This window comes from Tursiops truncatus, chromosome 4, assembly GCF_011762595.2.
Source record: "Tursiops truncatus isolate mTurTru1 chromosome 4, mTurTru1.mat.Y, whole genome shotgun sequence".
Classification (NCBI taxonomy): Eukaryota; Metazoa; Chordata; class Mammalia; order Artiodactyla; family Delphinidae; genus Tursiops; species Tursiops truncatus.
The window spans coordinates 76,418,494-76,490,582 of record NC_047037.1 but is presented as its reverse complement, the minus strand read 5'-3'; the positions used below and the strand labels follow the sequence as shown (position 1 = coordinate 76,490,582).

The 72,089-nt window shown below is 42.4% G+C and overlaps 1 protein-coding gene, 1 long non-coding RNA gene and 1 other non-coding gene across 4 annotated transcripts; 1 reads left to right on the top strand and 2 right to left on the bottom strand.

Annotated features, from left to right (window-relative positions):
* The first annotated feature begins 33,151 nt into the window (after positions 1–33,151).
* On the top strand, positions 33,152–61,653 carry CASR (calcium sensing receptor). 2 transcript variants are annotated; one of them, XM_019923332.3, is made up of 6 exons: positions 33,152–33,336; positions 35,671–35,977; positions 39,989–40,873; positions 54,051–54,281; positions 58,705–58,828; positions 60,140–61,653. In XM_019923332.3, exons 1-6 carry the CDS (start codon positions 33,152–33,154, stop codon positions 61,651–61,653), a joined length of 3,246 nt encoding a protein of 1,081 aa, XP_019778891.1. The 2 variants fall into 2 exon arrangements, with proteins under 2 accessions (XP_019778891.1, XP_019778890.1); XM_019923331.3 differs by having other exon boundaries at positions 58,675–58,828.
* On the bottom strand, positions 33,187–58,977 carry LOC109547959 (uncharacterized). Its single transcript, XR_002173969.3, has 4 exons — positions 58,776–58,977; positions 40,812–40,901; positions 36,207–36,296; positions 33,187–34,307 (listed from the first exon to the last, which is right to left on the bottom strand). It is a non-coding gene; the product is annotated as an uncharacterized lncRNA (long non-coding RNA).
* A 7,188-nt stretch (positions 61,654–68,841) lies between the features above and the next one.
* TRNAR-UCU (transfer RNA arginine (anticodon UCU)) lies at positions 68,842–68,913 on the bottom strand. Its single transcript has one exon. It is a non-coding gene; the product is annotated as a tRNA-Arg (tRNA).
* Between the last annotated feature and the right edge of the window lie 3,176 nt (positions 68,914–72,089).

The following is a 72,089-nucleotide window of genomic DNA, read 5'->3' as shown; positions in this document are numbered from 1 at the left end:
TTTAATGCATGGTTTTGTAGGATGAGAGAGGTTTTTTTTAAAATACATATATTACCTTATGTGAGAAACACCTATGTATCCCTAAACAATGCATTGTTTAATTTGCATTGTTTTGAATTTTGTACAAATGGAGTCATGTTCTTTGCATTCTTCTTCAATGTACAGTTTTTTAAATATTTTATTTGTGAGAGTAATCCATGTTAATGACTATAGCTGTGGCTCATTCATTTTCACTGCTATATAGAATTTCATTGTACAAGTGTTCTAAAATTTATGTATTCTCCTGTCGACCAGCAACTAGTAGTTGCAGTTTCCTGCTGTTGTAAAAATAAAAATGTTGTTATAAATATATATATATATATATATATATTTTTTTTTTTTTTTTTTTTTTTTTTTTTTTTGCGGTACACAGGCCTCTCACTGTTGTGGCCTCTCCTGTTGCGGAGCACAGGCTCCGGATGCACAGGCTCAGCAGCCATGGCTCACGGGCCCAGCCGCTCCGCGGCATGTGCTATCTTCCCGGACCGGGGCACGGACCTGTGTCCCCTGCATCAGCAGGCGGACTCTCCATCACTGCGGCACCAGGGAAGCCCGTTATAAATATTTTTGTACATGACTCCTTGGCATATGTGCAAAAATCTCTAGTGCATTCTACCTAGGGGAGGAAGGGCTGGGCTTAGAGTATGGACATCTTCATGTTTACGAGATAATGTGAAATGGATTTGCAAAGTGATTTTATGAATTCAAACTTCCATCATTAGCGTATGCAACTTCTCATGTATTCATGTCATTGCCAAGAGTTGAGTTGTTGCCAAATTGTTGTGGTTTTAATTTGTTTACAAATGTGTATATATTTCTTTCCTTGTCTACTCATTTTTTCCTCTGTGAAATGTCTGTTGATGTCTTTTGCCCATTGTTTTTCCATTGGGAGGTTTCTATTTTTCTTACAATAGGAATGCTATATATTCTGGATACCACTCCTTTTTCAGTTATATTGTTACAACTATCCTCTTCCTTTTTGCAGCTTATCTTTTCACTTAATAGGGTCTTTTTATGAATGGCAGTTCTTAGTTTAATATAGTTGAATTTATCATCTGTTCTTTTGTTGTTTGTGCTTCTTTTACTTGTTTAAGAAATATTTCCATATTCGGGGTTATAAAGACGTTCTATATTTTCTCCTAAATTTTAAAAACTTTTGTCTATAACATTTAAACCTTCAAGCCATTTGCAGTTGATTTTTGTGTATGATCTGAGTACAGGTCCAATTCATTTCTTTCCCACATGGTTAACCGGTTGTCCCAATACTGTTATTGCATAGTCTGCCCTTTCTCCTACCAGTACAGATGCCATCTGTCAACGATCGGTTTCATGTATGCATGAATCTGCTTCTGGGCTCTCTGTTCTGTAATATCTGTCTTCTCTGCCATTATCAACTGTTTTGATCATTCCAGCATAGTATTGTTTTGGCAGCTGGTAGGGTGAGCCTTCCTTCCATGTTCCTCTTCAGGAGTATTGACTATTCTCAGCCTGTTGCTCATCCATATAATTTTAGAAGAAGTTTGTCAAGTTGTGCACATGCAACACACACACCTGCTGTCAAGTACACACACGCATGCGCACACACACACACACACACACACCTGTTGAGATTTTTATTAGGATTGCAGTGAATTTATAAATCAGTTTGAGGAGAATGACATCATAACAATATTGAGTCTTACTATCCATGAACACAGTGGAGATCTCCATTTATTTCAATTTTTTCAAAAAGTTTTTCAATAATGTTTGAAATTTTTCCATACAGTTCTTACACATCTTTAGTTCATTCTATTTTTGAGAAACTTACTTTTTTTCTATTATAAATAGTATCTGTTTACAAAGTATATATTTCTGTTACTGATGATTAATAGAAATGCAGTTGACTTATATAGTATATATCTGGTAACTTTGCTCATTTCTCTTATTCTAATTATTTGAATGTGGATTCTAAGGTTATCATGTTGTCTATAATTAATGATAATTTTATTTTTTTTCTAAACCTTACACTTATGATATCTTTTCACTATGTTACTAAACTGGCTAAAACCTCTGGGAAAATGTTAAAGAGAAGTGGTGAGGGGGCATCCTTGTCTTCTTCCTGATTTTGAAGGGAAGGCTTTTAACATTTTATCATTACATGTTGTTTTCAGCACCTGTAGCACCAAGTTTCTGTGTATTTTGGAGTACACTTTTCTCATACTTAATTGGAAAGAGCGCAACTCAAGGTTAGCCTTGGAGAAAGGGGCACGATTGCTTGCCTTAGTCTAGATTATTTAGGCTAACGTAGTGGAGAAAGAGGATCCTCCGTGTTGTTCACCCTCAGTTACTAGAGTTTGACATTGGGGTTGGGGGGCAAAGCCCAGCTAATATTCTCTGTACTTGCATTTTCCTCTGAAACCTTGAGGGCAGGATTTGAGTAGTTCTGAGTCCCCAGCCAAAACCACCTTATAATGCAGTGGGTGGGGTATCAGAATTACACATCGTTGGGTCCCACCCCAGAGTTTATGACTTGAAAGGTCTAAGTTGGGGCCTGAGAATTTGCATTTCTAAGAAGTTCCCGGGTGATGCGGATGCTGCTGGTTTTGGAATCACACTTTGAAAAACACTGTCCTAATACTGTCTCTTTAAAACATCCCAACACTGGGCAGAACAGAGACAAGGAAGCAAAATTATTAAAGTGCCTGAGAAGGAAGGAGGAAAACTCAAGAGAGTGACAGCAGCTACCATGAGTAGCAGAGGATGACAGACGGCTACCTCCAAACATGGGAGACAGACGGCTACCTCCAAACATGGGAGAATGGAAGGAGAGGGAAATGCAGGAGGAAATGGGAGATTTGGGACAATGAACAATGGAAGGAACTCATGGGAAGGTATGAAGGGAGACCATGAATAAGCAAATACATCAGGTAGGGCTGATCATTCAGTTTGCATCCCACAAAGGACACTGAGGGGAACGACAAGAGACCTGTGTAACTTTAGGAAGGAGAAGTAACAGGATGGCCATTTAAGCCATGGTTCCTTGTAAAGATCTGTTCCACATAGAGACAGGCCTCTGCCTAGTAAGACAATAAGTGCTATATAAAACAGAAACCCAAGCCTCAGGAAATGAAACTTAATGCAAATTTCCTATTAAGCAGATAAACTGGATTTATTCTTTTTTTTTTGATTTTTAGAATTTTATTTATTTTTTTTATACAGCAGGTTCTTCTTAGTTATCCATTTTATACATATTAGTGTATATATGTCAATCCCAATCTCCCAATTCATCACACAATGAATTGGATTTATTCTTAAAGTGGAAAAGAAAAGGGGAAGTATTATAAGCAAACAAGGCTTAAAATCACGTTCATCACTTGAGGAGCTGCAATTCCTGCCAGAGACGCTTTGACTTGGGCTCAGGGCCTGCGAGGTGGCAGGAGTGGGACAGGGAGAGTCACTCGAAGAAGAGGAGGTTGGGGCTTTGCCCTGCTGGAGGGAAGGCAATACCAGAGGTGCCAGAGAGAGCCAACGGCTAACTCTACACAGAGAACTGGAATCATATGGTGCTTTCGAATCTGGGTTTTTACTCATCAACAGTGTGAATAAGCAACTGATAAAAATAAGAAGGGCATGAGCTCTCCACTCCCTTTGCATACCTGCTGCCAGCCACCTCCCTGTCAAGGACTAGCTGGCTTTCTGGGGCACCATGTCATAAAGCTGCCTCTGGCTTTGATAGTATACAACATGTCAGAGCTGGAAAGATCTGAAGAGGTGATCCTCACTGGTCCAGCAGGGTCCAGACAGCAGGAGTGACTTGCCAAAATTCAACCAGAGTAACTGCATTCATTCATTTATTTTATTTTACAAATTCATCATTAGGACTGCTTGATTCAATTTATTGACATATTAAAACATAAAAATCAGTATCCCCATATTTACTGTATAAAATCTGAAAAGCTTGCCTTGGATTTATGTAGTATCTTGCCTCTGGGTAAACTCAAGTAGCTTCATAGGTATAAGTGCATAGAAACCACTGAGAATTATATTCCTAGGAAGGGTTTTGGTGTTTTTTGTTTTCAATGTTTTCAACTTAATTTTAATGATAAAACTCAGCTTCTCAGACTGATACATCAGATCTCACCGGCTCACTGGGGCGCAGATTCTTCTTGCTATGATCACAGAGTGAATGGCAGTGAGGCCTTATGCCCAACGTCCAGAGAGAAACTGAAATAGTACCTATGTGTTAAAAGGGCACATTTCATACCTTTTATATTTTTAAGACATTAAGGGAAAAAATGCAAGCATTTTAAAAAAGCTATCAAAAAAGCCTTCTTAAACTAAATGTTTTTCAATTATTTAAAAGCTATGCCTTAAAAAATATTTTTAATCACTCTCCTTTAAAAAAAAAAAGATTTATTTATTTATTTATATGGCTGTGCTGGGTCTTTGTTGCGGCGCACGGGATATTTGTTGCAGCATGTGGGAACTTTTAGTAGCAGCATGTGAAATCTTTTTTTTTTTTTTTTTAGTTGTGGCATTCGGGATCTTTAGTTGTGGCGTGCGGGACTTTTAGTTGTGGCATGTGACCTCTTAGTTGCGGCATGTGAGATCTAGTTCCCTGACCAGGGATCGAACCCGGGCTCCCTGCATTGGGAGCTCAGAGTCTTTGCCACTGGACCACCAGAGAAGTCCCTAAATCATTCTCCTTCAATGTTATTTGAAATGTCAAAATAAATGTTATGATTTTTAAATTAAGAATATTAAATCTACTTTTGCAAATCACCACTTCTGTCATCCCCACTAACAAACAACAACAAAACCCATTGCTTTAACCTGCAGCTCTCTGTGGCCACTAGTATTTCCTAGAGAAACTGTTTCCACCAGAGCCTGGTGGCTGCTGATTGACAGGCCCACAGAAGGGCTGTGCTGCCCCTGTGGGCAGCATCACTGCTGGGGCTCATACGAGGCCCGAACTGGGAGCTCCTAGGAAGGGTTTTCATCCCAAATTGGCTGCAAACAATTTTTAAGCAAGTTGCTTCATTGTTCTGTGATTCACTGAATCTTGTGAGACTAGAGGTAAAGGCACTTTAAGTTCCAAGAAAGAAAAGTGCAGGGACTTCCCTGGCTGTCCAGTGGTTAAGACCTCACCTTCCAATGCAGGGGGTGCGGGTTCTATCCCTGGTCAGGGAGCTAAGATCCCACATGCCTTGGGGCCAAAAAACCAAAACATAAAACAGAAGCAGTATTGTAACAAATTCAATAAAGACTTTTAAAAAATGGTCCCCATCAAAAAAATCTTAAAAAAAAAAAGAAAAGTGCAATATAAACTCAAGATTATTCTTAGAATTGCAGGTTCCTCTAGTTGGACCTACACGTCTCATGTCCACACTTACCCTGGCACGATGTCCTCTCTGCTTCCCTTACACCTGATCATCTAGCCTTTTTCTGAAAATGTTTTCACTTTCACTTTGGGAGGCATTATTTCCATTGTTGACTAGCCCTACTTGTTGTAATGGGAAATTTTTCTTGTGCTGTGTTGGAAGCCTAGTGCATTGCTGTACAATTCTGAGGTTAGAAAATTCTTCCTCACATCACACCAAAATCTATCGCCATGGAATTTCTGCCTGTCTGTCCAGCCCTATTCTCCATACCCACCTAGAAAAAAATCTGAGACTTCTTTTAGCATCTCGAGTGTCCAAACTATGTCCCAAGTAAGAGTTCTTTTCTCCAGGCAGACTCTCAGGGTTAGTTCCCACTATTGTTTCCTCCCCATGGCTTCATTTCCAAGCTTTCACTGTCCTGCTCTCCTTCTCTGAACGTAGGCCAGCTTGTCTGGGTCCCCTTCTCTGAGACTGAGGTACACAAACTTGGACACCATACTGCATATGAAGTCTAGGCCAAGGCTGAGACTGATAGGTCCCCCTGGTCCTTGCTAACGATACATTGCTTTTAGTAATCACCTGACCCTGAGGCTCATGTATTGTCTTTATGAGGCATCGTAGACTCTTTTGTCTTTTTTTCTAACTATTTACAAATAGGGACTAAGCCAGTTTCATAAACACCTGTCTGAATTACTGAAATCACTTTTTCCCTATCTGCCATTTTGACAACCATAGCAAGGAAAGGTCAAGGATAATCTAGGATGACTTGCTCAGGGTGGCTCCTGACTATTTCACCTGTCGTTTCTAAGAGGTGCAAGACCTCCACTTGAAGTTGTCTTTCTCATTTCTCCCGTGTGGTTGTTCCTCTTGACCAGATTCTGCCTGTTGTCTAGGACCTATATCAGTGCATTGTCTGCCCACATTTAGCTCCTCAACATTGATCCTGTGTCATCCCCTCTTCTGGAGAACGCCAAGGTGACTTTTAAAAGTGCCTGCATTTCTGTTGTTTTGTATACTATTTCCTTATCCCTTTGTCCCTCTGGTCTCTGTGCCAGAGTCTGTCATTTGCTCTTTTAGGCTTGTTGATTCGACTTTATGACTCTGTTCTTTTTTTCTACCTACACTATCCATTTGAAGATCCTTTAATGGAGCATATCCATTTTACCCATTAAAGTCTTTATTTTGTGCTGTCTTCTAAAAAAAGAGAAAAAAAGGAAACAAGCTTCCTTCTGAACCTCTCTAAAATATACCATAGTAGCTTTATGGTATCTTAAATGGGAGGGGAGTGGTGAACAAGCAGTTTCAAAGCTGGAAGAAAAGCCAGTTCTCCAGCTTCTCATTTGTGTGTCTCAGACAAGAGCATGGAGACACAACCTTCTTATTCTTTCTTAGTTCAGAATGTTTATAAACCTCCAGGAGATAGTGGGGTGGGTGGGAGGTGGGGGTGCTGGGCTGGGCACATCAGGAGCATCTAATGCCACATCTGAGTCCCAGCTCTAGCCCAACAGGGAGAGGTGTACCACTATTCAAGTAAGCTCTGTTGTCGTTCACTTTGTACTTGGACTGTATAGGAATGCTTTACGGTCTAGACTCTAATGGCTAAAATTTAGCCAAGTAAAATTTTTCTTGGCTGCCAAGGAGTCCTTGGAATGAAAATGGCCAAAAAAGACCATTTTCCCTAACAGGACACGTGGCAACGAGGCAGTAAGGCCAATTCCTTATTTGAAAGTGCCCATAGCACAGTACTTTTTCATTGACTGGACTGAGGGTCACACAAAAGCCCATGATAAATGACTTGCTTTTCTTCAGAGTCATTTATTAACCTCAGGAGTGTGGAATGCATCACCAAGAGACTAATCTGTATCACTGAAAGGACATAAACCAGAGTTTTCTGGACCTGTAAGGGGGAGGGTAGAAGAAAGGAGGAAGTAGGTTTATCCTTGCCTTTGCTACTTTCTCAAATATGGATGCCGCACCATCTAACAAATGGATAAAGAGCCTTGCCTGCACATAGGAGTAAGGTGGGCCATATTATGATTACCTCTGCCTCCGGGTGGGAGCAAAGGGCACAGCTGGACAGTTGGACTACGAATGAAGCATAAAATAACTTGTTAATTTATTTTCCACCAACACACTGATGTGTGCACAGCCAAATGGGTGTGGTCTTCTTTTAAGAAAAGCCTTTCGAAAGGCTTTCCACTTATTCCATGATGCTTCCGTTGCTCAAAAGATTGTTGGGGAACTGGGTAAAGGAAAACACACACATGCACACAAATGACAACCATCTACATCTACAACTCAGAATTAGATACTGTTAATATTTTGGCATATTTGCTTCCAACATTTTTGTTTATTTAAGAAATCTCTTTCTATTGTTTCTCATTAAAATGAAACATGGTTTATTATAGCAATTTCAAGTCAGGTAGAAAAGAATAAATATTAAACGATTTTTTATAAACACCTGAAAGTTCATCATTAATATTTGGTGAACATTATTACAGGCATTTCTCTGTATTTCCCATGCTTTTGAATATCTTCAGTTTGGGCCAAGTTTCCACCTTTGAAGGAGGATTTGATTTTCAGAAATAGGTCCAAGTTGCCAGGAGCCAGCTAAGTCTGGTGAAGGTAATGATTAAGCTAAGTAACAAGATTGTGTTGCCAAGTCAGGTGTAATTGATTTTCTTGGACAGCTTAGAAATTGGCTCTAAGAGGGGCATTCATATCAGAAGTGTTCTGACCATCAAGAGCTGCTCTCTGAGGGGCTGTCTCTGAAGGACATGTGCCTGGGATGGCAGAAGCCTAGGGAACCATAAACTCTGGAACCGAGCCAGGCTTGTGCCCTAACTTGAGGGCTGTGGCTTCGATCAGGTCCTTACCCTCGCAGAGCTTATGTTTGCTCATATTTAATGGGATGTTCCTAATGTCCACTTTTCATGAGCTGTTATGAGAATCAAATTAGGTCATGGACATGAAAGCTCTTTTGCAAACTGTCAAGCCCTATACAAATGTAAGGCACTATTATTTAAGTATGTTTGTCAAATTAATCTTGTTTCTTCGTAGGTGCACCTCCTACAAACACAGTCACTCCATGGCCACATCATCAAAGCATAAGTGGGTAGGACCATTCTCTTCCCTTTTGCTCTCCTTGGGCTGCAGGTTTATTATCCCTTCGAGGCTGCTTTGCCCTTGACCTTATGATCATTTTACCTGATTTTTCCAATACCCAAGCATGGGCAAGGGAAATCAGAGAAGGCCAGTGGGACACAGTTTCACACATCACCACTGGCATTTCTAGCTTTCAGCAGCAGGTGTGAATGATCTCAGTTTGGGGTGTCTATCTTGGAAGTTTAAAAGGATCTGATCGATTTACTAGTTACCTCAAAGTTCTTTTGACATTTGAAACTCATCAAATCATCTTTCACAGAACAAGGGAATCTGAGTTCCCATGATGCATTTAAAAAGGGAAGAAAGATTTAAAACTACAGTTATCTTATCTAGAAAAATGGGAGTAAAACTGTACCATCCTAACAGGTGGTTGGGTGGGCTAAATTTCAGGTACTAGTACAGTCTGGCACATAAAGCGTGCTCAATAAATGTTAGCTGTTATTTTTGGTGTTATTATTAACACGAAGATTGGAATCTATTGACTCTGTAAGTTAGAAAGATGTCAATGTATATGTTATCAGTGACTTTTGATGCATGAAAGAGTACCTCAGCAATAATGAGCTCTACTACTCATACATAATTTATAGATATAATTTCACCATTTGGAATGTCTGCTTTTTAATTTTTATTCATCATATATTCATTGAGTGTTTACTACATCTAAGGCATTGTGTGTCCACTGGAGATACAACAGAGAACCAAACAGCCCTCATCCCCATGAAGCTTACTGCATAGTGAAGGAGACAAGCAGTAAACAATTACGGAAATGAATATTCTATTAGAACTTAAGTGCAATGATGGGAAAGTATAATTCTATGATGTCATGTAGCTGAGTAGACCCAATCTTGTGTGGATGAATGGGGAATGGGTAAGGAAGATTCAGGGGAATTTTCCTTAAGTACATGACAGGTGTGCTGAGATCCAAATAATGAGCAGGACAAATGTAGCGAAGAGTGAGGAGAAGCAGATTCCCAGTGAAAGGAATGACAGATGCAAAGGCCCAGAGGCTGGAAAGAACAGGACATAGTCACATCTTGGAGTAGTGAGAATGATGGGTGTGGAGCAGAAAATGAGGTTGGGGGCAGGCGGTGACCGAAAAAGGCAGGGCTTTATAGACCATGATAACAGTTGTGGTCTTGACCCTCACAGCAAAGGAAGCCATTGAAGTGACTTAAGCAAGAACATGAAATGACCAAATTCCTGTATTCAAAGATCACTCCCATTGCAAAAAGAAGCATGGATTGGAGGGGAGGGGAGCCCAAGTTAATGCAGGGAGACAGTGTGAGAGGCCATCACAGCATGCCACATGAGGGCTGATGGCAGCTTGACCTAGGTGATAGTGGTGAAGCTGGAAAGAAGTGGGAAGAATCAGGCGTTATCTAAGAAGCAAAAGTCTATAGGATCTCCTGATGAATTGGATGGTAGGAAAGGGGAGGGTGAATAGTCTGTTCATTCAGCAAATATTTATTGCACCCGTATTAAATTCCAACATATGCTAAGTACTGAAGATTCAGCTATGAACAAGACAGGCAGGTCCCTGCCCTCAGGGGGTTACAATCTAGGTTTGGAGCTTAGAGGGTTGATAATAAGTAAGTAAACAGATAAACAATTACATGCTTGCCTTTGCAAATTACAATTCCGTGTTACAGAGTGTGTGACTACAGATAAGTGCTACGAATTTAAAATATACAGGGATGTCAGAGACTAGGTGAGGGCAACTTTTGATATATTAGTCAGGAAAGACATGTGGGGTCAGACCTGAAGGATGAGAAGGAGGCAGACAGAAGAAGAGCATTTCAGGTAGAGGTAACAGCAAGGCCAAAGAGCTTGGTGTGTTCCAGGAACAGGTAAGAGTCTAGGGTGGCTGAATATAATGAGCAAAGGGAGAATTGTACAAAATGGAGCTGGAGAAGCAGGTCATTTAGATTTAGATCGTTTAGGAGAGGCAGATCCGTCAGTATTTAAAAGATTACTCTAATTGCTATGTGAAAAATGGGGGGTGGGGAATGGATTATTTAGAAGGAAGCGTGAGAGCAGGGAGACCAGTTAGGAAGCTGTCATTCAGGAGATGGAAGATGATGGCTTGGACTAGGTGGGGTGTTGGTGAATCAGGGAGAGGTAGACGGATATGAGGTGGATAGTTGTGTTTCGTAGATAAGTCTAACTGGCTTCACTTAAGATCTAAATGGCCCCTAAAGCAGTGGTGACATGATTCATTTGCAGATTTGCAGAGGTTGACAGCCTGGTGTAACCTACCTATAGAAACAATATAGGGCTCATTTCCTGAGTCCAGGCAAGGATGGGGCTGCAATAGTCCAAGCTCCAGAAGAGCAGGTTGTTGGCATTAGGGAAACCCAGCCTGGATCAGGGATCAGAGACTCAAACCTGGCACCAGGGTAACTGGGATCAGAGTTCACCAAGACTGGGGTCGCCAAAGTCACACAGTGAAGGGGAAATCTGTTGAGCTAGGTCTCAACAGGAAGAGCTGCCTTCCTGGCACGAGAAGTGGGAACTGGTTCAAAACCTGGGTCAGGGCTGGGCCAACCATGGAGGTTAGAGTGGCAAAGCTGCCAGTTAAAGGTTAGAAGGATGGAGACGTGCCGCCTATCACACCAGTTTGATGAGACATTTGGAGGATGAGTCAGACATTTGAGATCTTTGTAGAATAGCACATAGTGTGATCTCAATGTTCTTTATTTCTTTGTGCTTTAGACAGGAGAAGTCCCTGCCTCCCAGTCTTGGTTTGATCTAGAGCATAAGACCTTTTGGAACCCTTGCTGGGAACATAATTGGCTTCATGATTCCATTCTGTTTCTCTGCCATTTCAACAGCATTTTGCACATAAGGTAAAATATTCAGAATTCTGTGACAAGTTTCATTCCAGTGCTCCCATGCTGGTATATCTGCACGCACATAGGTGTATACACACGTTGTGTCAACCATGATGAACACATGTGGCAGCTGGGGTGCGAGTAATGGCTACACTAAGGTGCATTAACCTGCAGGGTAACAAGCATCACCATGCTCTGAGTTACATATGAAGTTAAAGATAAGCAAAACTAATCTCAAGTAATAGAAAACAGAACAGTAGTTGGGGGTGTAATTGACTAGGAGGGGGGATGAGGGAGTCTTCCGGGGTGCTGGGAATGCTCTATGTCTTGATCTGATTGGTGGTTACATGGATGTTATACATTTGTAAAAGTTCATCAAGTTGTACTTTTATGATTTGTGAACTTTGTTGTATGTTAGTTTTACTTCAGTAAAAATGCTTTTATAAAAGAAAGAAAAGTGACACCTGATTCCAAGGCAGACGACAAATAAGGATGGTCCATTCTGGTGTCAATCACAAGGATCAGCAATTACCTCCTCCCAGAGCTTGGCTGCATCTGACCACTCCTTCCTGTTCTTCTCCCAATCTCAATCCCAGCCAACGTTAAATACCAAACAACACACAGAAAGTTTGGCAACTTATGACAATAAGCCAGAAGCCAGTGACATGTCAGATAGTACTGATTATTTCTAACTAATCCAGTGTGACATAGACTGAAAATTTCTAGAGAAACACAGAGCAGCATCCCTGTTCATCATCATCAGGGAATCACAGTTAACCACAAATGAATTAAATAAATCATAGAACATCAAGGACTTACAGCACTTTGAACTTGAGATCCAGGGAAGAGAAAAAATAAGAAGAAAATTAACAAAATGACATTAGTTTGTCTTAACTTTCAACTTTATTTACTATGTCCTTTTCTTGGAGATTATACGATGCACATTAGACTGTGTATAAATCCTGCAGTAAAGAGACATGTTTACTTTTATTTGACACTGTGTTTCCATATATATTTGACCAAGAACACTTTGCGAAATTCCACCTTAAGGCTATCGTTCATTTTCTTTTCCCCTTACTGCCTTCCTTGGAGAATCATCACTCCTCACCATTTGGTGCTAAAGTCTTTCTTGTCCCAGCCCCAGCCCCAGCCTCTCCCTGCCCATAGCAGATCTTCACCTGGATGGTCCACAATGGGGTAGAGTAAGGATCTACAGAGGTTTGGAGGAAGCTCTGAATTTATTAATCTTTCATTCAACAGATATTAAGAATGAACCTAATTGGTATAGAAGAGGCTCTAATTCTGCAGTTTTTATTAAGCCATTTAAACTCAAATCTTTTATTAAAGTTGTAGACTCTTTACTGATCTATTACAGCTAGAAAGACTGTAACAATAAAAACAACAACAAAAATCTCCAGTACACCAGTGAAGTCTTCTGGGAACAATCCACCCTAGGTTTAAATTCTTTCTCCATCATTTATTACAGTGTGACTTGGCCACATTGCTTCACATATCTGAGTGTCACAAAATTCATCCTGTGAGCGGGGAAAACATCTGTGGAGATCGTTGGGAGGGTTTAATGAACAGCTATGGCAGATACCTTTTACCTTTTACTCACGTCTCTCTTATTTGTGTATTAGCTCTCATCTTCTCCTACTTCCTTTGAGATCCCATTAAGCTGCACATTCTCCACACAAAATACCTGCATCCACATCTATGAAGCCCCTTCCTCCTGACCCAGGCACATCAACTAAGAATTCTACCAGAAAAGGAGAACTTTCTTTCCGGTTTGAGGTGGGGTTGGTCTTCTTCTGGGATAGCCTCTAAAAGACAACAGCATTATTTCAGAGTAGATTCTACAAAGTGAGATAATGGGGACTGGAAGAGGCCCTCAGGAGTGTCCATTCCCAGCTGGGGGTAAAGACAATTCACTTTGTCTTGACCCTTCAGGTTCTCATTTGCTAAGTATTTCCCAGGGTCCCCTCCAGCTCTGATAGCCTAGGGGCAGAGAGTGTGTGCATAACGTGCCTGGCAGCTTGCCCATACGACTTGCCTATGAGAGATTCAGGAAGCAGGGAGGATGTCTTTCTAAAGGCATCTAAATGACCCTGTGACCATGTCAGTATGGCTACCGTAAAGTAACATGTCCTTCCTGAAATGTTATACCTATGAGGGACACCAGCAATCTGGAGGAGTGGCTTAGAATGGTCCAGTGGAAGAACATTGAAAGAGGAATGCGAAATCTGGCTCCAGCTGAGGCTTTGTCAGTTACCAGTTATGTAATATTGGGCAAATAAGTTGCTTAATCCCCGTGAACCTCAAGTAATTTTGCTTTTGCTGTTGTTTGTTTTCAGCATCATGGGACCAACACTAGTAATCTCTTCCCTATTTAGCTCACAGGGATGTTAATACTCCTCCATCTTTTCTTCCTTTGTCTATTCGTATTTTCAGAACAAATTAGTTTGACTGTACATTCTGTTCTGTAAATTTGTTTTTTAAATTTATTTAACAGCATATCATAAGTGTTGTCCCATGTCTTTAGGTAGTTTTACCGTGTGTTTTTTAGGACTGCACAGTCTTCTGTTGTGAGACTGTACCATCTTTGCATGCCAGTCCTCACGTGTTGGGCATGGAATTCCATTATTTGCTGTTATGAATAGTGTTGCCAGATGCAGAGAAAAGGAAGGAATCTGAGCTCCTCAGATTGAGGTCACACCTCTTGGGCTCTACTTACATAGACCCCTCTGTCTCTGGCTGGAATCAAGACCCTGAAAACCCGAGGGACTGAAGGGCTGGTAACTTTGAAGAGGGGAAGGGTCTGAGTAGAACAGAGCCAGAGCTGTGTCTGTTTATTGGGGACTAACACTTTTACGTGTGCCAGAACAGCAACACTGTGAGGTAAAGGTTATCCCCTAAGAATAGAACCACCACTGTGCCACCCCCTCCTGTGCTTCCTGTCCCCACCTTCCATCCCCCAACACCCCACTCCTTTCAAATACATCCCTCAGATACTCGCTGATTTATCTTTTCCGCGATTCTCAACCGCATATTGAGCAGTTTATTATGAATGACTTAACCCTCAGATTCTTAGGGTTACCACAGTTGATTTACACAGCCCTGCCTGCGTGCAATCACGTCCCTACAAGATAGACAAACTCCTTGAGCTTAAATTTTCGTGATCCCACAACACTATAAAGATACTCTATATTAAGTGTATATTTTATGGTAAACAGTCTTAAATTTTAAATGTACATAAGTCTGCTAAACACTTCTTACCAGCCTCCGTACTTTTCCCTCCCACTCCACCCTACCCTCAAAATCAGGACACACACTAGAAGCAAACTTTTTTCCTTTCTTACTGGATTGTGTGTATGGATTTTATTTGCATTTCTATTAAGATGAGTTTCCTTATTTAAAAACAGCTGGAGCAGTGGCAGGGTCTGTGGGAGTCTCTGCTCTTCTCTGCCACTAAGCAGTCCGTGACTGAAGTGAGTGAATGAGCCAGAAGACCTCTAATATCCTTTCCAAATTTAAAATTCCGTATCATTTGGACACAATATGTAAATGTTCCAGTGGGATGGATCTTTCTGTCGACAAAAACAAATTAGCCAACAGTCAATCTAAGAAAGAAAGAGAAAATTTTATTCAAGCCAAACTGAGGATTATAACCTGGGAGTCAGTCTCTCAGAGGGCTCTGAGAACTGTTCTGAAGAAGTAAGGGTGGGGGGTCAGAATATATGTGCTTTTGATGAGGAGGGTATGTGCAACCAAGCATACGTCTTGGTAGAAGGTTGCTGCTGGTCATGAGGAACAGACATCTTAGTTAACGGTTTTAGTGCTTTTCTAAGTATGGGAAGATGCAAGAATCCAGGCTCATAAAAAATTTCTCCTGAAAATATCTATCTGAGAGCCAGTTCTGTAAGTTTTCCCAGGGCACAGTCCCTCATCCTGATCTTTGGCTCTGAGTTCCTTTTAGGATGTATTGTAGGTCAGCGACTGCAGTGGCGAATGACTTGATTCGTATAGAACAAGAGGTCAGGCAACAATTACTTTATAATCCCTTCCCTTTCAGACTTAATTTCGACCAAGATTTGGGAGGCATTTCGCGACCAATTTGTTCCAGGGCACTAGGAATGCTCATTCCCAGGTCAGGTGAGGATTTTGTTGTTAGGCCACTCAATGTGCTGTTATTGGACTAGGCCCTGTTAACAGTAGCCAGAAGCCTCTGGATTGCCTGTCTTATTAGTCTCTCATGGTCCAGGAAATGCTTCCCTCTTATTGCTTCTTCCCATATCTGGAGTTACACTGTTAAAATCATTGATCTTATAGGACTATATATTTGGTCAATTGTTTGTTGTTAATTTTATCGGAGGCTCAGTCACACATTTGGTAATGCAAGAAACAGCAATCTTATAAAATAGGCAGAATACAAGTAATATAACTAGTAACATTAATAAGGTCATAAATAAGTATTTAAGCTAAGAACTTCCATTAGGTGCGGCCCAGTATCTTCCCAGGTCAGCTGACCAATCTGCACCAACTGATATCTTTAAGGAGATAATACGTTGGCATTTGTGCATAACGTTCACCAAAGATGTCTGCACATGCAAGTCATTGTGACGTTACATTGTGACCTGTAAGGTCAGCCTTACGGGATTGAGAAAGGAATGTTATCTTCTGGGGAGCTACAGGGCTGGCACCAGAAGAAGAAAACTTAACTTTTATAGCTGAGCAGGTATTTCTGCCATTGGGGAGGTCTAGTTAAGACATAATGCACAATAGAGAGGAGGGGGGAGGCCAAAATGGGCAGAGAAAATTTTTATGTTTACGTTTTTCTTGTCATGCCTTAAAATATGAATTATTTCATCATTTCCATTGTTTTATTTTCTTTTGTAAAAAGTTTGTACACTAAAAAATTTTGAAAACCTTCCATTCCTTACCTAAGTAAGCTCTATGGAGTGAGAGACATTCACATCCTACTCCTAGCACTGCTAGAGGCTGGCCATGTGACCTTGGCAAGCTGCCTCCCCTCTCTGAGCCTCAGTTTACCCTTTTGTAAATGGGAGATTTAAGCTAAAAGTATTCCGAGATGACTTCTGGCCCAGGCATTACTGGATTCTAATTACGTATTCATTCTGCTTAGAGTATGTCGCTGATCTTAAGTTATCAATAACCCCTGGAGGAGCTAGGACCCTGGGCCGGGATGCTCCGAGCCCAGTAGAGGCACGCAGGGGCGGCCCTTCGGAGGAATGGCCCGCCTGGACCAGGAAGGCTCAAAGGCAGCATCCCCGCGCCGTGGAGCCGGCGCCCAAGGCCAGAGGGCCCCTCCTCTAGCCCCATGCATCACAAGTCAAAACAATCTCTCTTCCCTGCTGACGCCACGGCCGGGTTGGGGCTGAAAATCGATCTTCAATCTTTCTGCTCCAGCACAGCCAGCCCCGCGGCGGATGTGGGCATGGACGCACAGGCGGAAAGGCCGGCTGGCTGCTGACGGCGGAGAAAGCAGCCCGCGTCCGGGGAGAGCCCTTCTCTCCCCACACGGCGCCCCTAGCCGCAGGACGGTGGCTGAGACCCCAGGAGATGGGCGGTGGGTAGGAAGGAGGAGGGAGACCCTCTCACCCACGAGCCGAGGGGAGGGGACAGGAAGAGTGGCCACTTCTAAGCCCAGCAGTCACTGAGGCTCCGCCTGCATAGAAGGGTCCTCGCAGGACCCACGAAACCCGCGCTGCTCAACCCCGGCCCACTTACAGATGAAAAGACCAACACCCAGAAAAGGGCAGCAGCTGGTCCCAAGGGGCAGTGGCAAAGCCGAGCCTAGAACCACGGTCTCCTCCACCAGGTTTCTTCAGCCCGAGGGCGTTCTCTTGGTTTCTTCACTAGCAGGCTTCCAAGTTGTTGCGTTGACCTGTCAGATTGTTGGGTTTGCACATTGGGAACCTGAAGCCCATCCCTCCCTGTGGAATCTACAGCAGTCTTTCCTTGCTTGTTCTGCTTGCCATCAGTTCAGACTTTTTGCAGCTTTCTGAATGTCACCATCTGGCCTGTGTCACCTTAGAGATGTCAGCAAATGTTTTGATCATGATCCCATGTAAGAGTGTGTCACACAGCTAATCTCATCCACCCTGTGGACAGCATGCTAACTGCATCTGGGAGGGTTCCATTTCTCTAATCTAGCTGTCGGGTGACGTGCCTGGCTTTCTGAAGCAGTCCTGTCTCATCGTCATACACTTGCTGTTTGAAGGCAGCCATGCTGCAGGTGAACTAAACCAGGTGTGTTCTAGGACCAGAGGGAGATGGTACACTGACAGTTCTGCTCAATTCAAGTGGGGCATCACTATCCTCATCATATGAAGAACTAAGTTTCTTGAGCATTTACTATGTGCTAGGCTCTCTGCCAAGTTCTTACAAGTATTTTAATATAAGCAAACCTGCTATTGTTCTTCCTGTATTGTTATACAGATGAGGAAACAAAGTCACAGAAATTAAACAACTTGCCCCAAGTCAGCAGCTAGTGGTTGTCGAAGCAGAGATTTGAACCCCAGGTTCATCCAGAGCCCATACCTTCAAAGGTTATGCCCTGTTGCCGCTCGTGATGGGATAAACATTTTGTTGTAAGGGAAAGGATACTACATGAGGAATGAGGAAACAAGCCTTCTAGTCTAGCTCTACCTCTGTGGGCAAGTCACATAACCTTTTTTTCAGGTACATGAAACCCCTGAGACATTTAGAATCATGTGCAGATGTGCATTTTTCTGGGACGAGCCTCCATAGTTCTCATCAGCTGAATCTCAGCTAGATTCATACACCCTCTCTGCCTCCCCCCTGCCCCAGAATACTATATATGTATAAGAACTCTCTGAACTATCTTAGCTTTTATACACTTTTTCATGTCAGTCTTCTCTATATTCTCTTCTAACATTTTAGATAATGATGCAATAGCAGCTTCAGACTCCAGGACCTTTCTCTGGTTTAGGGGTGTGAAGGGCTCCTGGCTGCACTCTGTTCTTTCAAGCACACCCGCATGTCCAGATAGCGATCGCAGGAAAGACGACGTTGGAATAAGCTCATCAAATTAATCCTCCACCTCCTTGCAACACCTCAGCATTTTTACTTTAGCCCGTTGTATTCTTTACTTGCAATCAGACTGTACGTTTATATAGAGGCCCCAAGATTTCAGAATCCTTTTTTTACTCTACTATAAAAAAATTCTAGTGGTAGAGCCTCCAGCAGGCTTGGGGTAAAGCATCCATTCATTAGTGAGCATCTGCTGTGTCCTGAGCATACATCAGTGAACAAGATAGACCAGACCCCCGACTGCATGGAGACTCAGAGGGAAGTGTTAGAAAGATGCACAGAGCACAGGAGAGTGGGGCCTGGGGAATCAGGAGGGGGCCTGCTTAAGAACTGGTGTTTGAGCCAGTCCCTAAGGATGAGGAGGAATGGATTGAGCAAGAGGTGGAGATCATAGGGGTGGAACAGCGTTCCAAGCAGAGGGAACAGCTTGTGGGAAGGGCCTAAAACAGTAAAGAACCTGACCTGTTGGAGGAACTGAAGGGATGGGCAGGCTGGAGCACAGAAAGAGGGAGAGCAAGGTAGGCTCTCCCTGCACCTGTGGATGAGGCTGCTGAGGAGGTACAGCCAGTGTATGCAGGGCTTTCAGAGTCGGCTGTGACATGCCACCTGTGATGCTTACTGGCTGTGTGATATTGGCAAGGCAGGTAACATCTCTGAGCTTTCATCTCTTAAACTTAAACATGAGAGCTTTGAACTAGGTGGGGTTTTTTTTGTTTTGTTTTGTTTTGTTTTTTGCAGTACACGGGCCTCTCACTGTTGTGGCCTCTCCCGTTGCGGAGCACAGGCTCCAGACGCGCAGGCTCAGCGGCCATGGCTCACGGGCCCAGCCGCTCCGTGGCATGTGGGATCTTCCCGGACCGGGGCACGAACCCGTGTCCCCTGCATCGGCAGGCGGACTCTCAACCACTGCACCACCAGGGAAGCCCTGAACTAGGTGGTTTTTAAAGTCCTCTCTGTTTCCACTATCCTGTGATTTTGTGACTTTGAAAAAAGTGAAGTGGTTAGTGAAAAAGAGAAAAATGGCCCCTGATAACCAGGAGCAGGGTTGTACTGTCAGTGAGGCCCTGGCGTTCTCCTGTTGAACATAAGCAATTTCATAGAACATCACTATCAAACACGGCCACTCTGACCATGATAAATAAAGACGAAAATAAGGCCACTCCACAATCACATCCGCACATGGACAAAAGCACATTAACATTGTCACCACTCCACAGTCACACCTGAACACACACACACACAAAATTAACACTGTCCAAACCTCAAAAATGACCAAACATCCCCTCATCCTGGCTCAGATGACTGCTGCTTCTTTACCGATTACAGCTTCTGCATCACGCTAGTCTTCCTTCCTTCTAGACAAGATTTACTAAGATACCCAATCATAGAATGACCCCTGCTTCCTGACAGCATGCAAAGCTCTGCTTCCTTAAACCCTCCCCAGAATCACCGTGCACAAGCCCCAACCCCGTAAGTCCTTTCTAACAGTCTACTTCTCTGCAGTGAGTAATGAACCCTCTTGTCCAACCACCGGGGTGTTCCTCAAGCAGGGTGGGACTAGGGCCACTACAGCAAGCAGCGCCTTTTGCATTTTGCACCCTCGCTGTCTGTCTCTCCTTCCTCACCCTAGTTCCAGCCCCGTCCTAGTGTTCCTTGGCCAAAGGGCATCCGCTGCTGATGCTCACCCAGCTCTGGGCCTCAGGGTGTTAGGGAGTGGAGCCTTGAAGTTGTGGGGCAGGGGAGTGAGGAAGGGAAATGCAAGATGACGACTTCACACAGGAATTTGCTCCCATCCAGCAATGAGGGAGCGGAATTAAGACTACCTCCAGAGTGAACGTTTCTTCCCTCACTTGAAGCCCTGGGCTTTTTCCTTTGGGCCTACACCCCACCCAGATTATGCCTGGGCTACTTGGGAGGTAGCCGTACTTCTGTTGTACTTCTGTACAGCCACACCACATCAATCATACCCTCCCTCAGAGTCGTCTTCACAGGAAGGTCACTGGCTCCCAGAGAACTGACTCATTTGCCAGTGTTGAAGGGGCAGAAAGCGCTGCTGCTGGTGATTCAGCTTGGACTTCCCATTCTTAGCTAAAGTTTATTCACTGGCGGGAGAGTCTCACCGCACAACCCACTCTATTCTGTTCATGTGAACGAATGGTAAACAGACACCACGCCTGGTGTCTTCTGAATCAGATGGCAACCAAGGGGAAGAAGTGACCTGTTTGGCCACGAAACAGACTGTTGGACTCACTCCTCTGAGAAAGCTCGTGGAGTCAGCTCCTTCTTACCTGCAGAAACCAGTGCTCTCACCAGCACATAACTATTTCCAAAGCTGTCAGTATACAGTCATGGCAAAAGTAGAGTTTTCTCTGTGTTCAGTTTAATGCAGGAGTCAACAGACTTTCTCTGTAAAGGACCAAACAGTTAACATTTTAGGCTTTGTGGGCCAAACAGTCTCTGTCATCACTACTCAAATCTGCCCTTCTAGCCCGAAAGCAACCATAGATAATATGCAAATGAATAGGCATGCCTATATTTCAGTAAAACTATCTACAGAAACAGGTGGACCAGATTCGGCCCACTGGCTTGGTTTGCTGACCCCTGGTCGAATGTAATCCACACATGGGCACAGCTGAATAAGAAAGGAATAGTATATCCTTACATGTAACTTTTAAAAGAGCCTTATTTTTCATCAGAAAGATTGGAAGAAGACTTTTTTTTTAAAGTTTAGAAACTTCCAGAAGACAAAGGAAAGAAAAGAGGGAGAGAAGAGAGAAGAAAGCAAAAATAAGAGAATAGGATTTTATTTCAAAAAATGAATGGGGACCTGAGATGGGGAAAGCTCTTTTAAGGCCTCTGGTGGCTGCTTCTTACCCCGGCCAGCTCTGCAGGAGCCCCTCACTGGCTCAGGGGCAGGCAGAGAGGCACTGAGAATGCACTGGATGGCCAGGGATTGCAGAGTATTCAGGACTGTTCCAGCTCCTGAGGAAGAGGCCTTTCTGAGCCCTTGGAAGGACTCCCAGAGAGCAGAAGAGACTGATGGTGCTGAACAGAGGGGATTCGTGAAGGTGACTTCTAATGGCCCCATGTAAACAGGGTCCCAGACCTTCCCAGGCTTCTGGGGCTAATGCACTGGCTGTGAGGAATATTCCCTCAAATTTTGCAAATCTGAAAATGGTTAATAATGAAAGATTTAAGTTTAAAAGTAGAGGTCCCAAGATTCTAACAGGGAAAGGTAGAAGAGAATGGTAACCAGATAGGTAAATCCCCCTCCATTTCTCTGGGAGAAAAGGCAAGAAGTGGCTGGTCTATGGTAAATGGGCATTTTCTGTAGTTCACAGAACATGCATACTGATTATAGGTTCAGAAAGTTACCCTAGCAGTGGAGCAATGATTTCTGAATTGTGTTTCCTGGAAAACTAGTGTCATAAAATGTTAGCAATTATTGCATGAGAAAAATTTCAAGGAATCTGAAGAATGAATTGACATTGACAGGAAACTGTTGTGTTGCTGTGCATTTCTGTTTTGCTAGGTTATGCTCAAGGGTGTGGGGGAGGGAGAGTCATAGTATTAGGGAAAAAAAAAAAAACACGTTCATTTTGAAGATTATTTTTAGGAAACAGATTTTTCAGGGCCAAGACCAGACTACTAACCCGAGCTAGTGCAGTGTTTCTCAAAATTGAGTGTACATTAGATTTATCCAGAGGGCTTGTTAAAACACAGGTTGCTTAGTCCCACCCCCAGAATTTCTAATTCAGTAGGTTGGGGTAGGACCAAGAACTCGCATTTCTAACAAGTTCCCAGGTACTGCTGCTGATCCAGGGACCTCACTTTGCCCTGTACCCAGCCTGACAGATATGAGGCTCTTTATACCGTCACATTTCTATCTGAGGGGTACCACATTACAGAAAATCAATTGGTTGGGTTTCCACCATGTGTGAGGGTGTGTTGGATAATCCAGCTTCAAAGTCAGGCTTATAGAAACATCCATGGGATTTATTTGGGGAAAAGGCTTATTACTTTGAGACAGGCTTCCTCCAGAACAGCTGCAGATATCATTAGCAATGGAGCATCTTCTCACAGGGACAATGGAAGGGGGCATATTGCAGGATTTATTTTTTAAATGATGGCTCACGATTCTCCTGTGCTAAGCTGGAGAGGCCAGTTGATAAATCCTTAAATTTTTCACTGACATTTTCTGACAGGGAGACATGTTCCTTCAAAAATGGGAACAAAATCCAAAATGAATTTAACAGGGGGCTATAGTTCTTCGGTAATAAAATGCAAATTCAACAATTGCACTGTGATATATTTTGGGATTTAAAAAATACAAATATAAGTTCGGATAGGACTGTTCAAGCAAATGTATATTAGAAAAATGAAGAGGACCTAAATGACCAGAATGTGGATGTGAGTCAGCCAAATTATGGAGTTACGGGCAAAAGGCAACAAAACACAGTCATGGAAGGGCTGGGACATGATGCCTCCCAACCTTAGGTCAGTCTCAAACATGGTACCAATTTTTGTTAGCATACTCTAAAAAATGACATAAAGGAGTTAGAGAAAGTCCATGGGATATTAGCATATATCTCTAGAAAATATGAAATAGCCCTAAGCAGAAACATTTGAAAGAAATTTGGGTTGTTAAGCCTGGAAAAAAATGAAGACCACTCTATTCTACCTTTAAATGAATGAGAGTTTTCTGACTCTGGTCTTTCATTGCAGTGGTAAAGTAAGCAAGAGGAAATGGCCCTAATTTTTAAAATATTGGGTTGGCCAAAAAGTGCATTCAGGTTTTTCTGTAAGATGTTATGGAAAAACCTGAAAGAACTTTTTGGCCAACCCAATATACGTGATTTTCACTAACTTTGAGGAAAACAATGTTCTTTAAAACAGCATGATTAAAACACTGGGGCATGTCATTTTGACCTTGCAAATGTGCAAGAAGCTAATAGCAGTTATCCATATTTTTTTTTTTGCGGTACGCGGGCCTCTCACTGTTGTGGCCTCTCCCGTTGCGGAGCACAGGCTCCGGACGCGCAGGCTCAGCGGCCATGGCTCACGGGCCCAGCCGCTCCGCGGCATGTGGGATCTTCCCGGACCGGGGCACAAACCCGTGTCCCCTGCGTCGGCACAGCAGTGAGAGGCCCGCGTACCGCAAAAAAAAATAATAATAACTTAGAAATAGAGAAATAAAAGTGGGCGAGGTTGGTCAAAAGGTACAATCTTCTAGTTATAAAATAAGTAAGTCATGGGGATGTAATGTACATCATGGTGACTATAGTTAATAATACTGTATTGTATATTTGAAAGTTGCTAAGAAAGTAGATCTTAAAAGTTTCATCACAAGAAAAAAAAGCTTGTGACTATGTACGGTGTTAACTAAACTTATTGTGTGATCATTTCACAATATATACAAATGTCGAATCATTATGTTGTAAACCTGAAACTAATATAATATTATATGTCAATTATATCTCAATTAAAAAAGAAATAATATTCCTAGAAAATACTAGAGAATCAATGAACAATAAAGCTAATTTAAATGATAAAAGAACTCAGTAAGGTATCAGGATATATAATTAACATACAAAACTCAATAGCTTTCATAGACACAAACAATGACCAGCTAGAGGAGATAATGGTAAGAAAGCCCCATTTATAATAATAACGAAGGTGATTAAATACTTAGGAATAAACTTGACAAAAATGTGCAAAACCTAAAAGATGAAACACTCTCGAAAGACACAAAGTTAGACTTGAACAAAAGGAAGGGAATTTCTGTTCTTAGGAAGATTCCTCATCATAAAGATGTAACACAATTCCAATAAAAATATCTAGGGACCTAGACAAGTTCATGCTCAAGTTCATAAGGAAAAAGAAACCTGCAGGAATAGCCAGGAACACACTAAGAAATAAAAGCTACAAAGGTGGACTAGTCCACCAGGTATTAAACCATACTCTAAGTTCCCATAATGAAAACAGGGTGCTACTGCCACAAGAATAGATGTACAGACCAGTAGAATAGAATAGAAAGACCTGAACTAGATCTGGGTAAATATGGAAATAATAAACGTGGCATCTTAAATCATGGAAGCAAAGATGGGGTTTTTAATAAACGTTGCTGGCACAACGAGGCAGCCACTTGGAAAAAAGATAAAATTAGATCCATACCTCACCCCATACACAAAAGTAAACTCCACACTGATTAGGAAACTAAATGTAAAAAAAAAAAGATAGAAAATAATTTAATAAGCTAGAAAGTATGGTGAGTTCCTCTATAAACTCTGTAAGGAAAAGCTTTCTAACACTGACTCAAAATCCAGTGGCAATAAAAGAAATAATTCATAAATTTGACTACATAATAATGTTTTTAAAAATTGCATAGTAAGGTAAAGTCAAAGAAGAGCTGCTAAATTAGAAGAAAACGTTTACAGCATGTATCACAGATAAAGGGCTGATCCATAATATATAAAGAAGTCTTAAAATTTGAGGGGAAAAGGACCAAAACTCTGATGAAAAAATGGGAAAGCTATAAGAACAGAAAAAAATTTAAATAATAATAATAAAGAAATAAAAAAGGACCAGGCATGGGCCAATGATAAAGATATGTCACCAACCAAGGATTATGATTAATCCAATTTTGTGCACCTGAGGTTCATTAAAACTACGAGAATTCCCAAAATAGATTTTAGGCTATAATTGAAAGTAAGTTTAATCTTCTGAAGACCTAAAATAATACTAAAACACACTAGGGTGCTCTGACAAATCAGAAAAAAAAAGAAAAAAGAAAATGACTTCCTTTTCATCACCAAACCTCACACAGTTTTTTCAATGAGTTCTGAGTTCCAATTCCTACTGTGATAAAATTGGCCACCACAGTCCAAACATCAGTGTGTCAGAAGCCTTCAGTGTGAACCAGATAAACTTCCCAGGTCCCTTTTACCTCTAAAATTCTGTATTTTAAACTAATGACCTGGTGTCCCAAATGGTCTGTTTAAATCCACCCACTCAGTTAATGAGGCAAAAGTGACTTTCCCAGGCCCCTTCCTCCTAATTACACAGGGAGTTTCACCTGGGGACACAATTGCCTACAGCAAAACTCTAGATTTATGCATTTGTTTGTTTCTTTGTGTGTTTATATCCCTATCACTGTTTATAAAAATGAAAGATTTAACATGGTGAGGAAATTGGAGTGAAATAAGAGCAGTAAGAAATAAAAAGTAATACTATAAGTAATATTAGAACACAAAAATGCACACTTTTGGTTTCTATCTTAGCTACAGCTGGGCCACAAATTTGGCTTGCAGTTTCCTAACAGTTGGAGCAGAGATGGAAACAGGAGGAGATAAAAGATTCACAATGCCTATAAAGTAATTTGGGCAGTTTTTCCAAAGACCAGGATTCCACTTACTTAGAGATGTGTCCCAGTGGTGTGCTGCAATAGGTTCTACCAGTTCACAAGAGGCAGTGGTTAAATATCAAGGATTTTTGCAAGTTGGCTGTTAAACCATTGGTAGCTTGAAATTAGCCATGGTGGGAGTATTCAGCAAACACTACAAATCAGGGCATTTAGGGGTTTGTTTGTTTTTGTTTTTTCTTTTTGCCTTCAGAGAGCTGGTTTGCCAGCACTCCACTGCATGTTCCAATGGTCCTTGTAGGGGGACACAATGCAAGGCCAGAAGAGCTACAAGTAGGAGAGAGAAGGGCTCAGTGTGCAAACTTATTGAGTATAGCAGAAACTCCCTCAGGAGAAGAGAGAGGGCATATATGCCTGAGACCAGAGAATGATGGCAGAATACATCCTCATTCACCTAACCCACCTCAGTCCTTCCTTCTTTCTGGTACTACCCTTTGGAATTTCATAGCTGGGGTTACAAAAAATGTTAGGTCCAGTGAGAGGCAGACATACCTCTCCATTCAAAAATGCATCCAGAGAGACTGGGAGAGGCTCAGGTGAAGGGTTTTATGCTTTCCACTAGGTGAGCACTTCCCAAGCCTGTATTTCACAGCATTGTAACAAGTGTCCTGCAGGGAGAAAAGTGTCCCAGGCCGAAATAAATTTGGGAATGAGTGGGTTAAAGTTAAGCAGTTTTCTTTACTGCAGGTCTTACAAGAGCCTTTGGGAGGTGAATGTGCCCTTTGGCACAGAGTACACATCAATTCCCAAACTTATCTTACACGAGAATACCTTGCGGTGGCACGTCTTGGGACACCAGGCTGAAAAACGCCAGCCTGGGTAGTCAGGGTTCCTTGCGATTTTGAAAGGCAATACTGAGGATGTTATCCCACAGAAACATTACTTTCACGTAGGACTTGAAGCTCTGGCATTTTTCTTTATAAAAACATGACTTGCATGTCTTTGCTTTTCACCTGAACCGTTTCATTAAGTCTGTGGGTATCCACATATCCGTCAGCAGAGCTTACTTAAGGGAAATGTTTCAGGCCAAGGAATTTCGTAACTCGTGTCCCATGTCCCAAGGAACTCACTCAGTCCTGGACCACCCTGCATTAGTAATGTTAATGCCCAAAGCCAGTGTCCACTTACTTTCAACTCACCAGATTCTGGACCGGAGAAATGAGCATTTCTTGTCATTTTTTAACCTTGATTGTTCACCCCCCTCAACACCCATTCTATTTCTTTTTTCTTCTTCTGTCACTTTCTTTCTTCTTGCGATAGTTTCATAAACTTCTAAGACAGTGTATCATGCCGTGGGCACTCCACACATATTCAGTCCTTTACGGAGCCCCTCCAGGTCCCCAGGCCACGAAAGGGACAGAGCAGGCCCTGCGTCAAGGAGCTCATAGTACAACATTAATGAATGTTCGTTTCCTCTCCTATTTGTCTTCTTTATTTGCTTTGTCTCCGCTCTTTGCCCCACTTTGCTCGGCGCCCCCCTGTGCTGCTCCTCCCCATTCTCGTTCATCTTTTCACCTCCCTCCCCTGATAGCTTTTTCCAATGACTAACGGGGACCCAACTCAGCTGGTTTTTATCACGCTCCTGTCCTTGCATTTTTCCGACTCAGTTAAGCCATTACCAGAGCTAAATGAGGCATGGACTCTCCAAAAGTCACACCTGTCGTCGGGGAGATGGAGGGTAAGACCCTGTGCAGCTGGCGGGCGGGCAGCAAGCAGGGCTGGAGGGAGGCAGCCGAGTGTGACCTGGTAGTTTGTGTTCCCCCAGTGCTGAAAGAGGGCCCTCGTTGTGAAACAAGATGCCCCTTGCTTTAATATAGAAAGCATGGAGTCTGACACAGAACTGAGGACGGTCACGTTTGTGATGACAGATGAGATGTCCCTAATTCTTTGGCAAATGTGTACCAGGTGCATAGAATAACCCACGTTGTGGATGTGTCCTCAGCAAGAGGTAAAGAAAGCTGTAACCAGAGCCAGCTATGCCGGGTTTCATGATTATTGGTTGAACTTCCTCAGGTTTTTCCCTGTTCACCCTCATTAAAACACACACGTTTCACCTTTCTGCAATGGTGGCTTCACGCCCTACTGTTAGTATTCTTTACGATCAGAGTGACGAAAGAGGGCAAAGATCACAGTACAGTAAACCGGAGACAAATCAGTGTACTCACCCTACGAAGATAAATGATAAACGATCTCTACTGGAAATCAATTTTGGTTTCCACCTTATTTCTAGGCAACCTAGAATGTTTATTTCTGCAGCCTAGGAGTTGAGAAATTGTAGCTTCTGAGCTTGTTGTGCTTCTAATTTACAAGAGTTGTTTTATGTTCAGAAGATCTATGCCTCTCTTTTCTCTAGTTGAAATGTGGGCAAAATCATTCTGCTCTAGAGTTACACAATTTCCAGAAATGTTAAAGCCAAGAGGCAAGAGCCAGGGTTTTTACTTTGATGAGTGTTGCTGTGTTGACCCTAACCTTGCCTTGCTATCCTGTGTTAATTTGTCCTTAACTCTGAAACTTGGATGAGCCATCCAGCTTTTTGGACAAATGCAAGGTCAACAGATTTTTTTGAGCATTCATTCAGTACCAGGTTCCTTGTTCCATGCTGGGGATGCAACTGTGATCATGATGAGGCCCCTGCCCTTGGGAACCTTCAGTCTTGTGGGGTGACCCCTTCCCTGTTCTGTCCTAGAATTGCCCAACCAGCCCCTGGTTTTTACTGGTTATGCTTTATTCATTCATTCAGCAAATATCTGTGGAGAATCTACTAAGCTCTAGGCACTGTGCTTGGTACCAGGCTACAATGAGAAAAAGAGACGGGCCCTACCCTCATGAAGCTTCCAGTCCCCACCTTGAGTTAATTCACTGTCCTGGCAGTCACCAGAAAGAGTGTCACTCCTCCCTTTGTACTTTCTCAGTGCTTAGTTCATGCCTCTTCCTAGGTTTTGTATCACTGTAATTATAATACATCTTCCTGTCTCCTTTTAAACCATGAGCACATTGAAGGCAACTGTCTCAACTTTCTTTCCTCAGTACCTTGTACTCCCTAGTGTCTAGCAAATGGAGGAGCTCAATCAATGTTTCTTGAGTGAATAAATAGTTGCATGAATTTAGAAGTTCATGAACCTGTGGAACCATAGACCAGTCTGCTCTGACCTCCCATTCCAAGTCTCTTGGACGAGGAGCTCAATGATCAATCAATCACCTGTCAGTACTGAAACACTCCTCGTGATTTCAAGGACATTCTAAATGTAAAACCAGCTGTTCCACGGGTCATTTCTTCTTCCAAACATATCTGCCATTGAGATAAAGAACAAATACTAGCTTCAGCTTGTATTTGCGATACTTTTTGCAGGAGGGTAAACATGATTATATATGATTTAAATGAAATGAACTTATAATAAAGAGAACGAATGGGTTTATTTGTGACTCTTGGATAGATACTGTTAATATATCTGCAGTGAGAAAAATATAACAGTGGCTTAAACAAGCTAGAAGCTTTTTTCCTCTGTCATGCCAAAGTCCAGGAACAGTCTGATATAGAGCTTCTGCTCCATGAAATCCTCAGCTCATGGCACCATCATTCCCTGGGATAGGCTTATGGTTCAATATGGGCTCCAGCTGTCACACCCACCTCCATGCAGCAGAATGGAAGAAGGCAGATGAAAGAACAAACGCCAACTGTCTCTTAAGCAAAGTTTCCTAGAAGCTGCCTCAGGGCCCTTCAGCTTACATCCTACTGGCCAAAACATAGTCATATAACCACATATAATTATAAAAGAAGTTGGAGAAAGTAGTCTTTATTCTGGACAACCTTGTCCAGCTAAAAACTATTTTACTGAGCCATAAAAGGAGTATGGTACAAGGGCTACAATTTAAAATCTCTACCATAGATCCTAAAACTGAAATGTTAGTGATTATTCAAGAACTTTTGTATTCTAATTGTTGCAAACTGAAGTCACAATGATGAACCCAATAATTAATCCATTGTGCTAGGGTCATGCTTGGTACTGCTGTGATTGTCGATATCTAGTGGGTAGGAGGAGTGAGGTAGAAAGAAAAGAAAGCTTTTGCGATAAGGATGTTGGTGGGGGGCGATGGGAGCCTGGCAAAGGCAGTGGCAACAAGAATGGAAAAGGGAAGGCAGAGTGGAGAGAGATGGTAGAATTAACAAGACAACGTAATCGGAGATGGGAGGAAAGGGGCAGGGAGGATCTAGAATGATTCTCATCTTTGAAAGCAAATTAGACCCTGGTAATTGGACTAAAAAGGGTGGTTTGGAGACTACATTAGACTCGAGGAGTTAATTGCTACAAATTGACCTGAAATCTCTCCTTCATCTATTACTTCTTGCCATGAATTTTCTCTTGAATGGACTAATGAAGTTAATAAACTTCTCCAAGTAGTTAATCTTTCACAGGAAAAATCTAACAGGTCTCAGTGACTTCCCCCAGCCAGTTATAATGTTCCCTTTCCTAATTCAGTACACCACACAGGACTCCTTAATATTCTGAGTTCTTGAGGCCTTCTTAATTCAAGTGCCAGAATTTCTCACTTGAGTAATCCAGTCCCCCGTCTCAAAAGTGGAGTTTGTATGGCCCTCTTTACCACTGTGAAATTTAAAATACATTGGATGTTTAAAGGACCTGACACTCTGCTTGGTTCAATAAATGCTAGTTTCTGTCTCCTCCCAAAGTATTTTCTTTTCTTGTGCATGCATTCAACCAGCATTTATTCAACAGTTACTATTTCAGACATTGTGCTAAGTACTGGGGAGCAAAGTTGAATTTAGTCATTGGAAACAAAGTTACTATATATATTTTTTTCACTTCTGAATGTTGAGGTAAATTCTGCCCACTGGCTGGGGAGCTCCTGAGGGCAGGGAACATGATGTGTGTGGTACCTTTATATTTCCAGTCCTTAGCACGTGTACTTGTTAAATGTATGAATGAATATATGACCAAGGTTAAGAAATGAAGCCAAAAATCTAAGAGCAGGACTGGAGTCAGAGAACTAGGATGGTCATGGATGTTCAGATGTTATTTCAGACAGTTCTGTGACTGTTGAGTGTCTGCTGGGGTGCTCCTTCCATTTGGGGCCCAGCACCCTCTACTTGTAACTCTGTAGGAGAAAGAGCCCCCTTCCTAAGGGGCAGGGGCAGCATATGACAATGGTTAAGAGCTTGGGGTCTGGAATCAGACATTTATGCATCTAATTATAACAAAATATGATCAATCTTCCAAGAGAGGAACTCCAAAATCCAAGATATAAAAGACTATAACAGGTGGACCTACCTAATCTGAGAGTCCAGGGCAGGCCTCCTTAAGGAGTCCTCAAAGTTGCTCACTGCACAACTGAGGGGTTAGTGTGGGTAGAAATCCAACCTGTGCTCCACTCCCCAAGCTGGACATCTTGGTACAAGATTGTATCTGGCCCATAGGAGTCCTTTTCTCCATTCACACAACGACCCCACAGTTGACCAAGCCATGCTCCAATAGTTATGGATGTCTGAAAGCTAAAAGACAAGTAGATGTTTTCCAGAGGGACCAAGGAGGTGGAACAGCATGTGTGAGGTCTGAGAATTTTTTAAAAGGCCTAACTTGAGGATCTAAAGGAAATTCAGTGTGCATGCAGTATGGAGTTCAAAGGGAAGACTAGCAAGAGTGAGGCTGGAAAGGTATTCATTACAGCTGGCATTTCCTGTGAGTTTACTAGTTACACTGTGCTAATGGCTCTCCATGAATTATTTTATTGAGATCAGAGGTTAAGTGACTTTCCCAAAGTCATATGTTAGGAAATAGTGGAACTGTGATTCAAAGCCAGGTTTAACTCCAGAGCCTGTGCTTCAAACCACTTGTTCCATGGCATCCAAAGACTTGCAGAGGTGGGTTGCAAAGGGACAAGACTGAAGGCAGGAAGACCAGTTAGGAAATAGTTACATAAACCCAAATAAGAAATGCCAGGGTACTTAAGATGGCCTTGGAAATGGGAAGGTGTGGATGCATTCCAAAGAGATTTAGGAAGTAGAGTCTACAGGACGTGGTGGTTGTTTGAATATGAAGGATGATGATGAGAAGAGGGAGGGGGTAAGGAGGATTCCTTATTTTGTGTCTTTGTGGATGGCATGTCGTTTGCTGAGGAAGAAGACAGTGAAGGAGGAACAAGGTTGGGAGGAAGGTGAGTTTAGAGTCTGTCAAGTTGGAAGCACCTGTGGGACATCCAGGTGGCGATGTCCAGTCGACAGTTCAGTGCTTGGGCCTGAACCTCAGGAGAGGCTGTATAGTTAGTCAACATTGGCATGTAACTGGTAATTAGTAATTGACCCACAGAGTGGGTGAGATAGTGTGTGGAGCGAGAAGAGCAGAGAGTTCCTACTAGGATAATGATGCTGAAGCAGAAGGACCATTCCCTAGATCCAGCTGTAGAGTTTGGTAGAACATAATCCAACCCTTGATTTACCTGCATCCTTTCCAAGAACTATTCTTCAAAGGTTTATGGAGTATCATATTATAAATGGAACCAGAAATCTGGGATGAGGAGGCCCCGAAAGTGGGGTGGGGGGAGTACAATAATAAATAAAAATAAGTGGCCTTCTCTGACATTTTTGTTTGATTTGGAGTCAGATTTAAACTTAACTATGACTCATTCTGTATTTTCCATACAAACATATATGGTGAATAAAATAGCATTACTAGTAGTATAATACAAGGAACTGCTACCACTAGGCCAACTCTGTGCATTATTCACACGGAAGAATGAAGGGATTAAAATCCAGTGGCAACATCAGTGAAGGCCTCAGCTTATCAATGGCCTCTTTAAAATGAACATGGTCCTTCTCTGATATGGGCAATTGAAATGTTCTGTATCTTATGTGAAGTGCTATAAAAATGAGGCTCAAAGCCATGCCCTCCCCACCTGCTACCCCTCAGCCTCTCTAAGTGGAAATTCTGAGCCACTTCTGTTTCAGTCATCATAACAACATGGGATTTAGGCTTAGTTGAATTCATTTTGTTTCTCTTTTGTTTTTAGAAAGTACTACCCGCGGTCTCTGCATGATGTGGCTTCTGAAGACTCAAGAACCACCCGCCTCACTAGCCTGCGATGGAGAGGGCAGAAGTGGAAATTCAAACACCACGGTTCCATTCTGTTACTAATTCTGTAGACATGTGCCTCCACCGCAGGGAGTAAGTCACACCAAGGGGGAAAGTTCTCAGGGGCCCCCAGACCACCAGCACCCTTGTCCCTCCCCCTGGAGAGAAAGCAGAACTATGGCATTTTATAGCTGCTGTTGGATCTTCTTGGCTTTTACCTGGTGTACTTCTGCCTATGGGCCTGACCAGCGAGCCCAGAAGAAAGGGGACATTATCCTCGGGGGGCTCTTTCCTATTCATTTTGGAGTAGCAGCCAAAGATCAAGATCTAAAGTCGAGGCCGGAGTCTGTGGAATGTATCAGGTAAGGTCAGGAGCCACCCTGGAGAGTCTTTTCTCCTGGTGGTTGGAGAAAAGCTGTACCAAACCTGAAATAATTTTTTCAAAGTTGGTTCTCTCTTTTCAAAAATGGTGACTGGTAACCATGCTGAAGCTTATTATTCCCCCCCCCTCATTTTTTTAAAAGAAATTTTTCCAAAAATAAAATGTCAAAGATACTGAATAGAAAAATCCATGGCCTGTTGGAGCCGTGCTTGGTCACTTGGTAACTCAGTCATCATTGTTCACCTGGAGGCTGTGTTACTTAATGGAAGACCAAGTACCTAGAAAGAAATTTATTGTAGGTTTTGCAAACCTGAGTAGTAAAATCTCCCAATGACCTTAAGTGCCCCAGTGGTCATAATACCTGAGTGTTGGCTGCCTCACTCTTATTTTTTTTAAGGATTTTAAAGCTGAAAGAAACTTCAGTGGCTGGCATGACCTGGGCGTCTTCAAAATGCAGCCCGTAGCATTTGGAATCACTCCCATTAGAATTCTTATAGGAAGCTGAAATCCCCCTGCTAACGCAGAATCCATCTACATAGATAGAGAAACACAGAATCCATCTTAACTCTCTCACTGGACTCTGTCTTCGGCCATTTGAAGACAGCTAACATGCCCCCTTGAATCATTTCTTTTCCAGACCAAATAGTTTTCTAAATAGTTGTTTCATGACATGATTTTCAGACCCTCACCATTCTGGATGCCCTCTCTCTGATGTTCCCTAATTTATCATGACTCTTAGAATATGGCGTCTAACACTAGGTACAATTCCTTCAAATAGTATCTGACTTCTGCGGAGTACAGAGGGCTGTATATCACCTGCCTTAATCTGGACATCAGAGACCATTACTGCACCTCAAGTCTTGACCCATCTTGTGAGAGAGAAGAGCACTTTCTCTTGAGATTTGCAACTTCCAGAAGGGATCCAGCACTTTCCCTTGGTCTTCCTGATACCTAGAAAATGAAAATGAAAACTAGAATCGTTCCAACAAAACTGGATTTCTGCTCGTGTTCTAATGAGGGCTCACAAATTAGATAACATTTTCACATTTTTTTATGAGTGCAGAAAAACTAAGTGTAGAATTTCACTGATGCTGTTTATATCCTTCACGTAACCCATGTGGACAAATATCCTTTTTGTTGTTCCCTTGCTGGACAGAGTCGTGCAGGTGCCACATACATACCTGAGATCAAGCAAGAGCTTGTTCTGAAATAATATATATATATATATATATATATATATATAAATTGTATTAAAGAAAGATAGGAAAATCAGTTTAGCAGTATAGATGTTTTAGGTAATGAAAAATTCAGTAATAGATCTTCATAACTTTGCAGGTTTAAAAAAATAAATAAATGAAGGAAACATGAAGAAAATGACTAAGAGAAAATGTCACATTAAAAGTTAGACCAGGACATTTAGGACCCTAACTGATACAGTGAAGTATAACAGCTTGTATTTCTTTCCCCCTGCCTTTGAGTTCAAGTCAGGAAACCCACGATACAAAGAGAGAAACTGCAGACTTGTTAGCTTTTCTTCTCTGGGTGCTGATACACTGATTCAGAACATTTATCAAGCTCTCACTATGTGCTGTGTCCTGGAAGAGTGAAAACTATGTCACTGACCCTGTTTCGCTTTGTTAATTTGCTTGATTTTTATTTAAAATAATGTTCTTTGAAAAGCAATGCATGCTTATTTTTTAAAATAGAAAGTATAAAGACAAAATCACACAATTTTAAAACTCATCATTCTACCACCCAGAAGTGACCACTGTTTGTGAATAGCCTTCCGATGCATAATATTTGTTTGCTTGTTTGTTTATGAAGATATCACTCATTTCCCTTTCCTCTTCTACCTCCAGGAATGTCAGTTTAAATTTGTGACTCTGCAAATCTGAAGTTATTTTTAGCTTCTTATGTATTCAAATCCTAATCTATTTATATTTTCCCTGGTCCTTTTTTTTTTAATATCTCTGTATTACTTTTACTAAAGTACCTCATATCAGTTATTTCAAATTCTTTGTTGGATAAGGCAGATACAAATGATTCATTCTATTACTAACCACAATCCTTGTTATTATTAGTCCCTAACTCTGTGTGAGGCACCATGCTGAGAATTGTGCATAATTATCTCATGCTCACGGCCACCCTCTGAAGTAGGTGTTATCCCCATTTTACAGAGAGGACTTTGAGTCTCAAAAAACACAACGTCATGAAACCAGAGTAATGGAACGAGGTTCAAACCAGCTTTGCCCAGTCTGTACTCTAAAGAAGTTGACCAGAAAGCCTCTTGCTTTCTTCCATTTCTTTCTTCCAGGTATAATTTCCGAGGATTTCGCTGGCTACAAGCTATGATATTTGCCATAGAGGAAATAAACAGCAGCCCAGCCCTTCTTCCCAACATGACCCTGGGATACAGGATATTCGACACTTGCAACACTGTTTCTAAAGCCCTGGAAGCCACCCTGAGTTTTGTGGCCCAGAACAAAATCGATTCTTTGAACCTTGATGAGTTCTGCAACTGCTCAGAGCACATCCCCTCTACTATCGCCGTGGTGGGAGCAACTGGCTCAGGCATCTCCACAGCGGTGGCAAACCTGCTGGGGCTCTTCTACATCCCCCAGGTACGCGTGCCATCTCAGATGGGGCAATGTGGGCAGGGGCCAGGAAAGCAGGCTGGGAGGATGCCACACCCAGTGTCCATACAGTTTGCTATTTTCCCTTCTCTGGCTTTACTTTGGCACAAAAGATCTTTTAATTATCTCTATCGTGACCACTGGGGATTTTTGAGACCCCAGAGTCAACAATGTCAACTGAGCCTTCACAATTCTTCCAAAATTTTTTTAAACATACCTTGTATAAAACTTTGTCTTTTATTCCAAAGGGTTCAGTTATTTATTTTCCACTCCATTCCATCAGTAAATGGCTGTTCTTCTGCCTTTACTAAAAGGAATGAGACCAAATGATGTAAATCCCACCTTTCAAACCCAAAATATCTGCCCCAAATCCTAGTCCCTTAAAAGTCTCTGCCTCTCTCTCCTCTGGTTGAAAGTTTAGCTCGGAGGAAAGCAGAGCATATTTTCTCACAAAATCGGAACTTAATCATTATCTTGCACATTCTAGAAATGGAAAATATTCTATTTCATTCAACAAATACTTGTAGAGTGTATATGAATAAGCAGTTTCCACCCTGCAGGAACTCAGCCTAGACAGGGAAATAGACGTCTACGTTTTCAGATACTAACAATTCACTGAAATAAGTGCTTTAATAAACATTTGTTCAAAGTTGCATATGTTTTTCACCAAAAAAAGACAGCAAACTCTAAATGCCATCTTATAACCTGATTTTTTTCCCATTAACACTATAGAGCAAACCTTTTTTTCATATTAATATTTATAGGGCTGTGACATCATTTTATAATAGTGAAAAACTGGAAAAAACCTAAATGTCCATGGGTGGGAGAATCAGCTCAATTGTGTTGCATCTCATATATCAATTTTTTAATTTAATTATATATCACACTTTAAATTATTTTCTTCAGTGTCTAGTATTTAAAATTTTTAAGACTACCTTTGATAAATTCACATTTCTATGCTGGGAGGTCTCTGTTTCCTTGGTGATAGCCATTATCCCTTTCTATACATGTGGCAACTGAGAAAGTCTTGTCATCATTTCCCGAATCCTTACTTCAGGGAATTAAAGGTGTTTCCCATGGGGAAACCCTGGCTCTATAATCTTTGTGCCAAAATGATCTGACAAAGCCCACAAGAGTAAATGTGTTGGGCAAGATGCAAATATGCATCTTTATATTTGGCATATTGCGTAGTAGTATTTTAGATACACAGTTAAAGCAGGTTGTCATAGCCAACAGACATAAGATGTAATTGCCACCAAGTAAATAAAGAACACGAAGGGGAGGGTTTTAATTCATTGTGGTTTGGATGAAATATAAGGTTAAGTTGAGCTTGAATTATAAAAGTGCTGAGAAGGCTATAATGATTATCAGTCAAACCAATGTACGTGTATCCGCAGCAGTGGTTCTCTGTCATGGCTGCCTGTTGGAATCACTTCAAGAGCTTTAAAAATACTGATGCCTGGGACTCACCCCCCAGAGATCCTGGTTTAACTGATATGAGATGCAGCCTGGGCGTCAGGAGTTCTGAAAGCTCCCTAGATGAGTCTAATGTGCAGCAGAGCTGGGAACCACGCCCTGTTGGGTGAAGGCAGAGGCCCCAGTTGAACTTCTTATGCCACTCACGCCACCTAGTGGATGGAACAAGCAGACCAGCTAGAACAAGTTGTGGTTAGAAGTTTTCTGAATCATTCATGAAACTCTCCCCTCTTACAATAAAAAAATTTTGTGTGTTTTTAAGGGGTTTTTTGGGGGGGGAGTGGGTAATGAATTGGTATTTATCCCCACTTTTATAGTTTTCCTTTTAAAAAGTGGACAAATATTATAAATGCATTCTTTAAGAGAAACATATCCATGGAGGATATGTTTATTTGTAATTTTTATATCTTTAAAACCCTTTTTGGCCCATTTTTCAAAAAAGTATCAAGAAGTAAGCAATACTGAATGAATTTACAAAAGGCCTGAGTAGACTTTTCATTTGCAAAAACCTGATCAAGAAGCCTGTTGTTTGGGTCTGCAAATAGAGCTCTCTAAAAACAATAACATCTCAACAATTACTTAATCTAACTACCTGCCTCATGAGGTGTCACAGTAGAGCAAGAAGGAGCTTATTTTAATAAAAGGAAAAAAATCACTTTCATATTATAACTCTCAAAATCAAAGCTCTTGTCAGAAAAATAATGCCTGCTCATTAGCAAAGTTGGACCAGGTCTTTCATGTATCAATGTCTTTTATGTTTTTGATGTAGAAACTATTCATTAATAAGAAGAAATATATAGAAAGAATTCATTTTAAAGCACTGAACATTGAAAACTAATTGTTTCAATCAGTGAAAAATATTAAAAAGGCATTCCCCCAAATTTCTTCAACATGGTATTCTTAAGAAGTTTTAAATCTCTCTAGAAAACTGGAGAACAAGAGATATTAAACGTTCTTTCATTACCAAGAAGAAATTCCATTCAGTGTAAAAAGGTTTTGTCCTTCATAGGGAACAAATGTATGGACACCAAGGGGGGAAAGTGGCGGGGGGTGGTAGTGGTGTGATGAATTGGGAGATTGGGATTGACATATATACACTAATATGTATAAAATGGATAACTAATAAGAACCTGCTGTATAAAAAAATGAATAAAATTCAACAAAAAAGAGTTGAAAGACAAGACTGCTAATGGCAAAAATGCTGAAAGAATGCAGGGATGAAATATGAATAAACCTCAAGTTAAATTAAAATAAAAATACTTTGTCCTTCAGAAGAAATGGTTCAATAACTTGGAACTTCCTAACTGGTGAGCCAAGACACACAGTGCTGCAGATAGGCTGAGATCTGACCCTCTCCAGGTCTGGGATGGTGGGTGGGGTCTAGGGTGGTCAGAACACACCCATCAGGGCTGGTCAGCCTCCTCCATTCACCCCACCTTCTATGTTTGCCACAACTTGAAAAGAAATTGGGAAGCTCTGCACTAACGAATGCTTTACATGATATTTGGATACTTCTTCAGGCAAGAATCTTTTACCACAAAAGGTAAGGCTTTCTACCCTTGGTGACCCACATCCATGCTCAAATATAGTACTGGCTATGTCCTAGAAAGTGGAAACACATCAAGGCAGCTTCTCCAGGGTTCCTTTTCAGCCTCTTTATGTTTTGGAGACCCACAACAAAAGCCTGTCAAGAGGCCTCGACCACCACTTGAAATTGCACAGAGGAAAGGGCTGCCGGTGGTGGTTGAACTCACTGAGAAGCCAGGAGAGGAAAGGATGTTTTTCTGACTATATTTAATGATGTACATCATCATGATTGTGATGAAGGGGAATTGAGCCTAATGAACCTAAATGGCTAATTGAGCCTAAATAATAAACAGTTCTTAGAAATGACTGCAATTGAGGGTACTTTTATCTAAAGTACTTCTGGCATGGAGGAGGTGGGGAGATAGGGGAGGGGAGAGAGGGAATAGCTGGAGACTGGAAGAGAGAAACTAGGCAGAATAAGAAAGGGGAACCCCAGAGGCTTCTCTAAAGAGCCTTAGGTTCATAACCCAAAGGGAACCTGATTCCTTCCAGAAGTCATGGACAAAGTGTTCATTATAGTAAAGGGGAAGCTAAAATGTTCAAATGAGAACCTGGACCCCACAGGCAGAAGATATGTACGTGGATATATTGTAGCCAATGAGGCAGCACGGAGGAAGTTAGGAGAAACTATGGAACAGTGCATAAAGGTTAAGTAGATCCTACTGTTGTTGGGTTGACTTTATGATCAGACCCATTTTTGAAGGTAGCATTGTGAAGGATCACCTGCTGGGAATTAGAATGCTCCTTGATAGACTGACAGATGCTTGAGTGCTCACACTGGAGAGGAATAGATTCTGGTTGTCTTCACGCCTTCATCCTGTCTGCAGTGACCAGCATTTGATATATTAGATCAGTGAATGTTCAAAAAGCCTCCTCCACACAGTCTGGAGGCTCGCCTGGCACCTCAATCACTCACTCATTCTGTGTTCTTTCCAGGTCAGCTATGCCTCTTCCAGCAGACTCCTCAGTAACAAAAATCAGTTCAAGTCCTTCCTCCGTACCATCCCCAATGATGAACACCAGGCCACCGCCATGGCTGACATCATCGAGTACTTCCGCTGGAACTGGGTGGGCACAATTGCAGCTGATGATGACTATGGTCGGCCAGGGATCGAGAAGTTCCGAGAGGAAGCTGAGGAGAGGGACATCTGCATCGACTTCAGCGAACTCATCTCCCAGTACTCTGATGAGGAAGAGATCCAGCAAGTGGTGGAGGTGATACAGAATTCCACAGCCAAAGTCATCGTCGTCTTCTCCAGTGGCCCAGACCTGGAACCCCTCATCAAGGAAATCGTCCGGCGAAATATCACGGGTAGGATCTGGCTGGCCAGCGAGGCCTGGGCCAGCTCTTCCTTGATCGCCATGCCTGAATACTTCCATGTGGTCGGAGGCACCATTGGATTCGCTTTGAAGGCTGGGCAGATCCCAGGTTTCCGGGAATTCCTGCAGAAAGTCCATCCCAGGAAGTCTGTCCACAACGGTTTTGCTAAGGAGTTTTGGGAAGAAACATTTAACTGCCACCTCCAAGAAGGTGCTAAAGGACCATTACCCATGGACACCTTCCTGAGAGGTCACGAAGAAGGTGGTGGTAGGATAAGCAACAGCTCCACCGCCTTCCGACCTCTCTGTACAGGGGATGAGAACATCAGTAGTGTCGAGACCCCTTACATGGATTATACACATTTACGGATATCCTACAATGTCTACTTAGCCGTCTACTCCATTGCTCATGCCCTGCAAGATATATACACCTGCATACCTGGGAGAGGGCTCTTCACCAACGGCTCCTGTGCAGATATCAAGAAGGTTGAAGCTTGGCAGGTACATCTTTCACTTAGATAGCAGTTCACTGTGTAATAAAGCAGAGTTAGACTGATCCAAGCAAGACAGATTAAAGTGGTTACCTCAAAAAGCCAATATCTAAATGAGGTCACTAGATGTAGCCTGGGATTCAACTTGCCTTTTCAAACATCTGAGCAACTGACTTCTGCAAAATTGATAGTAATTTAATTTGATTATCTGTTTGAACCCTTGAGCTCAACTATTCTTTAGTCTAGTGGTTCAAAATATCAGGAGTATGGTCCCTAAATGTTTTTAAATATCCTGGGACAGATTTAGTACTGAGTGGAGTGTTTTTATAGTGCTTAAATTAAATATATTGTTCCCTTGTACTTAACAAGTTATTTCTTGAGTACCTATTATATTCCATATACCAAGGGGCATAAAACCATAAAACTAGTGTCACTATGTTTAGCCACCACTTTTGCCATTATATTATTCAAAATATAATGTGCTGGACCCCCCCCATAAGTCAACTAAGCTTAGGACACAAGCAAATCAAGGGCACAGAAAAAACTCTTCTTAAAAGGATATTGGATATTTCAAAAAGAAGCACTGAAGTAGTTGTCATAGAAAATAATCAAAACTTAAGTGGATTGGGCTTCCCTGGTGGCGCAGTGGTTGAGAGTCTGCCTGCCGATGCAGGGGACATGGGTTCGTGCCCCAGTCCAGGAAGATCCCACGTGCCGCGGAGCAGCTGGGCCCGTGAGCCATGGCCACTGAGCCTGTGCGTCCGGAGCCTGTGCTCTGCAACGGGAGAGGCCACAACAGTGAGAGGCCCGTGTACCGCAAAAAAAAAAAAAAAAAAAATTAAGTGGAATCCCTACACTTTAGTTTAGACTTGTTTTGTATTCTTCAGTTATATGCAGGAGAGACATCATAATCTTTTTTATTTCATAGAGCTTCTGAAGATAAAAGTCTGGCCCAACTTATATCCCATGGAGCTGTTCATGTCTTGCATATGTACCTTGATTTTTCAATAAGACCGTGTTTTACGCTCCTTTTGTATTTTCCTCAGTCCCAGACTGAGCTATCAGAGAGTGCATGATGGGGGGTGGGGCGTGAGGGGAGGGTGTGAATCCCTGAATATGGGTTGAATGACTCAGCCTCCAGCTTCAGCTATGGCTCCCCCACTTACTGGCTACATCATCTCAGGAAAGACACTGCTCTGCTCAAGTCAGTCTCCTCATCGTTAAAATCACCCTAATACCCAGCCTACTTTCCAACCAAGTTTCTTTTGAAGAGGAAGTAAGATGATATATGTAAAAGCAATTTGTAAATTTTCAAACTCTTAAACAGGTGGTGATTATTTTAAGTAGGATTTCAATATGCCTCAAATTAATCAATCAACTGAGTAAAACATGATAATGAAACCAGCTTTGCATACAGAATCCAACCACCACAAACCTTGGGAAAAGATGCCAAGAAACAAAAGAACGTACATCCTATGTCAGTCACTTTAGAGATTCTCATGGGATGAGGAGTGACTGTCTAGGCTGGTAGAATGAGCCAAAAGGACCTACAAGTTCTTAGCCCTTCTCGTGCGTGGGACGTGTCACTCAGGCATCATCGTTGGCTAAAGTTTCTAATCTTTATGAGGGACTGAAAGTTTCCTTCCTCACATTGCACCCCACACACTGCCTGGCAAAAAAAAAGGAGCTCTAATGAAGGTCAAAGACCAAAAAGACTTCAGGAGCCATGATGCCATGGAGTGGAGTTTTAAGAAAGAGGAATAAAGGGACAGTCTTTTAGTAAATACTAGTGTCTTTCTCTCTTCCCTTCCATGTCTCCCTCCCCTTCTTCCTCTCCCTCTTGAAAAGCCTATGGGGGAAAAAAACCTAAAGAAAAATCCCAGGGTGGGATTGAAGGGAAAAGAGGCTTCCAGTAGGTAGTTTGACAGTTCTGCTCTCCAGGGACTCCTCTCCCAGACAAGGAAGTAAAATCCAGATGGCCAAGGTCAAAGCATGGGCACATGAGAAAAAAAGCCAAGAATTAGGCTATAGTCAAGGGTGGGACTCTCCGCTGCATGCAATAGAAAATTCAAACCAAAGTGACTTAAACAAAAGAAGGAACAGTATTAGCTCACAATACTGAAAAATCTCAGAAATACCGCAGGTACAACTAGATGCTCTCATCTTCATCTCTTTGTTCCTCTTCCTTGGGCTTAGCAGTTTCCAGCCTCTGTAGCAGCTTCAGGCTCATAAAATCCTTACTGCTAGGCTCTGCTTACTTCCCAGGATTTCTTGGAAAAGTCCCAGAAACCACGTCGATTAGACAGCCTAAGATCACAAGTCCATCCCTGAAGCTAGGAGTGGCATTCTCCCAAACTACTTAGACTGAGAGTAAGAGGGGGGTTGGATCCCCAAAGGGCAATCAGAATGCCCTTACCGAAAGGAGGAGGAAAGAGTAGCAAAGTGGCCAAAATAAAAAGTAGCCACTACACAGACACCTCAGCTGACCCTCGGACAGGTAAATTCGTGTCCTCCTGGCTCACATGCGGTCTGGCACAATTCATCCAGGAGAGGAGACAGATAGGAAAATAGGGTCAGAGCTCTGGGGAGGAGCAACATGTGGGCATTGCCCAAAGTGTCCTGTGTGCTTGCTGTAAGTCTCCTTTAAGCCTTAGGAACCCAGGCGGTTGGGTGGGCATTCTGGAATTTAAGCACTTGGTCATGTCTCTGTCTATCAGGAGATGGACCAACAATTCTTCACTCTCATTACTAACACCTCCATGGAAACCTATCACTCATACAATCTAATCCAAGTATCTCAGCCTGGAATTCCAGCCCCACCTTCTTTCAGTTCTCTTATAAGCCAATCTGCCTGGTACCTCCCCACAAGCACTTATTAGTTTTTGGCACAGTACTTTTACCTGAAGAGCTATCAAGTTTTGTCTCCTCTATCATTGTCCACCACGAACTTTTAACTCTTTTTCAAAATTCACTTTCTCCTGGAAGTCTTTTCAAATCATACTACCCACACACACTTGCTGACCATGCTTTCTTCCTCACTTTTGCCGTTTATGTATACCCAAGTTAATCTTCCACAGCTCTTCAGTTAACCAAAATAGATTCTTATCAACTAAACTTCTGATTAAATAAGGTCAATCACAATCTTCTTCTTTTGTTGATCTTTTCTCCCCCTAAAATTTATCAATCAAGTCATATGCCTTTAAAGTAACACCAACCAACAGGTAACTTAAGAGCACACAACACCCAATTCCCTCCTGACCTCCACAGAGACCCCAAGCCCTCCTCACACGGTTCCTCAGCTCTCTCTTCCCTCTGATTCCTCTGCAATACTCTGAGCTTCATACGAGCAGGAACTATGTCTGTATTGTTCAGCGCTGTGTCCAGAACACCTGACACCTGAATATGCGTAGAATAAGTGAATGAATGAATGAATGAGTAGCAATCTAGTTGATTTGACCTGACAACATGACATAGAGTCCTTTGCAGAGAATTATTCTACCCAATAACCCAGGCTTGAATCAAGTGACTCCGGCCAGGGTAGTCTAGACTCTGATTAGATGAGCCTGGGTCACATGCCTAATGATCAAATTTGAATGGAACATCATGTAAATAAGTAGGTAAGGAACCACCGGCTTCCTTCTCTCAGGACAATTGTGCACAAGGCATGCTTCCTACTTTCCCCCACCTTACACCAACCACTCACTAGTCAAAAAATAGGCATGCATGGGAATTTCCTGGTGGTCCAATGGTTAGGACTTGGTGCTTTCACTGCTGGGGCCCAGGTTCAATTCCTGGTTGGGGAACTATGATCCTACAAGCTGTGCAGCGTGACCCCCCTCCAAAACAAAGGCATGCATGGTGAAAGAACCATGGTGATAACAGAAGTCAAATGGAATTGATCTGACCAGGAAGTTTGGGGGAAGGGGACGAATTGAGGTGAGAGCCAGAGGAGATGGAGGGGAGATAAGAAAATACGACTGAGGTTAGAGAAAGCAATTGGTCCTGGGCTTCCCTACACATAGCACAGGAAGTGGCCAAGAAGCAATAGGCTCCTTATCTCTGTGAACTGTCCCTCATTATCTATGTGAATGGGGTGCTTCGTGCATTCCATCCCATTTTCCCTCTGTACTAAAAAGTGATACCCTATGTAAGCTCTGGAAATTCTAGTTTCTAGTCTTCGGCTTAATTCAATTGACCTTGAGAGTACATACCAAGAGGTGATTCCCATTTATGCTTATAATGAGCAATAATTTGACTTTAAAACCCTTTAGAGGAAATACCCTAAAAGGCCACAAGATGGAAATATTACCACATAATAGATAACACATGACCATCTAAGTGACGCGTGTTACGCGCATCTGTCCCTCTTTTAGTAGTCTTTCTCGGTGTTTGGTTTTCTTTTTGAGCCTGTCAGTCTCTGTCTGTATATTATATTCTATGTTTAAGTCTTTCTTTTAGCTTTTTTCTTTTCTCTTCCCCTTCATTTATTTTTTCTTTCTCCTCATATTTCTCCCCAAATAAAATAACTTAGAAGTGTATTATACAGAATTATAATCTCAAGTATCGACAAAATTGTGTATTTTCTTTTTTAATGGAACTATTAGTTCCTTCTTTGAAAATTCGCGAAAAAAAAAAAGGGAGTTCCTTGGCGGTCCAGTGGTTAGGACTCTGCACTTTCACTGCTGAGGGCCCAGGTTCAGTCCCTGGTTGGCGAACTAAGATCCCACAAGCCTCACAGTGCAGCCAAAAATAAAAAAATAAAAATAAATAAAATTCTAAAAGAAGAGTGTTTTCTCTGGAGGAAATATCTAAATTATTTTTTAGCTTATGTTGCTTTTTTGTGGTTCAGTGGTTATCAATTTAAAGATTCCCTATCATTGCTTTTAAGGGTGAAATTGTTCCCATCTCCACCTTCCCTGTTATGCAAGGTATGATGCAGAAAATTAGGTGCTCAAGTGCAAAACATGCAAGTCAACATGCCAAAAGAAATATTAAAGATGCCTAAAGAGATGACTTAAAGACATGACTTAGTAAACAGATAAGTGATTATTAATGGACAAGGTGCAAATTTTGACTAGAAAAATGCAACACTCGTGTGATCTTGCTTGCATACCTGCTGTGAGGATGAAACACTACAGTACTATGCAGGTTAGGATTTGAAGTAAGGAAGAAAGTAAAAGATATCATCTGAATAGGCCTTTAAGTATGAATCAGATGTGTGAAAGGGATCTATTCCTTGAAGGAAATATCAAATGCAAAGGCAATTCCCAACAACACAGGCAAATCACAAAAACATCATGCTGAGTGAAAAAATCTGGACTGAAAAAAAAAAGTACAGACAGTATTGTGCAATTTATATGATATTCTATCTCTAATGGTAGAAAGAAAACAAGCAGTGGCCTAGGGCTGCAAATGGGGTGAGGATTGACTTGAAAGGGACATTAGGGAACCTTTTGGGGTGACAGTAGTGGTGGTTACACAGGCAAATACATTTGCCAAGACTCAGAGCTACACTCTTAAAATGGGTGCATTTTATCCTATGTAAACTGTACCTCAATAAAACTGATTAAAAATGGAAAACAATGGAAAGCCCCCAGGGAAGGGGGCTTGCACGGGGATCTGAATGCCATTCAGTTTGGACCACTTTTCCTATTACTGCCTCTTGGGTTGCCCCAAGCATTATATATGTCTCTACCATCCCATTTTTAAAATATGTCTATCTTCTCAACCTAAATTTTATACTGTTCAACCTGTTGTAACTAGAGATAGGCAGCCTAGTAGATGGGCTATATAATCTAAGTATATAGTGTCATGGTTGAGAGTTTGGACTCTAGAGCCAGACCAACTGGATCCAAATCCCAGTTACTACCTAACGTAACAGCTTTATGGCCTTGAGCAGTCACTTAGTGTGCCTGGGCCTCACTTTCCTCACCTGAAGAATAGATATCTCTATCTGAAACTTATGAGGTTTTTATGAGGATGACATTAGTTAATATGCATACGGTGCTTAGGATACTGCCTATACATAATAAACTATTTTTTAAGTAATATTTTGGCCTTTTTTATAAAAAGAAAAGAAAGGAAGCCTCATCCCTCATGCAATTAGTCTGAATTACTTTATCATAGCTAATTGAATAATTCTGGTTCTCTCTATATTAAGAGACTTCCAGTCCCACATTTTAGGTGTTGGTTGCTCTCTTCATCCTTCATCTGGCATCCTCCTGTCACATTCTTATATGGAACAGTTGTGTTTGGGATTTACCCTTCTCCTCAAGCAACTCCCAGCTGTGACTCCAACACTATTACACTATGGTGATTCCAACTCTCTTTTCCCTCAAGAAAGTGGTGGAGGTTTTATAATCAGTTTATTCTATGTCTTGAATGCTTACTGAGAATTAAATTATGCCTATAACCGAAAACATGACATGCAAAATATAATATTTAGCTCGAGCCTTCTAAAAAGACCGCAAAGGAAATATTTCCTCAGAAAAACCCAAGATGCCTCTTTTTCCTTCGTGAAGAGAAAGTTATTTTATCCTATGAAAACTGTAATTTACTTAAGTGTGATAGGATGTATCTATCCTATCACACTTAAGTAAAATCTTCTAGCACATTTTAAAGCAAATTCTAGTATTTCCCTGTTTGCTTGTTTGCCTGCTTGTTTGTTTGAATCTAGAAGTTTGATTTTTCTTTTTAAATCAGAAACCAAGAACTTAGGTTACATTTATACCTCAAAAGGAGAAACTGTGTTGGCCCTTAACCCCATAGTATAATTGTAAGTATTCTGCTTTTTAATATATAGGTTTAAATTGCAACCAATTATATAAAAGCCTTAATTTTTATGGTCCTTCTTCCTATTTACTCTTTAACGAATTCAGATCTCACGTTGACCTTGTTTTTCTCATCTATCCTCAGACTGGTGAAAACCTCATTCTGGGCACCATTTGACAAACCTAACAGTGTTGATTTAATGTTTACTCTATTAACCAAAACCTTTAACACACATAGTTTGAGTAGCCATTAAAATTCAGGCCCTCTACAAATCATTAGGAATACAAAAAGGAATAAGAAAACATCTGCTTTAGAGGAGCTTGGTCTAATAAACTGTAGGTATAAATTTTCTAGCCACAAAGATTCCAGGGTGCTTTCTTTTCTGGATAAGATGTTTGCACTACTAACTCTTACCTTCTGCCTGTCCTTATCTCCTGTCCCATTTGTGGCTAGAGTTACCAGGTCTCATTAGTAAACTCTCAGCACCAAGTATCCTAGAGGTCACCTCGGTATCAAGGTCTCTACCTGCAGCTGAACGTCAGCTCCACCAATGAAGTCATATTTGTATACTTTAAATCCCTTTCTATACTTTCTTTTTTGGAACAGCTTTACTGAGATATAATTCATATACTATATACAGTTCACTCATTAAAGTGCACGATTCAATGGTTTTTAGTATATTCAGAGTTGTGCAGCCACAACCACAATCAATTTTAGGACATTTCGCCATATCAAAGCTGTCACTCCTTACCACCTCATTCCCCCAATTCTTTTTTTAATTTATTTTATTTTTTTAATTGAAGCATAGTTGCTGTACAATATTATTTAAGTTACATGTGTACAACACAGTGATTCACAATTTTTAAAGGTTATATTCCCATTTATAGTTATTATAAAATATTAACTATATTCCCTGTGCTGTACAATATGTCTTTGTAGCTTATTTTATAGCTAATAGTTGGTACCTCTAACTCCCCTACCCCTATACTGCCACTGCCCCCTTCCCTCTCCCCACTGGTAACCACTAGTTCTCTATATCTGTGAATCTGTTTCTTTTTGTTATATTCACTAGTTTGTTGTATATTTTAGATTCCACATATAAGTGATATCATAAGTGTTTGTCTTTCTCTGTCTGACATATTTCACTTAGCATAATGCCTTCCAAGTCCATCCACGTTGCTGCAAAGGGCAACATTTTGTTCTTTTATGGCTGTGTAGTATTCCATTGTGTGTGTATACTATATCTTCTTTATCCATTCATCTGTTTTTTTATTAATTTTTGCTGGAGTATAGTTGCTTTACAATGTTGTCTTAGTTTCTACTATACAGCAAAGTGAACCAGCTATACGTATACATATATCCCCTCTTTTTTTTGATTTCCTTCCCATTTAGGTCACCACAGAACACCAAGTAGAGTTCCCTGTACTATACAGTAGGTTCTCATTAGTTACCTATTTTATACATAGTAGTGTATATATGTCAATCCCAATCTCCCAGTTCATCCCATCCCCCCTTTCCCCCTTGGTATCCATATGTTTGTTCTCTACGTCTGTGTCTCTATTTCTGCTTTGCAAATAAGATCATCTATACCATTTGTCTAGATTTCACATATAATGTGTTAATATACGATGTTTGTTTTTCTCTTTCTGACTTACTTCACTCTGTATGACAGTCTCTAGGTCCATCCACATCTCTACAAATGACCCAATTTCATTCCTTTTTATGGCTGAGTAATATTCCATTGTATATATGTACCACATCTTCTTTATCCATTCATCTGTCGATGGGCATTTAGGTTGCTTCCATATCCTGGCTATTGTAAATAGTGCTGCAATGAACATTGGGGTGCATGTGTCTTTTTGAATTATGGTTTTTTCTGGGTATATGCCCAATAGTGGGATTGCTGGGTCATATGGTAGTTCTATTTTTAGTTTTTTAAGGAACCTCCATACTGTTCTCCATAGTGGCTGTATTGATTTACATTCCCACCAACAGTGCAGGAGTGTACCCTTTTCTCCACACCCTCTCCAGCATTTATTGTTTGTAGATTTTTTGAAGATGGCCATTCTGACTGGTATGACCCAATTCTTAAATAACTACAAATCTACTTTCAGTATCTATATATTTGGACATTTCTGGACATTTCATATAAATGGAATCATAAAGTATGTGGTCTTTTGTGACTGGCTTCTGTCATTTAGCATGTTTTCAAGGCTCATCCGTGTTGCAGAATGTATCAGTACTTCATTTCTTTTTATGGCTGAATAGTGTCCCATTATATGACACATTTTGTTTATCCATTCATCCAATTGATGGGCTTTTAAGTTGTTTCCACTTTTTGGGTATTATGAATGATGCTGCTATGAACATTCATGTACAGTTGTTGTGTGGACTTATGTTTTCATTTTTCTTGGGTATATACATAAGAGTGGAATTGTTGGGTTGAGTGGAAACTCTATGTTTAACTTTTTGAGGAAGTGCCAGACTGTTTTCAGAAATGACTGCACCATTTTACATCTCCACCAGCAGTGTATGTCAGACTCCAGTTTCTCTACATTCTTATCAACACTTGCTATTACCTGATCCTATGCCTTTTGACATGAAATCTAGCCTCTTTGCCTTAACTGCTCTTTGCCTCTCAACTTTATTTTCCCTTGTTCTCTAGCACTTACATAAATTTTGAGAAGTTGGTCTCTTCACTGCCTCCATAATATTGATACTTGTTTTCCCATGTTGTGCCCACTGTCTTTAATACCTTTCTTCCCCTTGTCCTTTGCCACTACAAATTCCTACCATACCTCAAGCCTGTGTTGACCATTTCAGCCCTTTTTAATGTCCATCTCCCCTGAGTTTCTCTGTACTTAGAGTTGATACCCCATAAGTTAGGCATTAACTGTATTTTATCTTGCACTGTTGGCTCTATCATCCAAAGTCTTATATCTTATCACCCTAATCCATAGGTAAACTCCATGAGAACTTTATTACTATTACATCCTGTACTACTGCAGCCCAGTTCAGAACACACAGTGGATAACCTATAAATATTTGTTTGTTGATTGATTCTAACAGTATACAAATCTAACCTTGTATTTACAATGAGTTTTTTAATAGAAAAATTTTTAATGATTTTGATTGGTTCCATTTTCTTTCAAGGTAGGTTATGGTAGAAATCGCTAGCCTGTGCCAATAGCAATACAGAAGAATTATAGCCAGCGATGATCTTTGAGTCACTTTTCTGTCCAATCTAATGTGGAAGATGACCATTTAATTATGAAATGATCTTATGCCAGTTCCCCTTCCAATTCACCCACTGTTGTCTGGAGAGTTTCACTGCAGAGAAGCTGTAGACTGAGAAAAGGAGAGAGGGAGTTTGTTGCCTGGAGAATAAGAACCTAGGAATTGAAACCTGGATAGGAGGAAGAAAATTTACACTAACTACTCTAGCTTTACTGCTGCATATGCTTTTTAAAGTATTCTTCAAACAAGAATGATGCTTTTTAAAAATATATTTAATGAGGAACTATTACTAACAAATACCTGCCATCAACACTCTCAACAATTTATATTGGAGGCAGGAGGGTGAAGCAAAAAGCACATGTTTAAATCACAGCTGGAGAACTTTCTAGCTTATGACTTTCGCAAGTTTCATGCCTCAGTTTCCTCATCTATAAAATGAAGATACTAATAGTTCCTATCCATAGATTTGCTATGAGGATTAGATGAAATAGTGTGTGCAAAGCATTAGTACAATGTCTGGCACATAGGAAGTGTAAATAAGATGTAGTCCCCTACCTCTCCACTCTTCTCATCTTTTACACACATCAGGGCAAAGGCAGAGTTAGCATGACATGTGGAAAGGATATGGTGAGGATAAAACATCTGCACTAACAAGTAGTGGTAGTTACGTGGGACCAAAGTATGGAAGGCTTGGGAAGCTACGTAGAGAAGGTTGAAGCATATTTCATCTGAACCATGGTAGGTCCCCAGGAGGAAGTAGGAGGGGCATGGGTATGGAATGGAGAAGGGTGGATTGTTCATGTCAGAAAAGTTCCAGAGTAGGTGGGAAGAATGAGGTTCTGAGTACTACAAGAGAGGTCAGCCTTATAGAGAAGGAACGTGTGTTCCTCTAAGAGAAGGAGATGTATCAGGACAGGGATGTGTTAGGGTAGAGACAAAAGGATGTATCCCACTGCATAGGAGGAGATCATCCCAAGAGCAAGGGGACAAAGGGAGGAGAGTTGGAGGTATAAGAAAGGAGTATGTCAGCGGCACCACCTCTCTGAGGAATGTTTTTAAGGACTCAGTAAAAATGAAGGGAAAAAAGTAAGATTGATGACCACTGAGGAAGGCTTGGGAGAACATGGGTGGCATGAATCCTTGGTAGGATTCATTCTCCATCTTTTTTGAGGATGACTCAGCAGCTCTGGTTGCAGAACAGAAGAACCAGGCAGCAGGGAGTAAGGGGTCCCCTTTCCCCCACAGGCCTGGGACAAAAATCAGGGCAGCCAGCATCTGCCAGGGCAGCAGTGAGAGCACTAAAGGAGTAACCACACACAGCAGTACTCACACAGGCGCCCTGGGTGCTGTGCCCGTGCACACATGTGGCTGGCCACAGACTCTATCCCCAAGCTCATCCCAGGGCTGTTTATGAGCAAATTCAGGTGGCTCCTTTTCTTCATTTGATTTTCCTTACAATAAATGCTTACTTTAAAATAAAGTCAATACGGATATAAATTGTTTAAAAGCTGTGTCATCTCTGGAGTGGAGTGGAACATGAAAGGTGCCTCCCTTTGTCACACATGCGGATAATAGGTGCTGGGCCCAAAGGTTTCCCAGTGTCAGATCAGATGCTGTTTTCTTAGGCACCTTAAAAGTTATGCTAGGGGGACTTCCCTGGTGGCACAGTAGTTGAGAGTCCGCCTGCCGATGCAGGGGACACCGGTTCGTGCCCCGGTCCAGGAAGATCCCACATGCCGCGGAGTGGCTGGGCCCGTGAGCCATGGCCGCTGAGCCTGCGCATCCGGAGCCTGTGCTCCGCAACGGGAGAGGCCACAACAGTGAGAGGCCCGCGTACCGCAAAAAAAAAAAAAAAAAAAAAGTTATGCTAGGGAATTCCCTGGAGGTCCAGTGGTTAGGACTCTGCACTTCCACTGCAGGGGGCACAGGTTCGATCCGTGGTTGGGGAAGTAAGATCCCGCGTAGCGCGGCCAAAAAAAAAAAAAAGCTATGCTAAAAGGGAGAGGGACCTCTAAATGTACTCCTGGGGTACGCCAAACCATAGAACAGAAAGAAGTTCATACTAGAACCTGGAGATTCCTGCAGCCTCTCTGGCCCAGCCCTCTCATCCTGCAGGTGAGGAAACGCACTCAGAGCCAGAGAGTGAGAAAGCCCCATGAGTCGTGAGGTACAGTGGAAGTGAGCACTCCTACTCTCACAGTCTGGACTGTGTGTGCTTCACTCTCTCTTGGTGCCTCGATGGCCCCCTGGCCCTGGGCAGGTCCCGCATGAAAGATAAGCTGCAAAGTGCCCACTGCTCCCTCTTGACCAAAGTCAGGGGCACACAGGAAGCAGAGGCAGGAGCCTAGTGATGCTGCAGTGGAGCAGAGCCACTACAAACGCAGGCTTGGCACCACTTGCTAGCTGTGTGACCCTGGACTAGATACTTCTATTTTCTGTGCCTCGGTCTCTCCATCAATAAAGTGGGGGTAATTGTGAAGATTAGATAACGAATATAAAGTATTTAGCATTGTGCCTCAAAGGTAATAAAACGACTAGTAGGGTTTAGTAATTATTATCATTACTTTTTTTGTACAAGGGCTTTGTGACCCATAAAACCCTGTAAAAAGTAAAGGATTGGCCATGATTATTACAAGAGTGATGGCCAAGACTCCACTCACACCCTTGTTTCCTTCTTCCTTCCACTCTCTCTCTGTGATCTTTGGCAACAAGACACTTCTACAGAAGCAGTAGCATAGGGAAAGATGGTGCAGAGCGTAAGAGTACTTACTCTTTCCAAAGCCCATCTCAGAAGACACCAGGGATGGCTCTGGCTTACAAACCCTGCCCCCCTCCTGGACACCGCCAGGTGATGGTGCACCTGCAAAAGTCTTGATTTGGCCAGTGGCCATGGTGAGATATATTCCTTTTCCTTTCCTGACTTCAAGAAAGTGTTTCCTACCCCAGTTACAATTTGAGTATCAAATAAAGTTGAGTATCAAAGTTCATGGGTTACCAGGGCTGCCATTAACACATATAAGTACCTTAGTGTGAATTGCAAAAAGGCCTCTCTTCTTCAGGTCATGTTCCTTCCACTTTGTTTGAACAAGATAGTTTACTGTCCTGTGTAGCGCTCAACCTACATAACCATACATGGCAGCCTGTGGCTTCTATTCAGAATATTCATCTCTATTCTTTAGGTCCTGAAGCACCTACGGCACCTAAACTTTACCAACAATATGGGGGAGCAGGTAACTTTCGATGAATGTGGAGACCTGGCAGGGAACTATTCCATCATCAATTGGCACCTCTCCCCAGAGGATGGCTCCATAGTGTTTAAGGAAGTTGGATATTACAATGTCTATGCCAAGAAAGGAGAAAGGCTCTTCATCAATGAGGAGAAAATCCTGTGGAGTGGATTCTCAAGGGAGGTACGTGTTGTCCATCAGGATACCAGATGCCTCCACCACAGGCAGAAACTGTGCTGGGCTTTGGGAGGGCCTTGGACTTCACCACTGGACTTCCAGAATCATGAGTCCACTTCCCTCAACTCACTAACTGCATTGCCAGGGCTCCCTGTGAAATCCATGAGTGTTTAATGCACAGAAGAGAATCTTCAGAACCTGAGCCCCATACTTATTATATTGAAACAGTTTTATTCTTTACAAATCTGACTCCTTGGCTAATAATAGTTTCCTTGACTAAAACTTTCCCCAACCAGAGCAAAACATCACTCAAGGCAGGGCATGGACAATTCACACAGAGGTAGTTCCCTGTCATCCAGATAGCTCAGGACTGACGTATAAGTCAAAAGCACAATTTATTCTCCTGCTATGGGAGACCTGTAACAAATAGGAGGATGCTTGTGACCATGATCAGGACCCCCTTCCATGAGTATCACTGCATCTAGAAGCTTGATTAATAACCAGAAGCACATTACCCAATGAATATGCCCTTAAGGAAAAGATGCATAATATGCTGAAATAATAACTATTCCATGATGGTTGCGTCCTAGAATATAGTAGGCTGCTGAGGACCCGGATCCTCTGTAGAAACAGACCCTGGACCGGGCATCCTCTTTAACTCTCCCAAGAAACCTGGATGAGACCCACTACATTTCTCTTTGCATTTGCCTTTCTATTATTACCTTTGAGTGTCTTGAACCACTTTTTATAACATGACCAAAAATTCAACTTCATCTTTTTACCAAATGCTTCTTAGGTTGATGGGTTTCTGATGAAATACTACAACTTCACTGTTTCCCAATACATAGGATAAGTTACCCACAAGAAGCTCTCCTATAGATAGCTAATATCATCCACAGTGTGCAAGTCTTTTTTAGCTTCTACCTCAGAGGGTGGATTCTCAATTATAAACATGTCATAACCTTTTCCAGACAGAACTTTTGGGGTTCCAGAGGTTATATCCCTCTGTCCACTATTTATACTCTTGTCTAAATTATCACAAGTTTCAACTGACTGAAGTCTAAATTGATCAGCTATATTATCAAGTCTTCCCTGCTGTTGACTCATCCAGGTTATATTTTACCTCCATTCATGCACATAATTGATTGTCTCTAATTGGTGTAGATTGAACCATTTTTATTTTGTTTTTTTGAGGTTTTTGTCACTCGCAGCCTAACAGAAGCCAAGAGGGAAAGCTACTAAACTCATTTTATGAGGCTGATATAATCTTAACACCAGAAACAGACAATAACAGTACAAGAAAAGACAATTATAGGCCAATTTATAAACATAGATGTGCTCACATCCTAAATAAAATATCAACAAACTTGGACCACCAATGTATAAAATATATGATATATCGTGATCCAGTAGAGTTCGCAGTGAATCTACAGGAACATAATGATAGCCAAACATTCCAACATTGTAGTGTTTGTAGATGTAGTTTATCCTTTCCTTCCCTTTCCTTTCCTTCGAACCAGGGTCCTGAGAATCTTAGCAATCATCAGGTCTGATACTGCCATTTCTATTCCTCTTTCATTAGAAAATAGTGTCAATCATCTTCTGTTCAAGTGTTTTGAAATTCCTCGTTAAGCCAGTTATTTCTTTTTTGCTGGAAGCAATGATAATTATTTTATTGCTTTCCATGTGTTTAACTTTGTAAGACGTCTCCAGTTCAAGCAGTCGTGGGGACGGGGAAGGTCTTATTAAAGAGATATTTTGGAAATAGTATGAGCCCTACCACGTATCAAGCATTATTCAAGGCTTTGTAACTGGGGCTACAAAAATGAGGAAGACTTGCTCCCTACCTTCAAGATGCTTTTGCAAAGTATACTTCATTCTTATGATACATCTATTATCTCTGATACACATAGACTGTTAGGCAGTAAATACCTAATAAATTTCTAGAGTAAGTACTCAGTTACCTGGCATGATCAGAGAACGAGATAGAAGCAGGACTTCTGAAATGGTGAAGCTATGGTAAATTGGGCAAAACTGTCAAAAACAACCCTTTAAGAACCTAGAAATCAACCAATAGCATACATCAAAAGGTGAAGGATTTTTTTTTTAAGAAAAACTAATGAAACTCAGGTAAGAATAGTGGCAGTCTGGGCATTTTAGCCTGGGGCTGCTCTCCAGTTGTTTCTAATGTGGACAATCATATCATCTGCAGTTTTATTTAAAATAACAGATTTATTTAGCCTTTTCCAATATGTTTGCCCTTATTTTTCTTGTTTTATTCCACCAGCCAAGAACTCCAGTGCAATATATAATAATAGTGGTGATACTGAGCACCGTTGTTTTAAAGTAAATGCTTTTAATATTGTGTATTAGAATAGAATGATTTTTAAGAATTTTGGGGGCTTCCCTGGTGGCGCAGTGGTTGAGAGTCTGCCTGCCGATGCAGGGGACACGGGTTCGTGCCCCGGTCCGGGAGGATCCCACATGCCGCGGAGCGGCTGGGCCCGTGAGCCATGGCCGCTGAGCCTGTGCGTCCGAAGCCTAAGAATTTTGGGGGTCTTTTTCAAGATAAAGGTATTTCTTCCTACTCTCTTTCATTGTTTTTATCACTAGTTTGTGTTACATTTCATCAAATACTTTTCATCCATTGATGATCATATTTTTCTGTGTTAATTTATTATTGCAGTGAATGACACAGATTTTCTAATATTAAACTTGTTTGCATTCCTGGCATAAACTCAGCATGATCATGGTGTATTTTCTTTTTCATATCCTTTGAGTTTTAGTATTTTTCATCTATTTTCAAGTAGTAGAAAGTAGTTGTACTCTTTCCAGATCCTTTCAGACTCCTTACACTTTGCATGTATCTCCAGGACTTCTGTACATTTTTACTTCCAATAACCAGAACTTGATGCTGTTTTTCAGAAGACTGCCTGCAGGCTAATGAACCCATTTTGCTCACAGGCTCAGAGAGGCAAAGGAGAACCTCAGAAGAGCCTAGGAATTTACATTTCCCTTAACCTATGAGTGGTGTGGAAGTGTGAAAGCCCTCGCCCTTTTCTTCAGATCAGGACAGCTCTGGGGTATAACCTACAGTCCAGAGCTCCCGTGGGGGATCAGGCAGAAGTCTGAGGGACGTTGCTCGGGATCACACCCTTGCTTGTTCTCCTCCCTTCTATGTCCTACTTCCTCTAGTCTCTTCCTGGTTCCCTTGGGAGAACTTTCCTTATAAATCACTTGGACACAAATCCTCAACTCAGCTCTGCTTCTGAAGACAACTTAATAAGTGAGATGGGCCTGTAATATTTTTTTTTTTCTTTTTCATGCTGTCCTTGTCTTGTTTTGGAATCAGGGTTATTATACTGGCCTTACACGACTGAGTTGGAGGGTACTCCTTTTTAAAAAAAAATTATTTTCCTGATCTCTGATAGAGTTTGTACAAAATTAGGTTGCTCTATTCCTTGAGAGTTTAGTACTACTTGCCTGTGGTGAACACAGGATGACGGTCATCTCAGGTATGACTATGTGCTGAGGAGGAAGTAAGTGGAAAGGGGAGTGTATAGTTAGATGTAGGTTGCTGTCCCAGTCCTAGTTTTTGTCTTGGATGGTAGTCATTAAAAATGACTAACCAAAGTGGTTCAAACATGGACAAGTCATGATGGAAAGAAACAAGGATTATGATTAATCAAATTCTGTGCACATGAAGTCCACTACGGAAATAAATAAATTAAATTAAATCCATGTTATCTGAAGTTAATGTAGCTACTGAAGCTTTCTTTTGGTTAGTAATTACCTGATATATTTTTCTGATCCATTTACTTCCGACTCCTCCATGCCTGTCCTGCCTGCCTCACTGAGCTGTTGCAAGGATCTCAGAAATCACCCTATAAAGCCTGAAAGAAAATTGCAGGAATTGCAATTCGCTACAAAGTTCAAAGTCTCATTTTCAAATAAATTTCCCTTCGTCTCAGCATCTCCCCTTGTGACTCTCCCTCTCTGTGTAGGTCCATGTTCCTGTGTCTTTTAGTTTGTTTCAAACTTTTACTTCTATGGAAAGTAAACAGATGTCTCATTATGGGACTTGGAGACGATGGAAGGGAAGACTGTTTAAGGAGGATTTTGTCACGGTGTAGACTCCCAACAATTAATCTTTCTAGAATCCCACTGAGGTGTGTGTGTGTGCACGCACGCGCGCGTGTGTGTGTGTGTGTGCTCAAGCGCACGCGCGCGCGCCTGCACTTGCCCATAGGCATCCCTCCCTTTCATAGATAACAGGAACAAAGACCTCTGGACTTTCCTATGCCTGGATTGGGCCTGAGTCTGCCTCACTGGTCCTGGTGCCCAGCCCCTCCGTTTTACACATGTCAGTGGAGCTGCAAGACTGATCCTGCGGCTGCAGCCCCTCACTATTGTGATCTCTGTCCTCCAGGTGCCTTTCTCCAACTGCAGCCGAGACTGCCTAGCAGGGACCAGGAAAGGAATCATTGAGGGGGAACCCACCTGCTGCTTTGAGTGCGTGGAGTGTCCCGACGGGGAGTATAGTGATGAGACAGGTAAAGGAGCAGCCCCTCGTGGACACCATGCAGAGCTCAGTTCACTTTGGGGCCCTGGGATCAGCAAAGTACCTGGAAGGGCTGGGATGCGATGGTGCTTAGCATGGTTTCTCATTTAACAAGGTGTGTCTGAGCGTCACGCTGGGCTGGGCACTGAGGGGGTAAGAAGAGGAATGTTAGTCTCTGTAATACCATAAAAGCTTACAAACACACCTGTTACACATCTTTCTCTTACTTCAATACTGCTCTCCAATATTGTTTTCTTTTTCTTATAGCTCAATGATCCTGAATAGACAAAGTTCTGTCTGTTCCCGTCTCCAGAGTTAATAGGCCATGATAGATGGCCTGCTGAGTGATTGGCACCGTACTTACACTGTCTTACTTATGTTTTTCCTGTGCCTCAGTTTCTTCATCTATAAAGTAGGAATAATAATAAACCTATCTTATAGAGTTTGGGGGATTCATTGAGTTAGTATTGGTAAAGCACATGGTAAATTATAGATAAATATTTGTTAAATAAAAACCTTGATTAGCATATTGGAAGCACTCTATAAATATGAACTATTATTATTTTATCATTGTTTTTGATTCATTTCGTCCTCACCACAATAATGGGGTTATTATTGCTTACATTTCACAGATGATGAAACTGAGGCTCAGAATGTTTAAGTAGCCTGATGAAAGTCACACAGCTAATAAATGGCAGGGCCAGGATTCCCATCCAGATCTCTGACTGCAAAGCCCATGCTCCTTTCATTCCCCAAAACTGCACACTGCATGAGACATAGCAGAGACTTAATAAACATTTGTTGGTCAAATGAGTCTGTAGACTCCCTCACTAGAAAGCCGTGGATGAGGAAGGTACAGGTCACATGCATGGGAAGCTTTGCCTTGATCTACGAAGAAGTCTGCTCTGGCATGTCTACAAAGCCCATCCTTATGTCCAAAATGAGTCAGGCTGAGCGTGAAGCACTGTGAAATTTGGTGGCCAGTGCCAGACCCTTAGCGTGCAGGGCAGCCACCTACCCAGCAAGACTAATCATTCTCTGCTACAAACCATCAGCAAGGAGCGTTAAAGGAAACAAGCAGCCCCCTTATATACAAAGGAAAAATATAATGGAACCATCAAAGACACATGAAATTAAGTATATTATTAAGCATAAGTCAGGGTTCAATACATCATTTGATAACGTAAAAATCACAATTATTTCATCAATAAAGAAAATTTAAAGTGCCCTCACCACCACATTCACACTCACAAAGTTCAGTCTTTGCCACACAGTACTAACCCTTTACTGGGACATTTTACAGACGCAAGTGCCTGTGACAAGTGCCCTGATGACTTCTGGTCCAATGAGAACCACACTTCCTGCATTGCCAAGGAGATTGAGTTTCTGTCCTGGACTGAGCCCTTTGGGATCGCACTCACCCTCTTTGCTGTGCTGGGCATTTTCCTCACTGCCTTCGTGCTGGGCGTCTTCATCAAGTTCCGCAACACGCCCATTGTCAAGGCCACCAACCGAGAGCTCTCCTACCTCCTCCTCTTCTCCCTGCTCTGCTGTTTCTCCAGCTCCCTGTTCTTCATTGGGGAGCCCCAGGACTGGACCTGTCGCCTGCGCCAGCCGGCCTTTGGTATCAGCTTCGTGCTCTGCATCTCGTGCATCCTGGTGAAAACCAACCGCGTCCTCCTGGTGTTTGAGGCCAAGATTCCCACCAGCTTCCACCGCAAGTGGTGGGGGCTCAACCTGCAGTTCCTGCTGGTCTTCCTCTGCACCTTCATGCAGATCGTCATCTGTGCCATCTGGCTCAACACCGCGCCCCCCTCGAGCTACCGCAACCACGAGCTGGAGGATGAGATCATCTTCATCACCTGCCACGAGGGCTCGCTCATGGCACTGGGCTTCCTGATCGGCTACACCTGCCTGCTGGCTGCCATCTGCTTCTTCTTCGCCTTCAAGTCCCGGAAGCTGCCGGAGAACTTCAACGAAGCCAAGTTCATCACCTTCAGCATGCTCATCTTCTTCATCGTCTGGATCTCGTTCATTCCCGCCTACGCCAGCACCTACGGCAAGTTTGTCTCTGCCGTGGAGGTGATCGCTATCCTGGCAGCCAGCTTTGGTTTGCTGGCCTGCATCTTCTTCAACAAGGTCTACATCATCCTCTTCAAGCCATCCCGTAACACCATCGAGGAGGTGCGCTGCAGCACCGCGGCTCACGCCTTCAAGGTGGCGGCCCGCGCCACGCTGCGCCGCAGCAATGTCTCCCGCCAGCGGTCCAGCAGCCTTGGGGGCTCCACGGGATCTACCCCCTCCTCCTCCATCAGCAGCAAGAGCAACAGCGAGGACCCCTTCCCGCAGCCCGAGAGGCAGAAGCAGCAGCAGCCGCTGGCCCTGACCCAGTGCGCGCAGCAGCCGCAGCCGCGGCCGCCCTCGACCCTGCAGCTGCAGCAGCAATCGCAGCAGCAACCCAGATGCAAGCAGAAGGTCATTTTCGGCAGTGGCACAGTCACCTTCTCGCTGAGCTTTGACGAGCCTCAGAAGAGCGCCATGGCTCACAGGAATTCCACGCACCAGAACTCCCTGGAGGCCCAGAAAAACAACGACGCCCTGACCAGACACCAGGCGTTACTCCCGCTGCAGTGCGGGGAGACAGACTCGGAACTGACCGTCCAGGAGACAGGCCTGCAGGGGCCTGTGGGCGGGGACCACCAGCCAGAGATGGAGGACCCGGAAGAGATGTCCCCAGCACTTGTAGTGTCTAATTCACGGAGCTTTGTCATCAGCGGTGGAGGCAGCACTGTCACAGAAAACATGCTGCGTTCCTAAAACGGAAGGAGAAGGCCAGTCCAGGGGGAATTCCAGAGAGGTTTCCTGGGATCACGGTCTCCGACAGGGATGAGGAATCGCCCCAGACTCCTTTCCTCCAGGAAGGAGGAATAAGACACCCCAAATGCGTGGAACTTAGTTGCACTGCCACAAACGACAGTGAATTGACTAATGTTCCCTTTAAAATTAAAAAGAGGAGAGCTGTGTGCTTCTGTGGTTGGATTTGTCAGAGCGCTGAGATCCCCGTAGTCAGGTTCGCTGTTCATGTCCCTGCCTCTGTTCTCCTCCTCTGTTCTATCCCACTCAACAGCCCGGAGATGAAACCAAGGCTTTAAACTACCCACCTACTCCCCCTGTTTTATGGGTTCTGGTTTTTGGTTTTAATACTGAAATGTTTGTCCTGAACTTTGCAGACAGCCTGGTCCAGAGACAAAAGTGTGCAGAGTGACAGAACATCAGATTTGACCACCACTAGAGTTGAGTCTGAAAGACAGAATGTCACAAGCACTGCCCAACACCGTGATGATGGAAAGAACTTGAAATGTCCAAAACTGTAAGGTGAATGTGTCCCCTCCTATTTATGAAAACCGTAAAATATTTAGACTCTTACTTGCTGCTGCTATCATGTGACACTGAGAAGGTTAGCATCCCTCCTGTACCAGGACATCTGGTTTGGTCCAGAATGTGTTAGTGATGTCATGTTTAGATTCCATGATCACAAGAATCACCTCAGATTGTTGGGAAGGGACTGCATGAATCCAATGATCTGTATCTGTAATTAATATTGCCATATGTAGCTTTATCCTTAAGAAAATACTTCTGTCGTAATAGTCCGTGGACAATATAAACTGGGAAAAAGTGCCCCAGTCTGGTTTATATAAGGCAGTATTATTGAGCTCCATTTTCCTTGCCCATCCCACCACCTGCACCCCCATGAGCTAAGGCCTATGTGAGTCCTTTCAGGGCCCCAGGGGTCCAGAAACTCCCCGCTTCCCTGCCGCAAAGGCTTCCTGAAGCCAAATCCATGCCTTCCCCTGTGAAGAATAAGCTCCCAGTCACTGGCCTCCTACCAGTTGCTGGGGTAAGAAAATGTGATTCTGAGAGAGCTCTCATGGGGAATTACCCTGGCACTCTATCCCCCAAATGCTGTACCTACGTTCCCTCCAGCAGTGGGAGTCTGCCCACAGGTAGTTACAGGATTGAACGTTGAACGGCATGCTGCTGAACGGTCAGGCTCTGGAGCTAGAGAGACCTGGGTTCAAGCACTGGGTTGGTCACTGACAAGTTGCGTGACCGTAGGCAGGGAACCTTGACCTCACTCAGCCCCGGCTTCTTTGTGTCTAAAATGGGGGTAATAATCATTCTTTTCCCTCAGAGCTCTTATGTGGATTAAATGAGATAAATGCATGTAAAGTACTTTAGCATGGTGCCTAGCCCATAGTAAGCAGTCAATAAATATTAGTTAATATTATTCCTGATATTGTAAATTTTTTCACGTGTTTAAAATACAAAACAACACATTTATTTACCACTCAGATTTTAACAACAAGCTCACTGAGCACAATAACTTTCTCCATAATAAGCCCAAGAACTCTAGGGCCCAGTTCAGGGGGTCCTGAGCGACACCGCTCATGGTGAAGCCAGAAGGTCACTCCCCCAAGCGCCCCATGCTATCTCCACCTCTGGTGCCAGAACCCAGATCTCTAGCACCAAGGGGAGACCATTCCACTCTGGCATTAATTTCCCAGATCACTCTAAATGCTGCCCTTAGGCCAAGGTCAGGTAGAGCAATCAAATCTGTGGGGTCCTCATGACTTCTTCCTCTGACCATTTTTCTCCAAAGGGCCACCTTTCCACGATTTTTAAAGTGACTTGTGGAAATGATGGTTGTCCATCTGGATGAAAAGGCATCAGAGGGCGCCATGTGGGAGCACCGCTGTGAGACACAGAGAAGGTGTCACACGGGAAGACCTGGTGAGGCACCTGCTCCCTGAAGCCAGGCCCAGCCTGCCGCCCCCACCCCGGTTACGCCTCTGAGCAAGGCCCAGAGCTGAGTGAAGATTTATATTTAACATTTTACTTGGACTTTTTAAGAAATGGCTGAAAATTTGATGGCTGGGTTTTTGTTTTATTGGTCAAAACAGCTGTGTGCAAACAGCTACTTTGCTATGCAGAGTGCCACACACTCAAGCTCACACTTCCCAGGTTCGACAAACAGCTCCCCCTCGTGGCAGAGCTGCAGGAAGAGGCTCGTCGGGGAAAACACACACCATTTGCAATGAGCCTCACTTCACCAAGTGCTTGCAGATGAAGTCATCTCTCCCCACGTCCTTGTCAGAAAGGGAGACGGCATCACTGTTCTCAGTCATACGTAGCAGGCACAACTCTCAGCACACAACCAGGGGTGTCAGATATGAACCCTCATTATTTTTCTGTAACAGCCTAGTTTCTTTCTCAAATTCCCATTCAGCCTAATGACAGAAACTTCATCTTAGTCAAGCTGGGTTTTTTCTCAGTAACTTCAGAGCTTTCTGAACCAATTTAGATTTCTGGGGATCTGTTCAGAGGTTTCTTCCTTCCCGCTTACAGGAAGGTTTTTGTAGCGTAAGGAGGTGGTGTTCCCCAAACATCTGCAGCTCCTGTTGACATCTCTGAGAACATTCTTATCTGACCCTCAGTAATTGTTATGCCTCCACACTGGCATCCTCTGAGGCATCTCATCCCTGTGTATCCCGAGTCATGGGATCCACAGTGATTTTCACTGCTGCATCACTTTGTCCCAACTACGAGGCCCCTGCCGGGCCTGCCAGATCTCTAATGAGACAGCCCTGGGGCCTGGGAATGACCAGGCAGCTCTCAGGCCCCTCCCTCCTGGCCCCTCCACTGCCATGTCTGCTTGACGGGGGCCCCCCCATGACGGTATGGAGAAGTCACAGAGGCTAACAAGCTTCCAAAGCGCCAGAGGAGGAACAGGGCACTTATCGCCAAACCTATACAAGCCTTTGTGGAAGGGTGAACAATGGCCCCCCCAAAGATGCCCACACCCTAATCCCTAGAACCTATCTATGGTTGTGTTAAGTTACATGGCGAGGTGAATTAAGGTTGCAGATTGAATTAAGGTTGCTAATCAGCTGGCCTTGAGATAGGGAGATTATTTTGAATTATCCAGGCAGGCCCAATGTAACTACATCTCCATAAAAGAGGGAAGCAGAAGCAGCGGCGTCCGAGTGATACCATGTAAGAAAGACTCCACTGACTATTGCTGCCTTTGAATATGGAAGGGAGCCATAAGCCAAGGAATGCAGGTGGCTTCTAGAAGCTGGAAAAGGCCAGAAAACCGGCTCTCCCCCACAGCTTCCAGAAGGAACCAGCCCTGCTGGTTTTAGCCCAGTGAGACCTCTTTTGGACTTCTGATCTCCAGAACTGTAATAAACCTAGATACATAAATAAATAAAACCTAAGAAATAGATGTTGTTTTGAGCCACTAAGTTTGTGGTGATTTTTTACAGGAGCAACAGGAAACTAATATATATAGCATTTTTACTGTCATCTCCTTTCCTGAGGCCACGGCCTTTCTCAGAGAGCAACACCTGCTCCTGCTGTAGTTCTCTCCCCCCCCAGCTAGCTCCCTCTCTCTCCTCCACAGTTCCCTTCCTCCTATCTGCTTGGGGAAGTATAAACCTTGTGTTCCGAGTCTTTCTGGGCTTTGGTTTTAGACAACGAATGGCTGTGTTCTCCCAATCTATTTTCTGTTAGTAGCAGAAACCTGAAAAATAATAGCTTCAAAAAAGCAGTTTGTTTTTCTCTTATATAAAAGAAGTCAGAAGTTTTTGGAGGGACTTTCCTGGTGGTCCAGTGGTTAGGAATCCACCTTCCGATGCAGGGGATGAGGGTTCGATCCCTCTTTGGGGAACTAAGAGCCCACATGCCACAGGGCAACTAAGCCCGCGTGCCACATCTACTAAGCTCGTGCGCCTCAACTAGAGAGCCTGCTTGCCACAAACTACAGAGCGTACACAACAACTAGAGAAGAGGAAAAAGACCCGCACGCCACAACTAGAGAGAAGTCCACACTGCAACAAAAGATCCCACATGCCGCAAGGAAGATCCCACATGCCGCAATGAAGACTCAACACAGCCAAATAAATAAATTAAATAAATATTTTTTTTTAAGTTTTTGGAAAGATTCTTTAGAGTCCCTTGGCAATGGGAGACAATCTTTCTTTTGAAAATAAAAATGAATTATATAGTTATGAAGGATTTTCACTCAAATGAGTTTCTTAGCAGATTCTAAGAATTTACATTGGAACTTAGGGGTAATGATCACCATATAACATTCTACCCTGAAAGTCCCTATGATCATCAAAACGGTGTTGAATTGCGTTAGTTTCAATTTGGGGGAAATTAGGCCTGCCCTACCTCTGTCTCAAAAAGTTGCATTTCAGGACAATATTATTTCTCCTCTTGGCCTGGCTAAAGCCATATAATCTGTGGGCTGGCTCTGCATGGAGCCAGAACTTCCCTCTGCTCATCTTCTGCATTTGAACTCATTAGCGCTGGAAGAGCAAGGGAACATCAGTAAGGGGTGCTGGTTAATCACTGGAGGAGGTGGCCTGCATTGCTCCGAGCCTGGCTAGTCATTTCAGGAGTCCGCTGGAGACAAAGGCATCTCCCAAAGTTGGGCGGAATTTGGGTAAGTGGAAAGGAGTTGTTATAGTGAGATCACTCGTCTCTAGGAGACCCTGTATTTCCTGTCACTAATCATGGAAAAATACTAGGGATTGGTCAAGAACTTATATATATATATCTATATATCTATATATATATATCTTTATTGGACTATAATTGCTTTACAATATTGTGTTAGTTTCTGCTGTACAGCAAAGTGAATCAGCTATATGTGTATATATATCCCCATATCCCCTCCCTTTTGAGCCTCCCTCCCACCCTCCTTATCCCACCCCTCTAGGTCATCACAAAGCATCGGAGCTGATCTTCCTGTGCTATGCAGCAGCTTCCACTAGCCTTCCATTTTACATTTGGTAGTGTATATATGTCCGTGCTACTCTCACTTCGTCCCAGCTTCCCCTTCCCCCCACACCCATGTCCTCAAGTGCGTTCTCTACGTCTGTGTCTTTATTCCTGCCCTGCAGCTAGGTTCATCAGTACTGCTTTTTTAGATTCCATATATATGCGTTAGCATAAGGTCTTTGTTTTTCTCTGACTTTTACTTCACTCTGTATGACAGACTCTAGGTCCATCCACTTCATTACACATAACTCAATTTTGTTCCTTTTTATGGCTGAGTAATATTGCATTGTATATATGTGTCACATCTTCTTTATACATTCATCTGTCGATGGACATTTAGGTGTCCGTGGATGAGAACTTTGAATGAATTTTGCTGTTATGCAAGAAGTGAGGTAGCAGCTTCCCTGGTGGTGCAGTGGTAAAGAATCTGCCTGTCAATGCAGGGGACATGGGTTCGAGCCCTGGGCCGGGAAGATCCCACATACCACGGAGCAACTAAGCCCGTAAGCCACAACTACTGAGCCTGTGCTCTGGAGCCCACGAACCACAACTACTGAGCTCGCGAGGCACAACTACTGAAGCCCATGCACCTAGAGCCCATGCTCCACAATAAGAGAAGCCACCGCAGTGAGAAGCCTGCGCACCGCAACTAAGTGTAGGCCCCGCTTACCGCAACTAGAGAGAGCCCGCGCGCAGCAACGAAGACCCAACACAGCCAAAATAAAGAAAGAAAGGAAGGAAGGAAGGAAGAAAGGAAGAAAGAAAGAGAGGTAGGGATCAGAGATATACATACAGGGTAAGACCAGCCATGGAAATAAAGGTACATTCCGAGGATACGGAGAATTTTAGCCTTGATGGGAACTGCTCAACCGGTGGTATGAGAAGTGAACTACTCAAAGAAGGCCAAGTAGGGGCAGGAAACTGGGAAGAACCATCATGAAAGTGCATCTAGGAACTGGAGGGACAACTGTGACCCAAGCATCAAGTGGGGCTAAGAGCACCTTCTTTTCTGTTGGAATGACCACCACATCCCTCCCTCCCCCAAGTCCCACACTGGAGTGGAGGGAGTTTGGAGTGGAGGTAGGGGTACCTGTTTATATAGTAAGAGCTGGATTGGAGGAAGGGAATAGAAATAGAAGTATATCACAAGCTGCCTCCCTCTGAAATCTGGATACTGGCTGTCTGAGTAACTAGCTAGGGTAGGAGGCTAGAACTAATATACGCAATTAACTCTAGGACTGAGTTCCCAGGGCATGGAGGGCAAATGCCTGAGAGTATAGTGAAAATAGGTAAGAGATCAAAGCCAGAGAATAATTCTCAGGGTTGGTACAGGATTTGATTCCTGACAAAAGCATCAGGAAATGTTTTTTGAAGAATGTGGCTGTTCTCCTTGACATCAGCCCAAAGATGTGGTTATTGCTCAAAACTTCCCGATTTTCTTTAAATGTTTTGTTTCTATCTCTGAAAATATTCAAATTATAAGCAGAGATTTCATGGAAAAAGGTATTCCATGCAAGTGGAAATTGAAAGAAAGCTGGAGTAACAATACTTATACCATGTAATGAAGTTTCAAACAGATGAGCATACCATATTAAATAAGAATCACCCTACTAGGTCAGTGGCCACGCCTATAAAGTTTTGCTAGAGCTCTAATTGGTCCCAGGACTTCTACAGAAATATTTTTTGTTTTATTTACTCATGTTTTATTTATTCCACTATATGGAATAGTGTAAAACCAGGAGTGGGATTCTAAGCAGCATAGCAGATAGACTATATGTCCTTGGATGAGCTGCTTAATCTTTCTTTCTCTCCGTTTCTTATATAAAGTGGATATAATATTACCTGTCATAATTACCAATTATTGTTACTTTCCAAATAAAATAATTGATGTAAAGTCACTTTCAGGAACATGGGAAAGCTATGGAAAATCATTAACACTACAAGTGACTGAAGTTAAGAGGGTTTGCTTTTGAATACTCAAAAAAAAAAAAAGAAGTACCATGGAATTCAATGGTTTCATCTATCAAGTTTCTTAGTTAGAGACAATGGAATCCACTCTAGCTACTTTAAGCAGAAGGGGATTTGTTATAGGGTATAAGAAAACTTATAAACTTTTTTTTTTTTTTTGCCTGTGCCATGTGGCTTGCAGGATCTTAGTTCCCCAACCAGGGATCGAACCCGGGCCCCTGCAGTAGAAGCACAGAGTCCTAACCACTGGACTGCTAGGGAATTCCCAGGAAGCTTATAAACTTCTAATGATCCAAGTCTGGATGCTACACAATCAGGAACAATACAACCAGAAGAAATGCTTAATTCCTCCATGGGGTCATTTTGGCAAAAACCTTACTACCTCCCATGCCTTGCACTCAGCACCTGTGACCCACAGAACCAGACACTAGAACCTTCATTGCAGCTGGAGGAACCAAAGTCCTCTGCCATTGTGCTTGACCCCATTAATATCAACTTTCCAAGACTCCCATCAGTCACATGCAGAACTCTATGTACAGGAGAGTCTGGAAAAGTGGCCTTTGCTGTCCAGCCTGTGGAGTACAGGAAAATGTGCTGGAAGAAGGTGGATGATGAATGAGCCAGTCTGCAGTATCCACTGCCCACAAACAAAGCATGTTTAAGATCAAACACAGGGACTTCCCTGGTGGCACAGTGGATAAGAACCCGCCTGCCAATGCAGGGGACACAGGTTCCATCCCTGGTCCGGGAAGACCCCACATGCCGCGGAGCAGCTAAGCCCATGTGCCACAACTACTGAAGCCCTCACGCCTAGAGCCCATGCTCCACAACAAGAGAAGCCAGCACAATGAGAAGCCCACGCACCGCAACAGAGTAGTCCCCGCCCACCTCAGCTAGAGAAAGCCTGCGTGCAGCAACAAAGACCCAACACAGCCAAAAATAAATAAAATTAAATCTTTAACAAATAAATAAATAAAGGTTAAACACAAAATGAAAAACACACTCTGCTGAGAAAAAATAAGCAAAATTTGATTCCCTTTCATCTTAACAGCTGTGGTAGATAGAACAGAAAGGTACTGTGCTGAAGACAGAACTGCAGCCGGCATTTTGCCATGAAAGAGAGGCTGCTGGAAGGTAAGAGAGAGCAAGCAGGGGCAAGCACTGCAGGGGGTGGGACTGGAGGGGTGGGAGGATGGGAATTTGATTATAAGGTCATTAGCACTATTGGACTTTTTAAATGATATGCAGAAGTTTGTGTGTCTGTCTGTGTTTGTTGAATAGCCTGGAGAAAGATACATAATCATTTAATAGTGATTATGTCTGGGTTAGAATTATGAGTGATTCTTATTTCCTTTTTAATATTTTTTCTGGGTTTTTTCCAGGAGTGTGACTTATAGTAAAACAAGAAAAATCTGTTTCTTGGATTATCAAATGTGATGATACTATGGTCATATTTTTTGTTTGCTCTTTTTTTTTTTTTACTTTTTATTTAGAAATCATTTCAAACTTACTTCTACCTAGACTTACTTATTATTAACATTTTACCACATTTGCTTTGTTGCCAACACTATGATCATTTAACAAAATATGATGCACACTGAAGTATTTATGGTTGCGATCATACGATGCCTGGAATTTGTATTAAATACCACAATGGGGGAGGAAATAAGGATGTAGGGAGAAAGATAAGAAAGAACAGCAGAAAGTTAGTTAATGGTTGTTGAAACTGGGTGATAGGTACATAAGGCTTCATTTTTCTACTCCTATTTTTTAAATTTTTTTCAAATTTGCGTAAAAAAATTAATGTTAAAAACCAGCCAAAGGATAAAATGGATTCACCAGTCAAAAAATCACACAAAAGATTTCAGTGATTTGAATGGCCCTATTCATCACAAGAGAAGTTAGTCCATCACACACACAAACAAAAAGAACCTGAAAGTCTGCCAAGCAGCTAAAATTTTAGTTGAAAAGCAAAAAAATGTTAATGTAAGACCTTTACAACAAGGTTCAAAAAGCAATTCTCTGGAGTATATCAGAAAGGCCTTGTTGGAGCTTGATGAAAGACAAGTCTTCCTGGATCTTCACATGATCTATTATGATCCTATCCTTAAATGAACCAGCTGTGGACTGGTTCAAGTATTCTGGATTGTCCTCGGGCAATAGGTTTAACAGATCCCTCTTAGCTTTAGTGCCAGTAATTTTTCTTTTATGAATATACTCCCAGGGAAATAAGCCAACAGGCAGCAAAATTAATTAGTACCTATGTGTTACAACTACATGAGCCCCCACTGGGGCCACATGCGGGGAGGCCTGAACCCAGGGGAGCACAGACACACTGCTGAGATCCCGAGATTCAGATAAGAAAGAGTCCAGACACCCAACACCCAGGAGATGGCTGAGGAAATTATGCTATGATCCCATTGCTGGAGAGCCCAGCCACAAACATCAGATGTGACAGGCATGTGCACTAAGTCAAAGTAGGTAATCAAGCTTAGAAATAATAATAAGGGGGAGGGCAGGACACAGAATAGTTATGTCCACACAGAATAACATGAATAAAGTTTCATTGAAAAGAAGAGGAGGGAATACAGGGGAGGAAAATAGTTTATTGTTTGCTTCTTTCTTTTGTAAAGTTACATAACTTCATTGAAATGAGGGAGGCAGGAAGAGAAGAGGAACAAACACAGCCTTACCTGAGGTACTTTAGCTATGATTTAAGGACTAATAAAGCCAAGATACAATGGACAGTAGATTAGAAGAAATCACTTGCAGGCTCAATCCACCAGAATTCTTGATTGGATAGGCTATGGAGAGCATTAACCCATTTCCCAACACCCTGGCCAATATTAAGTGACCTTAGATAAGGTAGAAGATAAAACTTTCAAAGAAAAATTTTAAAAATCACTTCGTTATACAGATGCGGTAAGTAAACTTTAAACCAAATATGAAACAAAGGAAAAGTTATTGGCATTCCTCAGCGTCTCCTCTTTTTTCAGTCTCTTGACCCTCCTCCCCTCCCCCACGCTAATGAAGGCACGAGACATCTCTGTCCTGGACTTTCGCAACTGTAACCATCATATTGAACAAGCAAGGCTCCAGAAACTCAACTCTTAGTAAAGTGTTACGCTGTGACACTATACGAGTCTGGGTGTCGACAGCATGACCCACCTCAGATCTGACTTCAACAGATAACCCAGGAGGGGGTGCGTGTGACCCACCCCCCCCCACCAAACTTACGGTTCTGGACTCTTACTGTAGCTTGAAGTGATAGAAGAAGATAACTAGAATTTAAGATGTTGAGTTGAAACAAATTATAGGACTTACGCCACTTGGATTCTCTTATAGTCAAAGAAAACACAACTTCCTTATCAAAATCAAAGAAAAGTAGCAAGTGAAACTATCTCACTTCAGATAAATCAGATACACAAACCAGCACT

Bases quoted from the DNA above. Each gene is read 5' to 3' on its own strand.
- CASR (XM_019923331.3), top strand. From the start codon at position 33,152: ATGGCATTTTATAGCTGCTGTTGGATCTTCTTGGCTTTTACCTGGTGT. The intron at 35,978-39,988 runs GTACGCGTGCCA...TGTTCTTTCCAG, and splicing joins GGCTCTTCTACATCCCCCAG to GTCAGCTATGCCTCTTCCAG. The intron at 40,874-54,050 runs GTACATCTTTCA...TCTATTCTTTAG, and splicing joins AGAAGGTTGAAGCTTGGCAG to GTCCTGAAGCACCTACGGCA.